Source organism: Conger conger, chromosome 17 (assembly GCF_963514075.1).
Source record: "Conger conger chromosome 17, fConCon1.1, whole genome shotgun sequence".
Classification (NCBI taxonomy): Eukaryota; Metazoa; Chordata; class Actinopteri; order Anguilliformes; family Congridae; genus Conger; species Conger conger.
In genome coordinates, this window is record NC_083776.1 from 13916488 (window position 1) to 13988576 (window position 72089).

Genomic DNA, 72089 nt, shown 5'->3' on the forward strand with positions numbered 1-72089 from the left:
TTGATTATTGTATTCCTATTTCTTTTGCAGTGTAAAAGTACTGCTGTTATCTGTAAGACATACTGTACATGGGAATGCCACATTTTCCACTTAAGTTGAAAATGCTGTCAAATTGAAAGTCAGTTACAAGGCACTCTGTTGCGCTGCCAATGAAACCAATTTCTGATATTTTTGTCTGCTCCTGTGACAATGTTGCTTTTGGCTCTTCAGGAGAAATCCTTGTGTAATTTGTTTTTATAAACCTTCATTTTGAGCTAACCAAAATATTTGAAACTGAATGATGTTTGTTTTTTGATGTTTATTGAATAAACTGCCTCCTTTCGCAGATCCAAAATCCTCAGTGAATAGGCTCTTTGCAAAAGCAGTTACCGTAAATCTGGAGAAACGTATAATTATATTTTCAGTTAAATAGGACCAGTTTAAGATCTAAATAATGAAACTTAACTAGTTGTTTTGAAAACAATGCTTAAGGGACTTTGAGAAGACATACTTTGGAGCGGTAACTATGGTGGCATCATTATGACTCTTTCACCAGCAGGGGGAGATCTGATCTAGGTGCACAAAATCAATTACATGGGGAGACGGAATGAAAAAATACACATCTATATACAGGCACACACATAAACATCCTATAATACAATGCATTTCTCGAGCACAGTTTTTGATCAACGTAGCTTTACTCACTAATGTTTGCCTACAGTAAAGCACAAGGTAAATAAAAAATATTGCCCCCCCCCCATCTAAATTGTGTTCTTTTAAGCTCCTAAAAATCAGATCAGAATCACAAGTTAACGAGAATTAGACCAATGATTAGACAGGCCTCCAGCACAGTGGAGAGTGTAGGAGAGGTTAGCGAGGTTAGAAGTGCCCAGGGTTAGGGAGGGTTGAGTCGGTCACGATCTGTGTCTCTACACACACTGGACTATCGCGCTTCTGCATTCTGCATGCTAAAGTGGCAAAAGAAAGCTCAGACTCATGTCTGTGCAAGCTTGGCTTTCGAGTTTCAGTGTGAAGACAAGCAGCTGGCGGTTTCGATTAAGAGTATGTGCTTGCCTACACTCTCCTACGGACTGCAAGACAAGCACAGCTGCATACGATTGGGAATTCCACTTGGAATAAAACGGGGGGAAGCATTTTTAGAAATCAAAACTTAATTTTAATTCAGTACTCATCTGGGAATGAGTCCCCACCCTTCCTGTCCTTAGGTCATTACACTGAGTTGTTAAAATCAGGGTTTAAGACCTGGCTCACTCCCTTAAAAGCACTCAAGAATTAAATTGATTATGTTTAATTCAATTGAACATTATGATGTTCCTTCAGTATTTTGGGGGAGATTTTTGCTGTTAAACATGTTCTTTGGAGCTTAAAATTTATGGTAATTATAATCTCGTAAGGTACATTGAGTTGTTTGCATATTATATACTGTAAGAGCATAGTGCATTTTAATTCACGAACAGCAATAGTTCTAGCTGTAATTGTATGTTTGTGTAGTGATTTAGTGCTCATTTCAAAGCAGCTTACTGTACAACTTCTGGTTCCCATTATGCATTCAGAAGAATGGCGGTGTGGGTGATGGCCTTTACAGGGAATGGTAATTGCATACTGGCATGGAATCTCCTCCAACAGACAGATCAGGAGAAGGGCTTGTCCAATCAGGGCCAAGAAGAGTGAGTAACATCCTGGAACAGGCTTCTGCTACTGCAGTGGTCCTGAGTCTCTACCCAGCTCTACCCTGCAACTTACCCAACCGCTCCATCGCGGCTCAATTTTCCTGTTACGGTTTGTAAAGTACGACTGCGGGTCGATTTGTGAGAGTCAGCCCACACAAGGAGGACAAGGATATTCTATGGAAGAGCATAAATTAACTGCTTTCATTTAAATCATTTGTTCATTGTTTCCTTGATCTTGAAAATGACTAAAATAATTGTGATTAGACAAATGGAGAGGAAATACATTATAATACATGATATTATATTATTATAATAATAATAATAATAATAATAATAATAATAATAATAATAATGTACAAAGCTCACTTAAAACTACCAATAAATAACAAACTGTAATCAAGAATGTAGTTGCATATAACAGTTTGCATGATTTTCTTGATATTTTGAATTGTTGTACATTTATTGATTCAAAATTACAGACACAGCTTTCTCTGTCTCTCCCCGCCTCTCTCTTCAAAAGGTCTTTGAACAAATTAACAGGATCACTAACAGAATGTCTCTATTTAGAGTGCAGTATATGAGGTGTTTTGCTTTGTTTTATTATTCTTGGCAGAGTACAAAAACATAGACTTGAATGAAATAAATGATTTTGGGTGGAAAGTGATTATTTATTAATCATGGCAGTTGGCTTTTTTCTTGAGCATTTACAGTAAGTGGTTTTGTTGCCTTCTCCACCCAAGAAACCACTTTGATTATTTCATGGAAATTGTTTTCAGGGAATTTTCAGGATGGAAGTTCTGGGCATTAAATAAGTACAACTGGGGACTGCAACATGACTTTACGCCTCTGCAAAACAGTCTTCAAAGAGATGAAAGGGGCTCTTTAACTTCATTATGATGGGCCCCTGTCTGGGACAGAATCTGTATATAATATCAATGTCTCTCTTTTTAATGCTGTGTTCTCCTTTTACAATTTCATTTGTGTAATTAAAATCAATTAACTCATCCTTTTCGTCAAAGAAAATGTATGGAATAGGCTTTGAACAGCACAATTGTACCTGTTTTGGCTTAAACAAAACAAAGCAATCAACCTTCTCCAAAAAGCTGTTTACATGAAAAGTAATTCTCAATATGAATCCTAAAATCAATTACCCTTTCATACTTATGTCACAACACTGAACATACTTGACTAACGCCTTTTAGCCTCGTGTTACAGCGAGCAAATCATACGGTAGCTATTCTCAGATCTATAACAGCATCAAAAAGGCCCACATTAAGCACCTCGTTAAGTATCGTACTTATGCTAACTGGTGCAAATGTAATTAAGGAACGTCTGACAGAACTGCAAAAACTGTTACTTACTGTCACTATTGGATTTCACGGTTTAATAAGATGTGACCTTTTGAGAAGGGGCAGAGAGGCGGAGAAAGGACCTTTTCTGTTTTCCACTCCCGTGTTAACACTGAGCATGTGATGAACAAACTCAAACTTGATTCCGTGCAGTTTTCCTGTCATTCCTCCCAAGGGACTACGTGGGATTAGAATTTTACACGCAGCGCAACCACAACTCGGTTGAAGGTAAATTCATAGTTTTTGAAATTAGCAGGGTTTGTCCAAACATTCCTCCTCTGAAAGTGTTGCTTGTAAGGTGTTTTTCTTTCTGTCCTCTTGCCTAGCATGACAGGGGACGAATATGGATCACATCTTGATAGCAGCAATATTTATACATAGGCTAAGGATGAATTCTGTTTGTTCCATTCTAAATTATAATTTCAACTCGCAGTACTCGATTTCCCTTTGAAATCTAACGAATGCTGTTGGTTGAAATACATTAAATTATTTGAATGCTACTGTATGCATTGGTATTTTTATTTTTATTTTGATAACTGAATGACTGAACGCGACTTTTAGTTTAGGATGTCCACAAAGTTCTCCGCTAACAAGTGAGTAATCTAAATATAGCCGTTTATTCGACTTTTGAAGCTAAATTATAGTTAGCTACAGTTATAGTGTGCAATGATAGCTTCTTATGTTTATGGGACAAGGTGGAGGCTACAAGTTGTCACGTTTTCTACCCGGTCAGAGATATGGAATGTTCAAACACCACACACCCTATTCAACAAACATTCCCACTTGGTGTTGATTCTTTTTCCTTTCACGGTCATCGATATAATGCAGGCCCTACCCATATTCAACAATGTTGCTGTCATGCGGGTGCGTTTAATAGGCTATAATACGTGCATTTTTATTCCATCTAAATTGCATAAATATCACATGATTTGTAGCCTACACTGTAAACTCGGATTTGATTCTCCCCGACTACGACTTGGGCAGTAGTTAGGTGCTCGTCTCCGACAAGTTGTCTCATCATGTTGCCTATGCTATTGTAGGCTAAACAAAATATAGATTTCGTTGAACTGAACTCAATAATTGGTGCAGTATTACATTTAAGTCCTGACACAAATTTAACATGACTACAGCTACTATGCTGTTGTCGATTGCACAACAGGCCAGGTGACAAGGAAAATGTAAATTATAGGCTATTATTTGTACATGATATTTGTTAATTGAACGGAAGAAGCCAAGTTATCATCTGGTTGTCAGGTTTTCCGCCAAGTAGCTTAGCTGCTATCCCGCAACGCGTGTCCCGTTAGACGCATTATCACATAAATATAGTTATAGGCTAAGAGATTTAGTCTGATACGTCCAATCTGAAACTAGATGGGACTGCTGCTGGAATAGTTTAACAACCTTTTCTGGCGTTACTAAGGACAAAAAAAAAACTGATTTCAAGGGTCCCTGGCTTTTTCCCCGACCCGTGCCAGATACAAGAGGTCCCAGACCTCAAAGTTATAGTACATGAAAGGGAACTAGGTGCGTGTGATCACGGCACATTTCTGACCGAGAGAGCTTCTTTGTTTATCGTAGCCTTTCACATTGTTACAGATAAATAATTATTAATGAATTATTCATAAATAGCCTAATAATTACTAGTAATTAATTATCTACACTATTTATGTGCAAGCGTCACAGGTCATTGTCTCAGCGTGTACCTGCAGTAGAAGTTTGGTTTTGTAGAATGATCACAGAATCATCTTTTTGGAGGTGCTCATGGTCAGTGGTAATGATTATTTATATAAGGAACTCTTTTTTAACCCTGTGAAACTCACAACATTGATGTAACTGTAACCAACATGTTGTACTCTAGACACTCTGTGCAACAGTTGAAAAGGTTTTAAATAGGCCTGTTGCTAAAATATATTACAGGGCCCAAGGAACTGGGAAATGTTGTTCAAAACTGATATAACTGATATTGTAGTTGGCAAAAATGGTTTCTCTAGAGCACAGGTGTCAAGCTCCAGTCCTGGAGGGCTGCAGTGTCTGCTGGTTTTCAGGTTGTTCTTAGAACCTGTGGTTCATTTAAGTCATTGATTGGCTAAAGAATCCACACACCTTGTTCTCGAGGCCGTAATTGACAGCGGATTGAAAGGAAACCACAAAAACCTGCAGACACATTACATTATTGGCATTTAGCAGATACTCTTATCCAGAGTGACATACAGTTGATCAGACTAAGCAGGAGACACTCCTCCCCTGGAGCAATGCAGGGTTAAGGCCCTTGCTCAAGGGCCCAATGGCTGTGTGGATCTTATTGTGGCTACACCGGGATTAGAACCACTGACCTTGCATGTCCCAGTCATTTACCTTAACCACTACACTACAGGCCACCCTGTGGCCCCCTGGGTATTCAGTTTGACACCCCAGCTCTAGAGTGCCTGAGAAAAGTAAACGTGAAGTGGCAAACATTGATTTTTTGTCACGTTTGGACCCCTTCGACCTCAGAGCAGTAGAGTCAGCATGATGCTGGGTGCCAAAGACGGCCAGAAGCTGGACCTGTCCAGGCTTTCAGACGAGGAGGCCAAGCACGTGTGGGAGGTCATCCAGAGGGACTTCGATCTGCGGAAGAAGGAGGAGGACAGACTAGGGTGAGCCTTTTTTAGAGACTCTGTTCAACAGAACCCGAGCTGAACCCGTTTCTTCTGAGCTGTCATTGAATATAATCTGGTTGGATATACTTTCACTCAAGCAAATTGCTGTTTTCCTCTCATAGATGGTGGTCACTGCTAGGAATGCCTCACTATTTTCCAGAAAGAAGGCCCGTGTTGTATACGGGAAGTGCACGGCATCAGCTGAAGTTGTAATTGATTGATCGCTGTGATTATGCTGGTTCTGTTAAATCATTGTGTCTCTGGATTTCCCATGACCTGCTGGTAGTTAATTGACACAACACTTTTTGTGATCTGTATTCATGTTACAGTTCCCGATAAGCTTGTGACTGACAGCTGAAGATTGTTCTTATGTCTCTATATGAAAGGTTGCTGTGGTCTATTCGACTTACCAAGTGAACTCACCAACTCAACATTCACTTGATTAATTTGCACATTCATTGACTGACTCACACTCACTCACTCACTCACACACTCATTCACTCACTCGCACTCAGTCAATGACTCACTCACTCCGTCTTTAACTCACTCACACTCAGGGAAAAACTGCTATTCCCTCACACACACACTTTGTCAGAGATTTAGCTTTAATTTAACCTTCATATTCTTTTACAGTTAATAAATAGACAGCAATGATCCAGCAGTAATCCAGCCGAAACATGGACGATTCAGATTTGCGAAACTTGCTTTTGTGTATTCATGTAAGGCAACATGTCACATTCCCGAGGCATTATACATTTTTTTAATCAAGTTATATTTTTTGTTCTTAAAATATACCGGTTTGTTCTTAAGCCTTTAGTATCTTTACAGGGATGTGCAATATACTGTAGTTTGTCCGTTTTCCCATTTGCAGTTATTTCTAAACTGTTGCTCCAGGGATGTCGTCCAAACATTTAAACAGTGCCTGCTCTTGTTTGAAAGGCACATGATTTGTTCAGAGTTGGATAAAGACCGCAAACATTATTGTGAAGCCTAAACCATGAAATGGCTTATAAGTTCTCTTTCTGGGGGTCTTTCCACTACTGAGTCATCACCTGGAGCCACGGTTGGTTTGAGTACAGCTCTCCAAGAAATTATTTCACACCGGGTGTGTGTGCGTGTGCACATGGTGTACGTGCGTGTGCACATGGTGTGCGTGTGTGTGCACATGTTTGCTTTACTGTGTTTATGTGTTCACCTTGCTGTTCTATAGCAATGTTGTGTGTGAAAAGTATCATACACAACTCTATTCAACACTAGAAAGCAGGAGGGGAGCAGCACTGTGGCGCTTTCCCAAATAGTACATTTAGTCCTGTCAATTTTACTGATGTAGCTGTATAGACAGTGGAGTCAGTTAATGATTTTTACAAGTGGAGTGAGATCTGTGAGCAAGCATTATAACAATGCCGGAGTAAAACCAGTCAATATAAAAAGGTAAGGTGTGTATGTGTGTTTGTGCCTCTGTGTGTGTGTGTGTGGATTTGTGTGTACTGTATGTACATGCATGTATGTGTGCGTAAGAGGGAGAGAGAATGAACAGGACCTCCCCACCATAGACAGGTTGAAAGCACCTTTCAAGAATACTGTGTTCCTGTTGAGTTTTGGAGATAAATTGAGATATGCAGAAGTTTTCCCGTGCCAAAGTTTAAGTTGTGAACAGGGAACAGGGGGTGGCTGTGGACATTTGCATTCTGTTATACTCAACGGTGTTCTGCACATACCGCCCCCCACCCCCTCCAAACCCCAAAACCCCCAAACCTCCACCAGCCTCTGGCGCCCTCTGACTCCTGTCAATGTTATCGCACAGCTTGGTTTGATTTACACTGCATCGCTGGGCCATTTACACCCTACAGGGGCAGACCCATTGACCCAACCAAAGCACTCCCAGAATTATGGGACACGCAACGTGTCCGGCTGTTACACGTAAGTGGTAGTCGACGGGAAACCTCGGCTTGTAAAGCAGGGGCAGGTCCGGCACAGTGCAGGAGGAGGATTGGGATAACTTGTGTGCACAGTAAGATAACACACTTTGCCTCGCCTCCAGCAGGAATGTGTGGCTACGGTTCCGCGCTAACAATTGAACAAATTACATCAGGAACTTTGATAATGGATCTGGGGGGTGGGGGTTAAAGCAAAAGCAGCAATCATATGCACAGCCCGTGCCTTCTACCCTTCCCTTCAAATTGTTTTTGAAAAACAGAAGTACAGAAAAATATGTCTGGTCTTCTCAACACCGTAGAAGAAATGACTGGTGTTGTATCAGCGAGTGCCAGAACGTGGAGGGCAACAGAAAGGATTTGTGCTAGCCACTGCATTCTTTCTTGGTTATGTTTTGTCTGAGTCACTGGATTCCATCCTCCGACTGCCACGGGACTCACCAAAACCAGAACAAGAACCAGAACCAGTGGCCAGTGTCCTGTTGTATCAGAGACTGTGGTCGTTGTCCTTAGCAAAAACTATAAACACACTACAGCTGCCCAGAGTATAAACCATGTGTCACTGCGGCCAGTGGCATGTTATTTAGCAGATGTTTTTAAGGGCCTTACAGTTGATTAGACTAAGAAGGAACAATCCCCCCAGGAGTAATGTGGGGTCAAGGGCCTTGCACAAAGGCACAACATCCGTGCGGATGTTATCATGCCTACACCTAGGATTGAACCCCAAACCTTGCGGGACCCAGTCATGCACCTTAACCACTACGCTACAGACAGCCCCTGCATCCATTGCGTATCCATTGCACATCACTGGTCACAGCGATGCTAGGTGACGGGACTGTAAACTGGCCTTAGCATTGCTGAGTCAGAGGTGAAGCCCTTAGCACAATTTAGCTCTACAGTCTGCCCTTCGAATACATTGGCAGGCTAATGGGTGGATTTCAGCCATCTTTGGCTTTGGGGATTTTTCTTTCTACAGAGTGCCCTTTTTTTTCTCTCCCATGTGAAGAATATTTTATTTCAGCCTTTGATTTAAAGCATTAGCCACTCCTGGCCGCCTTCTGAGTTTTACTGAGTGGTAGTTCTCTCTTTCAAGCCATTGCATGAAGCATATTGCACTCTTTTTGTTATTGTGTTCATTTGGGCCAAAAACGATTGGGTTCATATGTAGAAGGTTCTGATTCCATATCCCTTTGATCGGTGCATGTTGCGGGTCCCCCATTAAGTATTCACAGACTTTTAGTCTTTTCATTCTGTGGTCTTATTGATCCAGAGAGGCTTAGTGTTCATTCTTAAAGGAAGAAGCAGAGTTGTTGTTTGAAACCAGGCTTTCAAAGCAACCATTAAAACCCCCAAAAAACTTGATGCCTTTTCAAGGATACGGAGGGTTCTGAGTATACTTGATTTATCATATCAGCTTATACGCAGAAAGGCTATTTGTCTTGCATATAGTATTCCTTGTGTGCATGCACATGACACATGGCATTATTATGGGCTTGCCCTCCAGGCAGACTTGTGTAGCTATACTAGTCTCTTAGCTGTTAATAGGTCATGCTGTGTGTGTGTGTGTGTGTGTGTGAGAGAGTTTGCGTGTGTTTGTATGAGGGTTTGCTTGTGTGTGTTTGTGGTGGGGGTTATGTGTGTGTGTGTGAGTGTGTGCGGGTTTATGTGTGTGTGTGGGTGTGGGGGGGGGGTTTGTGTGTGTGTGTCTGCGTGTATGTGAGAGAGAGAGAGAGAGTTTGTGTGCGGGTTTGTGTGTGTGTGTGTGCTTGTATGTGAGAGAGATAGAGAGTGTGTGTGTGTGTCTGTGTCTGTATGTGTGTGTGTGTGGTGCTCCATTATAACGGATATATGAAAGCTGCCCATTGTCAGCCGTGGACGATGATCACTGCACAATCACAAGGTTGGTGTCCATCGTTGTGTTTCGGAAGCCATGAGAAGGCTTCCCATCCAACACAAAGAAGCCCCTGTCTTTGCCCCATCTGATTCCCACCAGGGTTGGCCATTTTCTCATAGCAAACATATTAGCCTTCCCTGCATGTGCCCAGGGCTTTCTGTCTCACACAATATGCATCAAGACAAACTCAAAACAGTGCCAGAGCCATGGAGTCAGATTTTACATATATTTCATTAAGAAGAGTAACCCACAGATTTTTAGTGCTATCTTTTCTTACTTTTTCCTGTGTGAGTTTAGGGAAGTTTAGCAGCCCTGCAGTCCCATGATGAACCTGAGTGCACAGAGGCAGGGAACATCATAATTCTCAACCAGTCATGGCCAATTATTATTATTATTGATTACAGACTAACTGCACATTTTTTCTAACAATTTCTCGGACTGAACATTATATTGTCCGGTCTGGACTACATACTGGAACTGTACAAATAATTGGAAAAACGGACATTGTGGTCAAAAATGGAGAATCTGGCAATCCTAACTGCAGGACTCCTGGCCACAGTCTGCTCTGGTCGGGATTAGGATCCAGACTATGGCGCACAAGTGTGGCCATCTAGTTATACTTAATCAAAGCTAAGATCCTTATTTTCTGCAGTTGGCTGTACACTGTCCAATTAACCAAGCGTTTGTTTGTACACTGTTTTATTTTAAAGAATGTGTCTGGTCCCTTTAATCCCATTGTTTGCAGGTGACTCGTTGAAGAGAAGGCAGTTCGGTTTTGTTCTTGCAGTAGGCTACCTCCCCACCCTCAGACATCCGTATAACTGTCACTTTAACTAGAAATCAACTACTCTCACTGCTGCCAAGCTTCCTTCTTTTTATCATTAAAAAATAGGAATCTGGGACTTCTTTCTTCAAAACATTGGCAACATTTTCTTCACTAAAAACACAATAAGAATTTATCTGAGAAAAAAACAGATGCTTTTCTGGGTAATTTGACATTTTTTGGAGGGAAAGTATAGACGAAAAGGCTGCAATTACATTTACTGTCCAAATGAATAACATTAGACTGACTTAATATTGCAAAAAACAACCAAGGTGGCACTTAATGTCAGTTATTGTACTAAAAGTTTACCAGGCTCAGATTCGGTTTTAATAGAAGGGGACATGTAGAACAGTCATTGTCCCTTACTTTGTAGCGTCTCAGAATTTTTTTTTTAACTGTGGTAGACGTGGTATTAGTTGTATGTCACTTGAGTTCTGCTTGTGCGTCAGAAAGGAGCAATTTGTTTGATGGTGAGAGGAGAGAATTCGGACCTCTACAGCCCACAGCTGTCATACGTGCTGAACAAAAGCTTTGTTTCGTTGTCGATGATTCTCTAGTTTATGACAAGCCCAATCAAGGCCTGGAATACATTGAATATTCTCAATACAATTACAATACAAAGCTTCCTCCTCACATTGGTCAATGTTGCACTCTGCCTGTCCACATTTACTGTATTTCCTGGTTTCCTTTTTGCTTGCCATTGTAGTCTGAGGGAGCTGTTGTTTGTCTGCTAGTCTTTCAAATTAGAAGGGCTGAAAGCATAGTATTTGGCATTCTATTAGGCTCTCAAACCTTGGCTTTCATGTTCAGTCTCTAGAGCACTGCTGACCATAGCCAAATGGGGAATCATGTACAGTATTTGTCAATTGTTCTGTCCTTAGACAGAGCCAACATGGCCACCATATGTTATTGACATTTCACTGTGTTCATATGTTTGCATAATTAGAAATGTGTTGCATTTCAGCTGAAAATAGAAATAAAAATGAAAATTGCAGAACATATTTTATTTCATGAATGGAGAACACAGCTTGCAATTATTTCTGTTTGTGCTTGCGCAGTGGTATCAAGCCGGTTCTTGAAATGACACTGAAAATGTAATGCAACCTGTGGTTTGCTTGAGATTGATTTCCAGATGTATTCAATTCCAGATGTATTTTTATATACATTTCTATATGTCACTTCTGTCAATATAGAGCAGAATATGGAATTCATTCTGTCAGAAAGATGAAGCAGAAAAATATATATTAGATTTTTCATTTTCTTTTTTTATAAGACAGATTGAAACCAGACTGAATCATGCCTGGCCAGAGATGTAACAGGCTACCCAGGTTTGTAAGGCTTGAAGACGGCACTTCATTTAATTGGTTTGGTTCTCTTGGACTTGCATTTCCATTAGAGTCAAGCATAGGATAAATTGTCCACTAATGGAAGACCTAGTAGACCTTTATGGGTAAAGGGAACCCCGCTCTCACACCGGTCCACACACTGCTAAGTGAATACACAGAAACAATGCCAGAAGCAGATACCAGCATAAGCAACAAGAGCATGTACGTTCTTAATTTTAAGAGATTTTAACATTCAACATTTGAGAGATTTTCGTAATATATTCATGGAGTCATGATACAAATTATACTGACTGTAAGCATGCTTACATCAATGGGAAGATAGTTATACCTTCTGGGAACAAGACTGAAACATCACGATACAGTATGTGCTTCGGAACAAAAACAATCCATGATTTGAAACACTTTTAGTCATAGTAGTCAAATGTTTTCAGTTATGTTTGAAAGTACATTTGTGCCTGTAGGGCTCCTCTTTTAAGCTAATAAATAATGTACAATAACGTAAACTACCATTAAGAGAAAACATTTTGATTCCTCCATCTATAATCTAAATGCCACGTAATGTAATCTGAACTGATCAAGTTATACTGTATTTGAAACTAGCTCTTTGAAACTTTTTTTTGAGGGATTGTGGGTGTGTTTTTGCAATGAGCAGCAAAACTGTGACAAGTAGTTTACCGTTATGGTCATGGCGAAATGAGTGGTGGTCTTATGTTAAATTCATCTAAATAGAGACACCAGTATAAGTACTTAGTGTTGTAAAAGTAGTCTGTTAAAATGAACTTGAAAGGAAATTCAGTTTTCTCTTGCTAATGCAAAGTAAATGTTACTTTTTTATGTCGTTTGCATGTTCATGTAGCAGTTAAGTTGTGTACTAATAATCATATAATAATTAGATGTGAAAAGAGCCATACCATTTTCCAGTCTTGCACCAAGGCATCCTGAAGATTCCCTTAAACAATAATTGTATTGCATTTTAATCCACTTAATTTTAAGGTGGTTGGTAAGATTTATCATTGATACCGTGCAATATTTGGCTTAAATTAAGGTTTCCTCAATGGTCATATCTGCAGAGCTCTTCCACTGGGACTGCGTGCAAGCACAGAAAATCTGTAATGAAGCATTTAGGAAAAGGCCTCAAGCACAGTCGCACAGGAAAGAGAAAGGCTGACGCCACCTATTCCGGATATTTTCACTATTCAAATAGTGAAAGGACCGGATATAAAATGCTCTGGGATTTTTGTTGTTTTAAGGAATCTGTTTTTTTATTCCCAGCATAATAGTATGCAGACGTTTTGTTGCATGACTCTGTAAAAATTTTTTAGTAGGTGTTATGCAATGTTCTTGGTGCATATACAGTACAGTGCAGCCTGTTAGTATTTGGACCATGGAACAATTTCTGTTCTTTTGCCTCTGTACTTAAACAAAGAATATTTGGCTAAATTGCTGACTGCCACCTTTAATTGGGGGTATCGACATCCACATGAGGTGATCCGTGTAGGAATTATGACCCTTATTATACAGAGTGCCCTGATTTTCTTGCATCAAAAGTAATTGGACAGTTAGCTTTTCAGCTGTTTCTCATTAGTCAGGTGTATTCAGCTACTTCCTTAGTGCATGTGTATGAACGCTTTCAGGCTTTTGATTTTTGATTTGATTTTGATTTTTGGAGTCAGTTATTGGCATTTGTCAATATGAGGTCCATAGTTTAAGCCAGTGAGTCATGCAAGTCAATGAAGCCGTTATGAGGCTGAGAAATTTCCACACTTTGTTCTGGCCATCATTTTGATAATCAATCTTGATCTCATCTCTCCACAAAACCCTTTTTCCAGAGCTCTTTTAGGTACTTCTTAGCAAACTATATCCTGGCCATCCTGTTTTTTCAGCGAGCTAGTGGTTTGCATCTCACAGTGTAGCTTTTATAGATCTGTTTGTGAAGAGTAGTCATGTACACATTAGTGCTTGCCTCCTAAATTGTGTTTCTGATCTGTCAGACAGGTTTGGAGGTTTTTCCTCATTATGGCAAGGCTTCTTTGGTCATCAACTGTAGAGGTCTGCCTTGGCCTACCAGCCCTTTTCTAATTACTGATCTCACCAGTGATCTCTTTCTTCTTAATGATGTTCCAAAGTACAGTTTATTTTGGTAAGCCTATTGTTTGGCCTGTTGGGAATATTCTCCCATTGTGGAATGAAGTTGGGACCAGCAAAGGAACACACTGACGTCCACTTTCCATTGAAAAGCTTTATTTAGACAAAGGGAGATTCACAACATCCCACACACGTGGGGGTTAACCCCTTAAGTATTGCCCCTTTTGACGACAGGCATAATCCTGGTCTTTGCTGAAAGCGGTAACCATTTAGAGTCAGAATTACTGAAAATATTACTGAAACAAAGTAACAGAAGCTGAAACACAGTGAAAGTAGAAGGTTTTTTCTCACTGAAAAGATTTTCTGTTTTTGACTGGATACAGATTATTGTAGCTGTGGCTTGCTCATTCAAAAATGAGCGTTCTGCATTGTTTTATCTAATCTATGTCCAGGCAGTTTTTCAAAAGAGACATTTGGAGACTCAAAAAGGACACATGAAAACTAAATGATACTGTGGGCCTTATGAGGTGTAAAATGCTGCATTTGCTTACTAAACTATACAACACTTTTTATCCTGAAAAAAAGTGATGCACTTCCCCCCACCTGTCACCCTCCCCTAACTCTCTGTCCTAAACTCCCTCTCCTTGCAGCTATCCACAGACAGCAACAGGTCGAGAAAAAAAGCTGTGTTGTTCTATGCAAGCTAACAATTTATACACCATTGGAAACATGAAGTCATTAGCTAAAATACTTTTTATTCATCGCTTTAATAACATTCCCGTAGTCGGTTCTTTGATGAGCTGAAGTTATACTGAATTTCCTTAAACGTGGATGGGGGTAACACATTTTCTCGGCAACTAAATTATAAATACTGATCAGAGACGGTTGTACCTGGGCTCATCGTGTTTGAGAGAACCTATACAAAGCAATAGATAATAGCATTTCTATGTACAAGTACTTTTGTAGAAGTCTACTGTGAAATGGATGACAATGATAATTCCTTGAGAGAAATTAGTAAACAATGGACAGTCTATCAACGTTTCTCAGAGTTAGCACATTTTTAGAATGAGAAGCTATTATGGATTCTGCTGGACACTTGTCATGAAAAGGACACTGACATTAGCTTATTTCTTGTAGTTTGTGGATTTCCAAAATGCAGAGGAGGTGAGTTCCCCCCACACTTGTTTTACCACCCACTTGTTACTAAATAAGGAACTGTTGTCGCTAAAGCTGTGGCATGTTAAGATAGGTTATACAGATAGAACCATGAGTTTTAATGCTTTCAAACAGTATATCCTGTTAATGAATGCAAAAATAACCCTCACTGGCCCAGCATTAAGGGGTTAAAGTAGCCTGATAAGAGGAATAATACATGCCATGTGTAAACATTCCCAGACAATTACTATTTTTTCTTTTTTTACTGCGGTGAATACACTTAACAAATCAGAAACAGCTGAGAAGCCAACTGTCCAGTTTGGTCCCCTAAAATGGGGGGGGGGGGGGGCTATATAAAAAGGGATGTAATTCGTATACCGATCACCTGATATGGATACATACTCTCATAAAGCTGAAAGTCTGGACCTTTACCTCATATTCATGGTTTCATTTCAAATGCAATGTGCTGGAGTACCAAAAGAAAAGAAATTGTACCACTGTCCAAATACTGAAATACAGACTGCACTCTATGGAATAATATGATGTTCAATTGCCTCAGGTCCCGCAAGAGATATGCGGATAGCAGGCAGCTATATCCAGATGTTATCCATCACTCTCTTCCCTGTAGTGAGCTGTTCTGATCCCAGTAAACTTCCTCCCAAACTCAGCATTTTGCTGCTCATTGTGACTAGCCAATGTACCTTATCTATGTCCTTCTGTTCCCTGGTGGATCTTTTTAATGAGATATTTCTGTATCATTATTAAGCAATTCTGTTTTCTTTTTAAGTACAGTTTCTTGATGTTCGGAAGCAGATGTTGTCACATGGCAGCATTAAAGGCCAATTAGCTTGCCGCAGAGGCTACACTGCAATTTCCTTTGATGCAATCGGAGGCTTAATTTGTTGCACAGGAAGGACTGTTTGCCAGGCTTGAGGGTCTTTTGTTTTGTCTGAATAAAACATGGGAAGACGGCCAAAGAGCTCTCGGTCAGTGCCAAAAAACTATGTACAATGCTGACTGGTGCAGGTTTCCCTGGCTCATCTAATTTTTCTGGGATCCCTTCTCAAATCCTTTGCCGTCTGAGGACTTAATGTCAAAAGAATGCAGTGATGTGGTTTCAAGAAAAAACGCAACTTTGATGGATTAATGGATAATCTTCCAGAACCTGCTGGTTTGGAAGGGGCAACATATACTCTATGGCCAGGCTGTCTGAAGGCATCACGTGGATTATTTGGTGTTTGGGCAAAAGAAGTGTGTCACTGCTGTTTCTTATTCACTTTTGTATGGGAGCGTGGGCTTGATGATTCAAAACAGATTTATGTCCTTGAAAACAAACAAAGTGTTTGGCTATCTATCTGAAATCTCTTTTGTCCCAAAGAGCCGTGAAAACATTTGTCAGTTTGAATGGACTGAAATGTTTAAAGAGGTTACCTAAAACTCAACTTCGGTCTAAACAGCAAAATGCAGCTTTGCAGTGCGGTGTGTTTAAAATGTAATATTTGTCACACAGAACTTTCTGTTTCTGTTAACTACTCCTTTCCTGCTTCCCTGGCTTAGGTTTCTTACAACAGGCCAACTATTTCATTTGGTTTCACTTAAGTAGTAACAGTTTTGGCACGATTGGACATTTATAAGTGATTGACAGCTGCAGAAAACATAACATTTCACCCACTAATTTCCTGTGATGCGCCCATTTCAAGTTTGGGGATGGGGGGGGGGGGGTGTGTGGGGTGAAAGGGGTGGATTTAGGGAGGTGGCAGATATAGCTTAATGGAGTAAACAGAATTTAATGACTACCCAGACTAAGCTGACTTAATGGACACCAAGTCCTCGGCTGGCCGTTGTGCAGGGGAGAGGGAACATTCCACCTTTTTTTTTTTTTCAAAGCAACGTGGCTCAATAATTGAATCACAAGCTCATTCCTCTGGGCTGCTGCTCTGTCTTTAACCTGTTAGTTCTTCCATGAGTAATGCTGAGGTTATCTTGGAAACTTAACCACGGAGACATCAGTCTGTTCTCTGTGCAAAGTTTGACCTAGTGGTGATACATTGTGAATTGCAGACAAAATGCTGTGAATTGAGACAGAATTATAAGATTATCCTGGAAGGGCCATTGTAAAATGTGCAGAACAGTGAGAGGAAAGCTGTTTAGTGGATTATGGAGCTGTTCCATTGTTCTGTGAGTAACAGCCTCATCGGTTCACCCGGAAACACACTGGCAAACGTAGGCTGAGTTTCTCAATACCTGCAAACTCTGCTATCTGCATTTGCGGCATGTTTTACAACACAGTAGAAAAGAAGTTATGAGCTCTGGCCTTCATAAGAATGAGACAACAGGGATTGACACAAACAGTTGCATGTGTAACAAGTTCGAGATTTACCTGATCCGAGGATTTGAACCCCAGCCTCTCACTTGTCCAAAGAATTAGCCAGACGAACGGGTTACCCGAACTCGCCCGTTCTTTTGAATTTGAGGGTTCCGTCATCAGGGAGCGTATTGCTTTCACAAGCCTTTGCTCTCACTTCACTTCCCTTCACTGTTCTACATATGGGCCAGATAAAAAAACATTAAACATTAAAATTAAATATTGTTATATGGTCATGAGATGTAATTTCAAGATTAAACCACACTGCCCAGCCAAATGATCATACATCCCATTTTGATGAATCACTTGTGATTAGGCTAGCAAACCATTAGCTTGACCTCACCTCCTACTTCATCATGGCTCTCATTCATAATGTCAACATGAATTTTTTGAAACCTCATAACACAGGCCAGGGGTCTGGCCCACTGTAACAAGTGCTACCTGCACATCCAAACATGGCTAGGAAGTTTCTGTACTTAGCCCTGAGTTGAAATCTGTGGAGACATAGCTTAAGCAGAGTTGGCTGGGGGACCGTGGAGCTTGCTCTTCGGAACTGTGTCCTGGGAATTTTCGAGCCACGGCAACAAGTGAGCAATCCGATTAAATCCCGCTAAATAATTCATTTCTATGCAATTCTATTTAAGGGGAATAATGATTACTTTTATGATTTTTATATTGCATCTGGTGTTTTCCACAAGAGCTAGCTGCCAGCCAGGTGATTGCACTTGCCCACCGGCTACCTTCTGTAATGATAGCCATTATGCCCACTGATGTCCTGTAGCAACGGGCAAAACAAAACTTTAATTTCTTTCTCTATTCTTTTGCTGTTCCATGTGACTGCTTAGAGGATGATATCATGCAATAGTATACAAGTCATTTTTCTTCTCATCAAAAAGAGGTACTGGGAGTAGAAACCCCTTAACCAGAGGCAGAACCAACATTGAACCATAAAACGTCCTTGCCCATTGATTCGTCCCATGAAACTGGAGTGAGGTTATCAACTGTGATACTTCACAGTTCACTCCGTCTCCTCTCTCTCTCTCTTTCTCTCTCTCTCTCTCTCTCTCTCTCTGTCTCTCTCTCTCTCTCTCTCTCTCTCTCTCTCAGGGAGCTGAAAACCAAGATTGAAAAGGAGGATGCCAAGCGTGAGCTGCTAGGCGTGGAGACCAACCTGACCGAATCCCACTGCATCCGCTGCCTGCACCCCTTCAAGTTCCTGGTGAACAGCAAGCGGCAGTGCCTGGACTGCCAGCTGTTCGCCTGCAAGGCCTGCTGCCGTTACAGCAAGAAGGAGCACGGCTGGGTGTGCGACTCCTGCTGCACGGCCAGGTGAGCTCCGCGCCGTTTCCGGCAACTTCTTTCACGGGTGACATTGACTCAGGCGACATTGGCTCAGGCGGTAAGAGCAGTCGTCTGGCAGTCGGGGGGGGGGGGGTTGCCGGCTCGATCCCGCCCTGGGTGTGTCGAAGTGTACCTGAGCAAGACACCTAACCCCCAAACTCTCCTGACCAGCTGGTTGGTGCCTTGCAGGGCAGCCAATCGCCGTTGGTGTGTGAGTGTGCGTATGAATGGGTGAATGTACAGCGCTTTGGATAAAGGCGCTATATAAATGCCTGCCATTTACCATTCTACCATATTGGTTGTGATTGACAAATGCATAGGTTATCGGATGATGTGAGAAAGTGAGAGGAAGAGGATGATATTGTTGTCGGGGAGGGCTGGTATGAAGCAAATTTAATTTTAAGGTCTGCACTGTGAGGTCACTAGGTGAATTCCAAAAAATTCCAAAAGTTTATCCCTCGAATCCTTCACCCTCTCTGGGCCTTTGTCATCATGGAGACCTTAGTTCCCCTGTCCTGACAGCTGGGTCATGTTGTGAAGTGAGCTGGGATCCCCAGCACAAGACCCCACTCTCCAGGGGAACCCCTTCCAGATGTCCAGCCCCCCTACCCAACCCCCACCCCCCTTCCCACAGGACACCACACTCTCCACTCTCCTATGTTCTGGATAGGGATAGCCTAGCAGACTACTGAGTGCAAGCGGTATAGAGTAGGCTCCCGGGAAGCCCTCTGTGCCGTCATCGCACAGCGCTGCATTGAATCTGCTTTGTCATGAGCCAGTCTGGTGAGAGGTATACTTCCTGTTTTCTCTCCATTCCCTGAATGGTTTGCCGATGCGCTGAGAATAAAAAACACAAGGCTTTTATTCAGAAGTGAATCGGCGACACAGCCCCGGTATTGTGTCTTTCTAGGAGTTGTACCGCGTCTCACTGTGTGGCCCGAGGTTAGGCCAGACTGAGAGGCGCAGTACGAGGGATGTCCGACTCTCCTGTTCCAACCCCACCCTCTGTATTACTGGGTATAATTGTATAATTCCTGGAGAGACATTCTGTTTCCAGGGGTCATACATATGGAAAGATGAATTTTATAGTGTTATTTATTTGACAGTTATAAACACAGTTATAATTATCACTCTTGGATATTGGACCTTTTTCCTTGGCTCTAGTGGTCGCAGGTTGCATGCACCGTAGGAAATGGTTCCATACAAAGATAGTATATATTAAAAAAGTGGATGAAAAAAACATTCGGTATGAAAATACACAAGTATTAAAATAGTATAATTTTTCGGAATATAAACTTTAAGACGCGTTCATATGATTATGAAGAATTGAAGTAAGTTCAGCTCTTCTTGAAATGCAGTCCTTTTAAGGGTGGTACAGACCAGTCCCACGGATTATCAATCTGACCATTTTTAGCAGAAATAGTTGACTGTGGCTGTACAGAGTAAACCCTCACTCTGCAGATTCCCAATACAGAGTCAGAGACAACATGAGTCCAGTGGAGAGGATTTAATGCAGATTTTCACAGGGGTGACTGATGACAGTACAATGAGCTCAGTTTCTCTGGCAACACACAATATAATGAATAATGAGTTATAATAATCAGGCAGTTCATTTTTTTCATATGTTTCTGTTTGTTCTGCAAATGTACCGTATGCATGTCAGCCTGAATGATGCTTAATTGGCACATCTATTATTTTATGTATGTATTTATTTATTTTAATTATAATACTGTTTCATCTCTGAACATTATTACTGTGTCTGAGCAGGATATTGAAAATCGGGACGTTGGACTGGTACCACGAGAACGTGCGTGCCCGTTTCAAGCGCTTCGGGAGTGCCAAGGTGATGCGGTCCCTGTACAAGAGGCTGAACGGGATGCACGGCTCGCAGCCAGACCTCAGAGGTATGCGGCGCACAGTACACGCAAACACAGCTTCCCCAAACCCCGGGTCACTCAGCGGTCAGTCGCCAAGGCCCTCAGCCGTACATTCCACTCCAGGGACGACGCCTCAACGTGAACCCCTGAGTTATAGCACGTATTCCTGTGCGGTTCACATTCGGAAAGCTCTAGACGCAGATATGGCCCAGCATGAATGGATGTTTACTTCACATGAAAATCTTAGAGTCTTAATCTTTAAGTAAACATCCATTCACCGTACAGTCAATGTCAACGTTGCACTCTCTACGGTAGCTTTTTGTTTGTTTTTTTTTGTTTTTTTGCACAGATTTTTTAATTAACAAATGAAAGGAAATTAATGGTCAAAAAAATTGTGCAGGTAGAGACATAGTATATTTCCTATGATAATATACTAATCATACTTAATATTACAACAAAGCTACAGTATCAGTAGCCACAGTATCCTGTGTTACCAAGCTGATTTACACCAATCGGAGTGATTTTCACCACTACAGCGGCTTTGTTATGGTGGGAAAAAGCCTTATGATTGGTTGATATTACATGAATCAGAGATCAGCCACATGTGGTCCCATTGCCTTCATTCATAGTGTAGTATGTGTTTTTTCAATGTTTCTTATACGATGCATGTCAAAGCTCTGGAAATACATGTTACTCATCTGTTCAGGCTGCTCAAGCACCTCACGGTTTGAATTTTTATTTTAACTGCAATGTTCCTCGGGTGGTGCTTTCCTGCAGCTGCAGGGGAAGATTTCGTACTTCCTTAACCGAAAGTGGGAGTTCATGTTTTCATGTTTTTTCTGGTTCATTCATGTGCGATCTGGGGGTCGTAGCCGGGCCTGCGGGCCTGTCCGTCCGTTCCTGAACTGTCAGCACGTGAGTGACGAATGGGTACATGGGAGCAGCCGTACGCGTGAAGCCATTCTGTGTGCTCACGGGTCCTGGTGGGGGATTGCAGGGACCCCCCCCATCCCTGAGGCTGTGATACAGAGTGCTGGTGGGGGATTGCAGGGGACCCCCCATCCCTGAGGCTGTGATACAGGGCTGGCAGGGGATTGAAGGGACCCCCTCCCATCCCTGAGGCTGTGATACAGAGTGCTGGTGGGGGATTGCAGGGGACCCCCCCCTCCCTGAGGCTGTGATACAGGGCTGGCGGGGGATTGAAGGGACCCCCTCCCATCCCTGAGGCTGTGATACAGAGTGCTGGTGGGGGATTGCAGGGGACCCCCCCCTCCCGGGGGCTGTGATACAGGGCTGGCGGGGCCTGCAGCTCCCCTTGTGATCACAGCAGTCACATGCTCAACGGAGCGCCTGGAATTGGTCCCCCCCCCCCCCCGAGTACACTACACCAAAAAGAGAGGAGAGAACAATGTGTTTTTTTGCCTGTGTGTGCATGTGCTTTTGTGCGTGTGCACGCATGTGTGTGTGTGGGCTTGCACTTGTGAAATAAGGAGAGAGAGAAAAAGAAAGTGAGAGAAAGAAAGAGAAACAGAGTTCTCTTGGTGTTCGGCTGTTAAAACATGAGACATGAGGCTGAGGCAAACCAGGGCGGTGGGGGGGGGGGGGGGGGCGGGTATTTCCCCTGGGGGGGAGTGGGTGAAGTGGGGCTTATTATAAAAGACACAGTCTTGCAGTGCGACCTGTAGTTTGCACCTGTAGAAGATGGTATTTTTGTCTTTTGTCTGAATTCTGTTGAACAGAACAAGGCCTTTTTTCCAGTCAAAATGCTTTGTAGCTCACATGGTCAGTGGAATAGTCCCAAAAAACCACAGAACTCCCGAAAGTTGCCACGGTTACCTCCGGTCAGGAGACAATATTCCAGGATTATCGTGGCGATACTCCGCTGTTGGAGGTGCATGCATGCATCCTCTGGGCTCAGTGACAACATTTTGTTTGAATTCTCGCGACTGTTAATCTTAGGGGTTTCTTAGTCAGTCTGGCAAGGTTCCCAGCATTTCCAGTTATCCCTCTTTCATTATCCCAGACAGATAAAGCACTAAAAGATACACCCTAAAAGAAAATTGGATCCATAAAAGACACTGTAAAAATGATGATTATTATTATTCATACAATGTACAGTACAATGGTTTGTGGACAACTGGAGCGATGGGTCGGCCTCCTGTGCCGGTAATGTATCAGCGTGTTATTGAGCAGCGTCTTTGATATAGGACTGCGACCGCTTGAGCTGCAGTTAATGGCGTTGTGCGTTCGTGTTCACTTTCCCAGGTGCCCGTGATGAAGACACGCACAGCATGCCCGAGGTCCGCGGTAAGTACCCGGCCCCAGACCACGCACCCAGGGGAGGGTCAGGGAGCAGCTGTAAATAAAGGGAGGTCTAAACATGCCTGAATTTACAGTCGAATAAAGTGTTTTCTGGGAGCAATTCTGTACCCTATACTTTCCCTGTTTGGTTTGTTTGGGGCAATTGCTTTGCCATAATTTGGTTTTCTTGTGCAAAGTATTTGGAAATGGTCCCAGGAGAAATTTATTCTTTTTTATTTTTTTGGTCAGACCACTTCAGGTCTCCTATGAGCTAAAGATCACAATCACGCTACTGAGAAAGGGGTAGAGAAACCTCACCCCCACCCCTCCAGACCTGTGAAAAGCATTTATTCTCTGAACCCTATGCACCTGCCCTGTCAATAACAAATTTAGCTCAGTTCATAAATCTTGAGCAGAGGCAGAGCTGTGATCGGTGAGACGATCTGAGCAGAACGCAGTGTCGCAGACGCACAGTCATGGCTAAGTCGTCCAGGATGAACCTTGAGAAAAAATGGTTGGGAAACACAAGCCTGGTCCCTTTCAATTTACTCAACAAGAGCATCCGATTGGCTGCCGTGCCTGGCCCGTCTTCCAGAGTGCGAGTTTTGTTGTTGTTCCTTTGTGTGAGGAAATCATTTGTTTGTGCTGAAGAAGAGCTGAAGAACGTAAACAACGGAAGGTGACAGAGAGGCTACAGAAAGTGCGTCTGGAGTGAAAGGTGTTTTTGCCGTGGGTGCGTGAATACTCTTTAATGCCGGCTTCCTTTTCTGCCGCAGGTGTTTACGATGGCCATCCCGAGGACTACATTGACGCTTCGGACGCACATAGATACAGGCTGGTAAAAAAAACACAAACGAAAAGAAACCCCCCCCCTCCTTTTCAGTAACCTCTTTCAGCCTAGTCAACATGTCAGCCTTGCGTCATCATTGTCTATGGAAGAGCGCACGTGAAAGATGTTATTCACCACAGGTCTATTCAGCTCAGAAACCTCAGAAACCTTTCATCAGGAATGCTGACAAACTAGGAGTGTATTTTATGCAGCTCTATCTGCCTTTACAATGGTCAGAGGGGTTAGGGTGCAAACTACAAAATACTCAAAATACCAGTCCTTAAATTTAGCATTCAGGGTCTGTGTCACGTCAGTGAGGTACATGACACCAGCAGCATCTTTTACGGTAAAGCAAACAAGTTTTAAAAGCAAAATAAGATTGGCGCCCAATCATGTGCCTGCCACGGAGGGCCGAGCGTATGCGTGCTCTCATTCCAACCTATCCTGACACCAGCTGATGTCACTAATGATATGATATGATATGATATGATATGATATGATATGATATGATATGATATGATATGATATGATATGATATGGCTTGTAGCGTAGTGGTTAAGGTACATGACTGGGACCCAAAAGGTCGGTGGTTCGATCCCCGGTGTAGCCACAATAAGATCTGCACAGCCGTTGGGCCCTTGAGCAAGGCCCTGAACCCTGCATTGCTCCAGGGGAGGACTGTCTCCTGCTTAGTCTAATCAACTGTACGGCGCTTTGGATAAGAGCGTCTGCCAAATGCCATTAATGTAATGTTAATGTAATATGCCTTTATTAATCCCCAGGAGGGGAAATTTGGTTACAAACAGCATTGACAGAACAGCAATTGAAACACAGAGAAGTAGAAAAACCAAAAATACCAATATCCAATATAAACACAGACTATATATAAATCAAATATACACGTACAAATCAAATATACAAATGTAAGTGTCTCTGTGAAGTGACTAGTGTCAAGTGTTAACATACCCTCAAGAAGATTTGAGAGCCTGTGGTCATCTCCTGTGCCACTATTTTTATTTGAATAAACTTTATCAATGAAATAAGAGTAAGAAATAAGAGGGCTCAAATATTCACAGATGCTGTGAATATTTCATTTAGTGGAATGCAGCCCAGGTGAGCCTTCCTGGTCACTCACAAGGACCCCTCTAACCCCCCAAACTGACAGGCGAGGATTAATCTGAGCCGGGCCACGTCAGGCTAATTCTTCGGAATTAACTTCATAACCAACTGAGAATTTGGGGCTGTGTTTCAGCTGCTACTGAAGAAACAGTATGTCCATTTTCTGCCAGGAAATGTTGCAAATCTTGGAAATTAGTGTTTACATAAGTATGTGTCACTGGGGTCTTTAGCCACTCGGGTGTGGCTTGCCATCTCAATGCCTTAGATCAAGGAAATGTTAACATCTTCATAAGGCTCACATTAGCATAAAGAGAAGGTTATGGTTAAGCCTTATTACACTAATGTTCCAATTACATTGGCTTTGATGGGCGTACAGTTAGTCTTTAAAACACTACCTTCTGTCATGAATACAATCGGCCTGTTGTACGGATAGATACACCGAGCCAGCAGAATAACAGAAAGTATGATGCATGCTCTGTAGGAGGAGAACAACCCAACACGCTGTCCTTGCTTCAAACTTCTCCTTCAGAAAGCGCCCCCTGGTGGCAGCATATAGGTCACTCACAGAAGTCACGAAACTGCATAAGTTTGGTTTTAGTGTAGTTTCATATTATTTTGATTATCATTCACGTCTTTGGCAGAGAATTTCCAGAAAATTGCAAGGCTTCCATGGAAAGATGCAGACAATGCAATTTCTTCTGCCCAAACTATCTCATGGGATACACGACACCACGTTGCATAACATTTTTTCAATAACTGCTTTATGCGTAATGATTGTCCAAGATTTTTTTTTTTTGTCAAAATCTTTTAAATGAACTGTGACTGTATGAGTGCCTTTGGCAATGCTAATCCTGTGTGACTGATACAGCTCATTGAGATGGCCCTCATCATTTCTCTGAAACCTAATATTCAAGAGCCGGGGTTAGTTCCACCACATTTGGATTGAAGGGAAAAACTTGGTAAAATTGTTACAATTTTAAGGAATATACAATATACAATGATAGCATTTGGTTCAATGAGGATATTACATTATTGATATAATTGAAATACAGTATACTCATATATTGAGCAAAACTGTTTAAAATCTCCTGGTCTTGATTCAGCATGGTCAACATACAAAGGTAATTCTCAGTTATTCAATGTGAACATAAATGTTCTATTTTATTCTGATTTCGACCATGAGCTGGCCATATTTGTATTTAATATACAGTAATATATGTTTATGTCTATGTATCCATCAACCACTTCTGCAATGCCATATATTCTAATATGCTGCATGTACAGGTTATTAGAATTCAGGAAGTGAATTGAAATTTAGTTAATGAGTTGAAAAACCCTTTAAAGAAAATCATGGGCAATTCTTTATCTGTGAATTGAATTTCAATTTGATTTTCATTCCCTGAATTGACTGAATTGAAATTGAATTGACCCCAGAATTTGATGTCATGGTTTGTGTATTATGTAAACCCTGCCTTGGCTCCTGTGGATTAGGGTTTCAGGACTGTCAGTGGGTCTGCAGAGTGGGCGTAGTACAAATGGGGCCCCAATCAGCCTTGTTCTGTGGTGACTGTGTCTCTGTCTCGATGCCGTTTAAGATGCGAAAGACCAAGCGTCTGCTTTCCGTTCACCCCCTCGATTTCGATATGGACAATGAGTACGCCACTGTCTCTCGCCGCCAGTCCCTTCAGGTACCGGCCGGGCAAGGCCCTAACCGCTCCCCTAACCCCTAACCCCTAATCCAGTGCTACTCGTTTCCACATCCTGCCGGCCGCAGTGCCTGCTGGCATTTGCTTTAACTGTGCACTACACCACCTGATTTTACTAATTAGCTTATTATCTGAATCAGGTGGAGTAGCGCATGGTAGGAGCAAATACCTGCAGTCATCGAGGCCCGCATGACCTGGAGTTGAGTAGCGTTGCCCTAACCCCTAACCCCTAGCCCCCTCCCTTACTATCCTGTAAGACAGAGGAACCAAAGAATGTTGGCTCAGCTCTCTCAGTACATCAGGGGAAATGTAACTGCATCGTAGGGCAAGGGGAGTCCAACTAATTCCTGGAGGGGTCTGTGTTTTATTCCCAGCAATTATTCTGGCTTGTACTTCCGAACAGCTGTACACACCAGTGTTGTTTGGGACCAGACCACAGGAAAACCTTCTCACGGACACACATGCAGTCCTCAGCTGTAGCTCACAAGTTTATTCCCGACTTTATACATATACTATTTCAGATCGAATGTGTGATTTAGCCGCTTCAGTGAATCGAAAACAGGAGTTGGCATGAAATCGATCTGCTGGCGTTGTGCGTCACAGTCATAGAGGCAGCATGGCGGCGCACCAGTAATTGAGTATGGCAAGCGTGGTTATGCGTAACTATTTGCCTAGCCTTGCCCTTGATTGTGTTCTGATTAAAAGAGATTGGCATCCCCTCTGCAAAGAAGAGGAGTGGAATAAATTGATTATAATTCTTCCATTTAAGACAAGACCTAATCAACGGGCAATGAGAATCAGAGGCTCAATGCTTGAAGGAGGCAGGCTGTGCTCACAGACCCAGCGAGAGGGGGGGGAAGCTGCCTGGCCAAAGGGGGGCGTTAATGCATTCTGAGTGCGTCAGGCTGTTAATGAAAGCCATAATATACATCTCTCATGAAAGCACTTCAGAGTACATTCCATCTGCGTTTTTTTATAATATGGATTTCAGGGGACCCCCCCACTCTGAAACCGTGTCCTGTCAGTCAACCCTGGGGATGAGGTGCGTGCAATCTTTTCAGTTCCTCTGTTTTTCCCAATTGGAGGCTAAACCTGATGTGATCTGAAGTAGTGGGCCCTAATGAATCAGTGCTAAACTGATTGTTTAGAGGATTGAATTCCAGAGTTGGGCAGTAGCGAAACTACTACTGTAGTTGACTATATTTTCCATTAGTGTGATGGTAGCATCACTATTTTCCCTATCAAATAGCGTTTCAATAGTGAAGCTGTTTTCTCACTCAAGTAGCGCTGTAGCAATAAAAAGATATGGTTTAATTTCCCCAAGCATTTCCCAGACTCAAACACAAAAGCAGCAATAATTTTATCCAGCAAAAATTAAGTGGGCAATCAAGAAAAATCATTGATTCAAAAATTTGGCATGAAGTAGCTTCAATGTTACTTTTGCCATGTGGCTTGTAGCATAGCCAAATACAGTTTTTCTAAGGCAGTGGTTCTAAAACTCTGAGCTGGAGTAAGCTGATTTTTGTTGCTCATTGCAGGTTTGGTGTGCTATCATTTGTGTTGTCTTTGAATTCTTCATTATCAACCAAATAGTTCTTTTGAGAGGACATGTGTCCACAGTGTCACTAATTAGGAGCCTATTGATTCACCTCAGTCTTTAATTTGATAATTTCTTTTTACCCCTTATGTAGTGACATGCATAGCTATTTCTGACATATTGTGGCTTACAGTAAGAGGGCAAATGATCCCTCAAAACATGAAAAGTGTAAGTAAGAAAATTGAACTGCTTGTTAAAACTCTGAGAGCACAATTGTGGCTGGAACAAAAACCAGCATACACAGGGGGTCCCCAAGGACCGAGTTTGAGAACCACTGCTCTAAAGGATACTTCTCATGTAGCTGAGTTATGTCTGTTTGAGTAACTGGTAGCTTAGCTCGCTACATTTTCCAAGTACTGTAGCTTGCCCAACCCTGCCGAAGTCTGTGGCTGTCAATTTGTTAGAGGGTATAAGGCTGGACACTCTCCCTGCGGTATTCAACACCTAATTTGGTATTGTTAATTGCTGCAAATATCTGCCCGGTGATACTAATGTGTGACACCATAATGCATTTTGGACCAAAACCATTAAGGAGAGTAGAAAAGAAAGAGGCATTTGAAGTCCTCCCATACGCATTCTTCAAAAAACTGGCTGCTGTTGTGGGTGTTACTATGGCAACAGATGCCGGCCCCCAGCCCATCGGCCCAGAGAGTGTGAGTCTTTTGTACCACTCTTCAAGATGCTATCAGGTTTCGCTTCCTCGAGAACGTCTAATGCATGCTGTCCCTCTTTCTTCTTGTGTTTATTTTAAATTCACCCTCATCCCCTTTGCTTTCAACCATATCACCTACACCCCCTCTTCCGCCCCACCTGCAATACATCACTGAAACATCGATCTTTTGATGATATGTAATGATATTATATGTCACTGTATACATATATGTGTGTGTATCTTTCTGTCCTTTCTTACTACATCTATTCCGTATATACATATATGTATAGATATACACATCTGTATACACATAAACACAAACATGCATACATGCACACATATACACGAACACACAGCCGTTGTATCTATTTTTGATACATAACACATGACCGGCTCTTCCAGACAGCTTCCATAGATGGTAGGTAACTTAGTTGCGCTAGTTTGTAATAAGTTTGCGCTAGTTTGTAATAAGTTGCATCAGTCCCCCCTGTGATCAGTGCATCACTGGCTACTATTGCTAAGTTCCCCCAAATTTGGTGTCCGTGTTATTCTCTAGAACTAAAACTCGTGTGATACATAAAATCCAGTTATGACCAGCTTGAAATGACCAACTACCAGCTGTTTCAAAACATAGCTTGAGCTGGTCAAACCACGGCGTGTATAGAGCTGGTCTGAGCTGGTCAACCAGCAACCAGCTGTTTCAAAACCTAGCTTGAGCAGTTTTTTTCAGCAGGGCATACAGTGCATTCATGATAACAGGCGACACCGTTATTCTCTGACATTCTCTCTCCCATCACCGTCTGGCTGGCTCTTTGACCTGCACTTCTCCTCTCAGCAGTAAAACGCATGCCGTGATTCCACAGCCCTTGAGGGCGCATTGCGAATGTGGCGGGAACAAGCGTTGGCCCGCATGGGCGCGTTAGGGCCGCGGTGCGTTGTGGGAAGGCTCGGCGCGTTGAGCGCTCCTGTGGTTCTCCGCAGTACCCGGGGAGCCTGGAGAGCATGACGCGGCGGCGGTCCATGATGGCGGAGGCCGACGTGGCGTCCGTGTTCCAGCAGATCCTGGAGGAGCAGGCCTCTCACGAGCACTTCAACAGGCCGGAGGTGCACCTGCACGTGCACCGCCGCAAGAGCATGGACAGAGCCTCGCGCTCCGGTGAGGGACACGTGACCTGCACGCCGCCACATCACGGGACGTGCGCGTATACACGGCTCCACGTGGGATGTACACGCTTAAATGCACACCACCACATTGTATGTACACGCTTAAAAACACACCCCCTCGCGAGATGTACACACTTAGATACATGCCTCCACATGGGATGTACACGCTTAAATACACTCCTCCACATGGGATGTACATGCTTAAATACAAGCCTTCACACGGGATGTACGTGCTTAAATGCACACCACCACATGGTATGTACACGTTTAAAAACATACCTCCTCACGAGATGTACACACTTAAATACACTCCTCCACATGGGATGCACATGTTTAAATACACTCCTCCACATGGGATGTCCATGCTTAAATACATGCCTCCACATGGTATGTACACACTTAAATACATTCCTCCTCATGGGATGTACACAACTCCATGCGAGATGTACACTTAAATACACGCCTTCACATGGGATGTATACACTTAAATACACACCTCCACATGGGATGTTCATGCTTATATAACCTCGTCCATGTGGTTATATTAATGAAAGCACTGACACAGACAAACGCACATATTCATACCTCACACACAGAGGTACAGTAACAGTGCACGCAAGTAAGTACAAACAAAATGCATGAAAAGAAACAAAACACACACAAATAAACACATACACAAACACATACATAATTGGGCATTTGCAAATGACCACAAATACGCATAAACACTGACTTGTGCAAACAAGCACACAGCACTCAAATACAGTTGCTAAGTGATTATTTACTGCACATCTGGCTGTAGCTGAAATGCACTTGCAAAGCTGAACAGGTCATCCTGACATATGTTAATTGACTGTCCATGTTATCTCTGCCTCAGTTTTGCAAACTGTCAGTTTCTCACATTAGTAGTTCCCTGGTCTGAGTAAGAACGCTTAGCAAGTATTTGTACTGGTACCTCTTTGGGCCTCTCCTTATCTCTAACGCTGGGAGCATAAGATGGAGGGGGAAAGAGGAATGTCGGAGCTGGTTTAGATGTGATGGCTTCACTTCCTGTTTCCCAAGTTTGTCCTTTTGACTGTGTTAAAACAGATTTTCTACAGCCAACTCCTACATTTCCTCTGTCCTCTCTACTTCGTTAGTGTAGGAGGGTTGTGCTTGGCCGCAACCCTCTGTGAATATTCATAAAGCCTGTAAAACAGAAGCACCTCAGCTTTGATGGTATGTAAGATGCCTTTCAGCACAACTGAAAATAACATTTAATTCATGCAGGTCAAGTTTTGAGTTGATTGTGTTTCTGTGTCTTATTTCTGGTGGGAGTTATGCGCGGGCACTTCAGGAGAGATGAATGATTAGAAAATAATTTAAATATATTCATCTCCATATTTCACTTTATCAGCACACTTTATGGCTTCTTTAGCCGTCTCTCTTATGGTTACAGCAGCAGTGCCAGACCTGGGCATGAAACACTTACCGTAAAGACAACCTACTAGTCACTAGCAGCCCACCAGCTCAATCCCTTATCCGTCACGCCTTAAGCCTTGTGTAGTCTTAACATTCTGTATACTCCCTTTGTCCTAAGGGTCAAAAATGACCCGCCTTCACTAAACCCCTAAAATACAGCAGCATCATTTTATTTTAATGAATTGAATTCTATTTTGCACGAAGAAACAACCTGTCACTCATGAAGTTGAAAAAATATAATTTAGGGGGTTTTCTCTGCTGTTAAACATAGTGGCGGGTCATTTTTGACCCTTAAGACAACACAAGGGTTAAGAAAGATGACTAAGATCCAGTTTCTGCTGCCATCCTCATCCTCTCCTGTCCCTCCCCTCAGACGAAGGGCAGTTCGGCGAGCACAGGATGATGCGCACGCGCTCCCTGTCCAAGATGGCCCCCCCCAACGGCCCCCAGCGGCACTACTTCCAGGACATGGACTCCTCCGAGGAAGAGGAGGGCCAGCGGGCCCCGATGTACCAGCTGCCCGCCCGGCGCCGGAGCCGTGCCTCCTCCCAGGAGAGCGTCCAGCAGCCCCCGCCCCAGGTACCGTACCCGCGGCGCCACGCGTGAGCAACTGTACAGGTACAATCAGTCGTTTCGGACTCCTAACGGTCACGAGAGGAATTACAGCAACAAACACGCTCAAACCACAACCCTGTCCATCCCTCCTCCTTCTCTGCGAACGCGCTGATGTTGAAACGCCATTGGCTGTGGAAATTAGAACCAATCTTCAACCAATGAGGTTTAATTATTGTACAGCTGCCCAATGTTTTGGTACAGATGAATACAACGTGTTGGTGCGTCAACTGTATATTTTGAAACCCGAATTTAAGGACAGGCAGAGGTAAGATGTCAGTGAGCCTTTTTAAGGACAGGCAGAGGTAAGATGTCAGTGAGCCTTTTTCAATGACAGGAAGGGATTTAGAATGGTCTCATAACAATCTTTCAACACAAAAATCTTACCTATTCTACCTTTAATCACCACCACAAGTGAGGATCTCACTTTAAAATAGCAAGACTACCCACTATTATAATTTAGTTTGTTTTTTTAATTTTATCCTCCTTCAATGTTTTGCTCATTCATAGTTAAAAATACAAAAAATACTAAAAGCTTAAAGAGAAGAGATATATCAGCATAGCTGAAAGGAGGATTTTGTTCATCAAGTCGAGTTTTGAGTTGATTGTGTTTTTGTGTCTCTGTGTCATGTTTTAGCTCTAGTGGGATGATGTACAGACACTTGAGGAGAGAGGAATGATTAGAAAATAATTGAAATATTTATCTCCACATTTCACTTTTTTTATTTATTAGTTATATTGTTCATTTATGTGGTTTGTTTTGTTGTTGGTCCTGTTAAAACTGATCTGCAAGATCTAATTAAAGCTCCCATTTCCTGGAGAATAGGTAGCAAAGGCAGTAAGGTTAAATTATGGGTTTCATTGTAAATGCTTTCTGAAAAGTAATACAATTTTGAGTACCTACTTCACAGATAACAATCTATTCAATATTGGACATCTGTATGTTTCTCACTTGAGTTCTGAGGCAAAGCAATGAGGTGAATTGTTCATTTCAGAGATGGTTTCTGTCCGTATAATCATACAATGACTTGTGGAAAATATGTTCTAGCTTTAGACTATGAGGATGGACTTACTACTACTATCAGAGCTACTTGCAGCTGATTTAGTGCTAGTATGTATGCTAGTATGTATGCTTAATATAATAAAATGTGTGTAGCCATAACATGATTTAATATGGCTGTTACCCACCTTGTAGTCCGTATCATATTCATGTATATGTACTTTACTGTGTATGTTCTGTTACGTTACATTCCATTACAATTTATTTAGCAGATGCTTTTATCCAAAGCGACATACAAAACCGATAAGGTACAATTCATATATGATTGGCTGTATGACCATGAAGATAAGTCCAGTCCACAAGGTAGATAGGTCTGTAACTACCATACCAAGACATTTACGACACATGTACACTTTATTTATGAATACAGTATGCATTGGGACATGAAACAGGAATGAAGCCGTAGACACTAGACACATACGACTCTCTTTCATTCCTGACGTGGATGCAGCACCGTCAAGCCTCTGGACTTCATCTGCCGTCCAGATCTAGGTCCTCCCCCCGTCCTCCTTCCCTCAACACACACCCACCCCCTTCCCAAAAAGCTGAGCTCTGAAGCAAAGCCTCCAGGGATTCAGATGTTGGCAGCGGTGGAGACAGCTGTTAGATCAATCTGAGACATACCAGGAGGGCATTTCTCTCTCCTGTCTGATTGGTGGAGGGCCTGGGGAGGGCGGTGTGGTTGGGCAAGATGCCTTCTGAGTAAGATGTTCCTGTCTGTCTGTGTCCGGGTACTGCAGTGTGCCGTGTGTCTGTCAGTCTGTCCATCAGACTGAGCTATTATTCCTGTGACTCCTGCCTTTGTGGTCCTTCAGTTCAGTCCCGTCTGTGTGGTGTAACAATCCCCGTGTTTTTAGCACAGCTGCTTAGCAACCGCAAAACCAGGAACGTCCAGCCAGGCCAAAGACTGTAACACGTAGAGGAGGGAGGCTGCGCTGGCAGAAGAAAGTGTTTTTCAGACAAACATGCAGCAGCTGAGCTGCTCGTGTTCGTCAGGGGGATTTGAAAACACTAATTTTGAAAAGAACCATTCACAGGAGTACCACATTTCTGCTTGCTGGAGTTCATGAGTCCATTGACCTTGACAAGAGCTTCAGGTTAGCAGTAGACGTAAAACAACCACATAACATCAAACATCCACCACCATTTTTCACTGTAGGTATGATGTCCTTTTCCACATAAGAAATCTTCAGCCAACATCAGACCCACTATTAGTGTGTGTGGCCAACACACTTACCTTTTTGAAAATAAAATTATTACTTGTTTAAAGAAACTTCTCTGAGCAATGTTAGTCGTTTAAAAGAATATACATTTATTTTCTTTTTTTACATAACATACAGCTCACTATCTGTCTTGTTCATTTTGCACAACCCTTTTTTGGCCATCCTTATCTGGAGAGCACAATCCATCCATTTATGTCAGCCAAGCCATTAAATGTCAGTGAAGAGGTATGCGTAGCATTGAGAGGAAATAAGCCCTTCTGTGCTAATGCATGTTACATTCATGTAGTCATCCCCCCATCTAGATTTCATGCTAAATACATTATCTGTCTTAGCCTCTCATATTGCTTTCAAGCATTTTACTGTATATTAAAACACCAATATAAATCAATCAACCAGGCTTGCAAAACTTTTTAGAGGTAATAAATCTGTAGTGGCCGGAAATGGGGGAAAAAAAGGTTTGATTAATATCAGCCATAAGCACAATTTTGCAGTGGCGATATTTCTCTTTCCATGGTCTATTAATAAGTAGTATGAAATTAATGTTCCTGAAAAGTGCTTTTCCACCTGAAAATTAAAAGTTTCTAAAGTTCTCTCATTCTCTTAAAAGGAATATCAGTTCTACAGTCAGAGAGTGAAGTGAAAGCCAGCTGTTAGCATGTTATGAAGGCGAGTTTAACCAACAGCCCACTACAGTAGTTATTCCATTTCATTGTGGGATGGAATTTGTTGATCTGCCATGTAATACCCATTGAGATGCTTAGCTAAATGTGCTGTGTAAGTGTGTGGATGAAATGAAAAAGGGAAGATCTGTTTTCCTGCATTCTGTGTTGTTCCAGCTCTTCCCTTCCTCTCCCCAAAATCATGATTCAGTGGAAAGAACTACATACTGGAAATGCTTACTAAATTGATTGATGGTGTTCAGATCTCTCTCTCTCTCTCTCTCTCTCTCTCTCTCTCTCTCTCTCTCTCTCTCTCTCTCTCTCTCTCTCTCTCTCTTCTACAATAATATCAGTATATTCTGTAAGTCTGTCTGTCTGTACAGCATGTAATAGGCCTCCATTATGAGGCAAATACTATTTTTCTTTCACATTTCCAGATACATATTTGATTTTGGTTAGTAGGTGCTAATGTACAAAGATTGGTACAGGGAAATAATAATGGTGAAGAGATTGAAACACTCACACACACACCATTCTCAGATATTCTTTCCTTCTTGGTTGTGGGCCTCACTGTTCTTCTCTTTCTCTCTTTTGTTCCTTCCGTCCCTCCCTCCCTGCCTCCCTATCGGCCCTGCTGTAGATCAATGACTTGAACAAGCGCATGTCTGCCATTGAAAGCCTGCTTAATCGTCTGGAAGAGAAAATGACCGTACCGCCAGAGCAGGTAAAAGCACAGAATGTGTCACACTGTATTGGCCCTTCTTACACAGTTGGAAGCCCACCATGGACCTTCGAAAATACATTGATGATGGTTAGCCATTATTCATTCCACGGTCAAAGTCACTTAGATCACATTTCTTCCCCATTCTGACATTTGGTCTGAAAAACCACTGAACCTCTTGATCATGTCTGTATGCTTTTATGCATTTAGTTGTTGCTACATGATTGGCTGGTTAAATATTTGCATTTACAAATGTTATTATTTTTGAATGTATGTACACCTATGTCCACACACACAGATCATAGTTCACAAACACTTTTTCTCCTTGGGGGTTAAATTTTCACCCGTAAGGGAAAGGTGATGTATGGCTCTCAGCTGGCGTTTATACAGTTTGACTTTACATCATTTATTTCCCTGGAAGCCATCCTCTTGCAGGGCGACCTAAATCACACCTTATATTTCACACATTTTTCCGTTTACGCAGCTGGGTTTGAACGTAAGGGTACAACATCGGTGCCCCAGCTGGGAGCCAGGCCTCCAACCCTCTGCTTAAAAAGCCTAGTGGTCCTTAAGCACTGGTCCCAGGGGACGGCCTTGCCCAAAGAGCGCCCAGACCTGACCCCTGACCCCTCCCGTTGTCCTCCGCAGCCCGCCTGTATGTCCGAGGCCGAGCAGGAGGAGAGGAAGCTGCGGAAGAAGCTGAACGAGCTGACGGGCAACATCAGCGACAAGGGCCTCTCCTCGGAGGACGAGGACACCAAGAAAGCCCCGGGGCCCAGGGGGACCCCAGGGAGGAGTGCTACCCGGGGGAATGCGCCCCCCGCCGGGCCCCCTCTCCAGCCGGCCACGCTCAGCTCCTCCAGCGACGAGCTTCCCTCTGAAGTGCGTAAGGTGGGTGCTGTCTCCCGCCCGAGCAGAGTCATAATAGCCCCCCACAATCCAAAGGGGACTTCCCAAAATCTCTATGGCAGTTTGTGCTTCAGATCTATAGTATATTTTTAACCAGGAATTCACCTGGCACTAAGTCAAGAGAAATATGAAGCACGATGTACTGTAAAATGTCCTTGTGGCCTTGTAAAAGAAGAAAAAAAAAAAAAAAGAAAGACCAGTGACAACTGGGCCCTGTAGTCTTGGATTAGTAGTTTTGAGCCTGGGAAAGTAGTGATACTATATGTAACCTGGTGTCACCTGTGCTGGGTGGTGGGAAATGCCTGGCTTTGTGTTGGCTGGGGTAGAATGTGTTAGCGGTCAGGTTGCCCTTGGCAACTATTTAATTATTTTCACTCAGCAAAGTTCCATATTTCCGCCACCTACCAGTGATCAGTTGCCAGTTAGCTCGCTACTGATTGGTGCTTGCTATGTTCTGGAGTATTGTGGCTTTAAATTGTAGTCTTTAAAATGAACGGTAGCTCACAGATCAGTACTGGAAGAGTGTGCATACTTTGCTACATCCCTAGGGGCTAGTAGGACAGACAGCATGACTTAAAAAATAAAATTACTACAGGGGAGGGAAATATTACATTACATTTTTGCAGATGATCTTATTCAGAACGGCTAAGAGAAGTGGAGAACATCAGTATTCCAGCATGTATTCTGAGGAATGCTAATGATAAAGTGATATTTTTTGTGAGGGAAAAAAGATATATATAAGCCTGAGATTTAAATGTGGGTCTGGCCAGACAAAATGGCCGTCTCTTGCGTGTCTAAAAAAGAAACGGTGCTCAGTCACTCTGCGTCTTCTGAGGTGCTCTTGGATAAAAGCAGATGCTTTTCTGAGGGGGGAGATAAGCAGTTGGCCATCCTTTGGTGACTGCTAAAAGCCTAATGAATCATGGTGCTTTCCATGCTCAAAAGAATCTGCGCAAGAGAATGAGTCCAAAGGCTCTAATGGTCAGTCTGCAACCAGACTTTTATCTTATTCACGCTCTCCAGAAAGCTTTACAAAGCACCTGTCATCTTACATCTTACAGTGGAACAGAAGGCCAGATGGAAGTTGTATTTATGTGATTCTTTCACTACCTGGATTTATGAACACCCTATTCATTTTTTTCTTAGTTTGGTTTTTAAAGGGGGCAAATCTACCAAGCGAAGAGCAAAGCTGAGTACTCACCCCATTAAAAAACCTGAATGCCTTTCTTATCATTGAAAAAAAAAATTCTCGATATGAATACATATAATATTGTATTATTATTTATTAAAATAATGAAGCATGTTCATAATATGCATCATATATTAACTTTATTAACTTTATTTTTCATCCTCAAATCTTTTTTTTTTATCAGCTTTAGGGCTATGCCAGGTTGTAAAATGGACTCAGTCTGATGGTTACGGTCCAAATCCCACCAGGGGGAAGGCAGCACAAATCTGTGTGATGTGTAGTAAATGTGATCAGTGTAAATAGTGTGGCTCACCCTGGGTGGCTGCATACTGCTAGGCTAATTACATGTCTAATGTGTGTAATGGTAAATGGTAAATGGCTGCCATTTATATAGCGCCTTTATCCAAAGCGCTGTACAATTGATGCTTCTCATTCACCCATTCATACACACACTCACACACCACTGGCTACCATGCAAGGCACCAATCAGCTTGTCAGGAGCATTTGGGCCTTAAGGCCCGGACACACCAAACCGACGGTCGGCCGTTGGACGTCGGTGGCGCCCTGTCGGCCGAGTCTTTCCGGTGTGTCCCGCACGCTGACACTCCGTCGGCGTGTTTTGGAGGGCTCCGACGCCGATTCAACATGTCGGCCCCCGGAGCCGTCGATGAGAGAGAGCTCTCTGATTGGCTGTCCAGCTAGCGAATCAGTGCACGAGAAGAGAAACGGAAGCGACGAAAGCAAGCCATTCCAAAGTTACTATCACTACCAGACATAATTTTCGATTAGTATTACTAAATAGCGAGAGAACAAGGAAATTGCTGCAAACTGTTTGTTGTGAGCGAGACAATGGCTGCTTCTAGGTCCAACGCAATGCAAACACATTCCCCGGTCTTCCGGTTTCCATTTTTTGAAAGACAAATACAGACTACCGCCACCTGCTGGTGTGGAGAGTTATTACCTCTCACGCAGGCGCAGAACGTACATGCAACTCGGCCGTCGGCGGACCGTTGTTGCGGTGTGTTCGGCACAGCCAACATTAACGACGCGTATCGACGCAAGGTGATCTTTGTCGGCGCTCCGCAGCCGACCATCGGGTTGGTGTGTCCGGGCCTTTAGGTCTTGCTTCGGGACACTTCGACACACCCAGGGTGAGATCGAACAAGCAACCCTCTGACCGCTCTGAGCCAATGTCGCCCTCATTTTGCACAGTGTGCATTGACCTGGCCTGCCCTCTCTCTGTGGAAGGTCTACCCGACAGCAGGCAAGCCCCTCACCCTGGACAAGAAGCAGAGGGCTCTGAGCGAGGCCACACAGAGCCACTACAGCGGCACCACGGACTCAGAGCTGTCCGAGCTGGAGGACAAGGTGGCTTGGGCTGCCGCCAAGGTCCACAACACAGAGAGCGAGGTAAAGGAGCCGTTATTTATCCAGCGCATGCCCACCAGTGATGTACAAGTTCACTGAAAATCAGCGGACCCTGAAGTTTACACTGCAGATGAATTCACTGCAGATGGGTGCCAGGTGGCCGAGAAAGAAATGTATTAAATAGACAATGTTATTTTAGATAAAATAAAAATATTGCGTCTTTCAAGCTCCGTTTGTTGTCTGACATGCATTAGCAAGTAGTAGAGAAATTACATGACATGGATCTAGTACCTTACCTACATTTCCCAGTACAGCTTACTAGTAATTAAGAAGTAGTGAGGTTGCATGGACAAAAACATAGACATATAGGTCCACGCAGCTGTCTCGAGTTTGCGTATTTACATATTGTCTGCACTCTCTGGCTATTTGGCATGAAAGTAAGGTCTGGAAATATCAATGCTTGGCGTGACAGTTTTCTGTGTGGATTCATTTCCCACAGCACAGCAGTAATGAACAGTTCCTAGACAAAATCACATCATGGATTAGTCATACAGTGCCATACCACTACCTCATTCTTTCAGTGTATCCATGAGCTGAAGTTAGTTGGCTGTTAAGTTATTTAGTAAGGCAAGTACCTTGCAAGGTGTTAGTATTTTAATGAACTAACTCCTTGGGGGAGTGTGATTTTTAGTGCATTTTAGGCAAAGGGATGGATTATTTCATGCTTTAGCCGATTTATTTACTGTATGAGTTCCTGGCTTTGGATTTATGAAATCATGACCAGTCTGGCCCTTCTCCACTGACCTCTCTGATTAACAAGGCATTTTTGCCCGCAGAACTGCTGCACACTGGATGTTTTTTCATTTTTCGCACCATTCTAGAAACTGTTGTGCGTGCAAAACCCAGGAGATCAGCCATTTCTGAGATACTCAAACCACCCAAACCAACAATCATTCCATGGTCAAAGTCACTTAGATCACATTTCTTCCCCATTCTGACATTTGGTCTGAAAAACAGCTGTACATCTTGACCATGCCAGCATGCTTGTATGTATTTAGTTGCTGCCTCATGACTGGCTGATTAAATATTTGCATTAATAAGCTGGTACACAGTTCTACCAAAAAAAGTGGTGTGAAAACTGATTTATTTGTATTTTATTTTCATTGTAAGAAATGTTTTCCTTTAAGGCAAGAAAGAAATGAGTTCTATTTTCCGGGCTTTAAGAGACTATGCTGATATCCTGTATATACCTGCTTCCTCTTCTTTGTTAGCCAAGATACCTACACTTCCTTTATTTACATTTACATTTACATTTAACCACTAAATGGGGTTAAATGCATTTATCATGCATCCTTATGCTTCATTGTAAATTCTGATTCACATACTTGTCGTTCATTGCAGAATTGTACTTGTGACTGGATCATTGACACAATGTAGGAAACTTCATATGTATCTTTTTATTTATAAAGCTATTGATAAACTTGATAAACTTCTGCCTTATCTTTGTAACATACCTTCTCCTTTATATCTAACAGCTGCCACACTAGGTCCTCTAGGTTGATCCTCTATCATGTGTCGAGATAGAAGGCTAATTTTAGCCAAGCAGCCTTTTCACCATGCACCACAGGCTCAGAATAATTTACACGAAAGCATTAAGATGGAGATACTGCCCAGAATTCAGGATTTAAGATATATCATCCAAGAAACTCTTTGTGAAGAAAATAAATGCTTTTAACCCTCCTGTTATCAATCTGGCCCCATTTAGTGGTTAACATGTCTTAGAAATCAATTAACCTTGTTTCATATTGATACTGTATGATTTTCTAATTTGGTGGCACTAAAGTGTAAACATGTAATAAACATACTGCTATGCTAAGGAATTGAGTTTACAGGAAGTAGCTGAAGTTGATGACCGACTCCAGCAGTCAGTCAGTGAAGGTAACCTCCATTAGCGTTCCCATAAAGCCATCCTTCGTTCTTTTTCTCATAGATGTCAGACATAGAGAACAGGATTGCTGCTCTCAGTGCTGCTGGGATGTCAGTAGAGAAGTCCAAGAAGAGGGTGAGTTTAAGGCTGCTGGAAACTCTTTCACCATCTTTCCTGATGCCTCTTTTATGTTCAGTTGGTTTGTGAAGGACTTGTCCCAAAGGCGCTCCAAATCACTATTGTTTATAAGCCTGCTGGCTCCAAAACCCACCTGCTACAACCCAACCTCCCACATCTGATGGGGAACTACAATGGACCATAAAATGCCACCAAACCAAAATAAAAATACAAAAAACCCATTTCACTTGATTTAAAACTCATAACACATAACTCTAAAAACTGACTCTTCTTAAAATAAAGCTTTCAGCAAGTCTTCTCAAAAGTGTCTTTCCTAGAACTGCAGAAGCTTCCACCTTCATTCTTTTTGGCCAGCTGAAACCCGCTGAACATAATTGCCAATCAGTCAATTAGCCAACAGGCTGCACCTGAAGGATCCAACCACATGCATGCAGGGACTTTCAGACTGTACGGATTTCAGAAACACCACCATATGATGATGATATATGATGAATGGTATCTACATGCCTCTCCTCTCTGCAACATATCTTTTTGTAGTTTGTGTGAATCCTCTCATTCCAGTCTCTTTATCTGTCTTTTCAGCCATCAGGAACTCACCAAAGAAAAAAGGCACCTGACGTCCCTTTGAGTAAGACCTGAAATTGTTATCCACTGCCTCCCAGAAATGCCACACCTTTCATTTGAACTTTCTTACTTGTTAACGGGGAGTCAGCAGTCACAGGGCAAGAAAGGAAAGATGTGGCTGGCTTGTGATACACTTGATGTTCCTCTGGATTATGTGGGGATGAGGCAGATTGAGAAAGGTCTAGTGTTGGTGTTAATCCACAGTGTTTCCAATTCCTTTGAATATTGGTGAATATTGAGAGTTTTCATCCTAGGAACCATGGGATGAAATATGAAGAAGGCTTGACAGAAGAACTGATGTTGACATGGAATAGACAAGATCAAGAAATATAAAACTAGATATGACACGTCTGGTATTGATAAAGCTATTGATAATGCGTAAATTCAGTTTGAGTTGAGTTGGTTTATAGACAGTATAAACCAAGAGGGTGACTACGTTGTCCCTCTTGAGAGGTGGGCAGGAGTGCACAGAGCCCCACCAGCAGAGGGGTCAGCGAGAAGAAGAGCCAGTCGGTAACGCTTTATTTGACATGGAAATGACAGTATCGTTGCCTGGACATAATAGCTGTCATGAAGTGTCATGTCCATTCATAACTATGACATACTGTACCATTGTTAGGAGACAATTTTCGGTTTGTGTTGACACAACTGACATAACAACCGGCATAGAACACCGTGACAGGGGGTGTCATACCACTGATTCACCCTAACATGACTGTATCAATTATTCGTCAAAAGTTATGTCAATATATGCCAGCCAGACAAATGGTGATAAAATAACTTGTCGTGGTGCCCCTTCATGACAGGTATCATGTCATGGTAACGACACAGTCATTTTGATGTCATGACGACCACTGTCAAATAAAGTATTACCGAAAAGCCTTGTGTGAGTATGCGCTAAATGCTCTCCCCCCCAGGACAAGCCGACCTGTTCTTGCGAAATTCCATCTACCGAGGTTCTCTGACCCAAAGGAACCCGGTGGCCAAAGACAAGCCTAAAGCAAGCAACGCGGTAGGGGCTCTGACATCACTAGGATACCTGGGCCATGATTGGCTGAGTGGTGTTGTCGGTGGCTGGTGACAGAAGTTTCCGTTACGCATTAGCTCAGTTCACACTTTGCGGTCGTCTTTTCTTCACCGCGTGTCCCTAACTCTTTCCCCATCCCCGGGGAAGTTCGGTTCTTGCTTGTCGTAAACCTGTCTTCCTCGCTGAAGATGATTTAGGAGTCGAGACAGGCTCTTTATACACCAATCCTGGCCTTCTCACTCTTCTCGGGCTGATGCAGTTACCGGATATGTTAAGAAATAATTTAAGTTTCCAGATATTTTGTTTTTGAATGCCTCTTAATTATTTCTTTCCCTCCACCAGAAACCGGTTTTGGCTCAAGCTTTATAAGGAAGCTGTCATTGATGTGAGTGGCCTTTGCTCTCCAGCAAGAATACAAATCCCACAATGCCTTGGAGCAGCCTGCAAGCACTCGACCTGCAGGTCACATGACCTGCTTTTCCCAATGAGAAGCTCTGGGTGTTCATTGCCATCTGATGTATTATAGCAGGGGTGCCCAATCATGTGCCATAGAAAGCTGAGAGTACACCAGCTGATTTCACTAATTAACACACCATCAACCAGAGAGGAGGGAACTAATTAGTGAAATCAGATGGTGTACTGATTGGTTGGAATGAAAACAGCCATACATCTCGGCCCTCCGTGACACATGATTGGACACCCCTGTATTATAGTCTGTGGTGTCAGCGATTCTATGTCTAGACCTAAAATTATGTATCTATTATTTTATGTGTCATTGCACATTCAGCCAGGTAAGCCAAATGAGGATATTCAAGGTATTGTAGTCCAATAGATGCTGCACGGTCCAATGATACCTAAAATACCTGATTTGCCATCCCGTTACCTTGGTCACCTACTGTATATCCCTCAATACCATATAAGTGAAGATGTGTATGTAACATTAATCCAGGAAAAATTTAATTCAGGTTTTACTGTCCTAATACATATTACATACATGTTAGATCATTATCTCCAGCTATATGTATATGGTATATGTTTGTACTGCTAAGCCTCTTATATATATTCAAACATTTTCCTGTAAAAACTATAAATAAATCAATCAGTCTTGCAAATATAACCCTTTTCCAAAAGAAAGATGATCTTTTCACCTTCGAACTGATCTGAACAATATGTCCATAAATACATGCTGTGTGTATGTGATAACTTGGCTTTAGTGGGCCATTCATACCATTGGCTAGGACAAGCTATACTTATAGGAATGGCATTTTTCATTAGAACTAAAAGCAGCACACAAAGAAGACGCCTTGGAACTGTGTTTGGGTAGCCCTGCCATATATTACGCCTCTCCCAAATGTCTGTCCCCACTTGTGTTGAAGTTGCAGCAATAATAATAAACATAAGCTTGCTAGCATTGTGTTCCGCTTCTTTGAAATGTTTGCAACGTCAGTGTTAGGTTTTCATATCCTAAAGTGGTTTTGTTTTTAATTGGATCATGAAGACATTTAATTAGATATAGTGCATGGTTAGGTTCAAATCGTTTACACGTCATTTGCTTGCTGCTTGCTGCTTACTCACAAAAACACTCGAACACACGACAGCATTCACTCCCAACAAATTGTTATTCTGCACAAAAGGACCCCATGGTATGCAGTCACCCTGTCCTTTGGCCATTAGGAAATTTGCCCACTTAAAAGTAAGTAAGGTTCACATTTGTTCATGAAAAGTTTTAGGTTTCTGATTTGTTTTCGTGATATAACTGCCATTCAAACTGTGGTGAGGAGTAGGTTTGTGTTGTGCATGAGCGAATTTCTCAGTGCATTTTCTATGGTAAATCTGGATTAAAGAACATGCTAAAATGAGACACGTTTTTGACTTGAATAATCTGGGTCATATTTTCTTGTATTATTCTCACTAGTTTGTGCAGACTAATCTGCTTCTAATTCAGGATGACATTGACACTGTAGTATAAATATTTATATTTCGATTATGCCTGAAGAGCTTGTGACTCATCAAAATCTTTGAAGTTTGATTTTTCCCTTGCACTTGGAAAAATTGGTTGTTCCAGATTTCCTAACCTTCAAATTAATTGCAATAAATAGCATGACGTTACAGTGACTAGCCATACTTTAATTTATAAGAGAGTAACTTAAATCTCCTCCCCACACACGACTCCGCTGACTTTGTATATTCCTGTCCCGGGCCTGCCTTTAATAACACGGCATGTAAAACAGCAGTGCTTTCCTGTGTTTGTTAATTACTGTTTATGTCCTAAGGTTGGATTGTATGAATAAAAAGATTAACACAAAAGCTGATTTTGGTTTTATGTGTTCAAAAATGTATTCCAGGTTTGAGGTGAAGTAGAAGTCATACATCTTGATGAGATCATAAGCTCATATTTCATCCATCTTGTGTGTTGCCCTTGCTTTGATCCCAGTGAGGGTGCTGGCTTGTGTGAGGTTGATATTGTAGCCCCTAAATCCTGAAAGCTGTACCTTATGCTTCCTGACAGACTCAAAGTGCTGGTTTTACCTGCCCGCAGAGGGGAAGAACTAGATTCAAATGTAGTTGCACAAGAACACATAAAGTAAATTAAATACAGCAGAACACCTTTGACCTCCTCAAAATGGCAAACATTTGTGTCCCAGCAAATGCTGAGTCAATCGAAGAAATTGAACGTAGATATTTTTTCTTAACCCTTGTGTTCTGGTAACATTTTGGTTCACCTGGTCAATTTGACCTGGGACATTATTGGGATCTTAATATTAAAGGTTTTCTGTTGTTGAAAACGATACGGCTCATATTGCAAACAAGCATGGCTAAAAGTGTATGTCTTTATTCAGTCTGGCACCAACAATTATTCCAAAGTCCAAAGTCATTTAGATCACATTTCTTCCCCATTCTGACATGTGATATGAAAAACAGCTGAACCTCTTGACCATGTCTGCATGCTTTTATGCATTTAGTTGCTGCCACGTGATTGGCTGATTAAATATTTGCATTCACAAGCTGGTGTACAGGTCTTCCTAATAAAGTGCTCAGTGAGTGTATATTCAGGATTAATAACATATGACAAGACAGACTGATACATTTATTTACTGGTGCCAAACCAGAAATGTAACTGGCCGTGTTAATAAAATGGAGTTACTTTCCATTTCAATACAAGAGAAATAGAAGAGGATTGTCCGTTGTGTGCTTAAAGAATCTGTGATGCCTCATCCTTAATGATGTTCAGTTCCTTCAGAAGAGCCAATGTGATCCAAGTGACTTTGACCATGGAATGATTGTTGGTGGCAGGTTTGAGTATCTCAGAAACAGCTAATCTCTTGGGATTTTCACGCACACTAGTCTCTAGAGTTCGCAGAGATAGGTGCAAAAAACTAAATAAATCCAGTGAGCAGCAGTTCTGCAGACAGAAATGCCTTGGTAACGAGAGATGTCAGAGGAGAATGGCAGTAATACAAATAACCACACTTTAAAACAGTGGTATGCAGAAGAGCATCTCCGAACACACAACGCATCATAACTCTAAGTGGATAGGCTACAGCAGTAGAAGTCTAAGAAATAAGTCTAATAAATAAAGTAAATCACTGAGTGCATATAAACACTGGTGTGAACACATACACGGATGTGCACACGCATACTCAGCAGGTGGTGGAAAAACACTCGACAGTGGAATGAAGCTCTTTTTACCTTGACAGCAAGTGCTCCTCCCTTTCACTACCTCCTTTCCTACTTCTTTTGTGCTCATCCCTTTCCTCTTTCTGTCCATCGCTTTAATAACCAGCATTGATTAGGATTCTAAACCTAGAAAGTCATTGGCTCTATCCTGGACACTATGCAGAAACATGTTTTAAGCACAGGGGAGAATTACTGGCCTCTCGAGCGAAATGCCTTTTTGCATCTGTCAGCGTTAACTCAATTTCCGCCTCCTCTTGGTGTCTTCAGAGGCGCGGCCGACTGCAGGAGAGGCAGGTGAGGAGACCCGCACCTGAGAATTAATTTAGGGGTGGAATTCCACGAGTGGCATCAAAAGGTGAGCAATTTCCCCTCGTCGAGCTGGTGGTACTGTTTGCGTTGAGCATGTGCGTGGTGTGACATCATCGCTGCCCCTCGCGGGGGTTGGAGGAGGTTTATAAAGCAGTTGCCGTCCGTCCGCAGGTGAAAAGGACTCCTCGTCGGGTGCGACAGATGCAAAAGGGATCCCGGCTTCGCTCACAGTAAGTCCTACTCTCAGTGCAGTCCAGAAGCACTGTGTTTGAATGATCTGTGGTTCTGTGGTGGAGGTGCCTTCTAGAGTACCTCCACCTGTATGGTATGTAGCATACAGTAGATGTGCAGGTTATAACTCAGAAGAGTCAGGTCTCAAACACGCTCTCACCCTGTTTGAATGGGGGCGGCTGCTCTGTGGATCAGTGGTGGAGGTGCCTTCTACATCACCCCATGCAAGTGTACAGATACCTATTTAAAGTCTGGAAGAGAAACCAGCTGTGCTGTACACAGACCACTACAGGGAAGGGAAATTGTTCTTTAGTAAGAACATAAGACCTGTGTTCTTATCCTGACTGAGTTACCTTCAGTGGTTTGACACAATTAGCAGTTAACGTACACTAGACATTTAATTTGTTTAAAGCTGAGTGATATGCTTTTTTCAAGATTTTTTTGCTGAACAATTTTCTTAATTGAGTATTCTTCACTCTGAATTTTTTTGTTTGTTTGGGATTTTAATTATGAAAGCGTGAAAATGTATTCATAGATCATCACTGGTGATTTTGATGTGCTCTTAGAAGAGGTGATTAATGGAGTGGTGTGTTTTTCAGGGAAATTTTTAGAGCTTTCTGTGATTTTTGTTGGAAGATAACTCAACCTTAGCATGACGTAACATAGTACAGTGTTACTTTAACACACTTTAACAATATTGCCGAAGCCTAGGTAAACAAAGTTCCGAAATGGGTACCGATATTTGGAATGTGCTATAGGATCAAGATTTCTGTCCTTGTCAGATGTATGACGCCAACAATATAGGCAACATTCATCGACAAGAACTTTAAAGAAATAAAAACGGACAAACAGCTTGCATTTCTTATTTATGCAATTTCAACATGCTCTATTTTTAAAAAGCGTTCTGATAAATGAATTGCAAACAACATGGTCTTTCTTTCCATGATGGAACAAATAAAGTCATTATATACACCAGCCTATCAATGTATTTTACTCGTAGGTGATTTGTTAGCCGCTGGATACTGGCCATTGACCTTTTGAAACTTCAAGCACTTGTAGCCATTGTTATAGTTGTGCACGTGTTATTTGCCCCCGGGTGTGTTATCATTGTTATCAGTCAAGGTGTGCCGTCCCGGTGTGCTGTCCCTATCTCAAAGTGTGTTGTCACTGTGTCTCACAGTGTGTCCATGTCCTCGAGTTACACTGTCACTGATATATGTCTTCTACCTTTTAACTTCCAGGTGGGTTGTGTTCCTCTGTGCCTACTGCTAGACAGTGCCAATCCCCATCCTCGTTCGCCCTTCGTCCTGCGTTCCAAGCATGGGAGGCTGGCTCTTTATCTGTTCCCTCTCACTGCTGCTGCCCCTGGTGATGTCCAAATCTCATGGCAGGTACCCACAGCGGTCCATGGAGGTCCGAAGTACGTTCAACTGTGTGAAAGAAGTTTGTTCTGAATGTTTCATAAAAAAATACCTGCTCCTTTTGCAATGGCCAGTTATCAGCAGGGTATTTTACTGGTTACTGGTATTCACACCGCCCACTTGCATACACCAAAAGTACTTGTACATAGAAATTCTATTATCTACGTTTTGTATAGGCTCTCTCGAACACAATGACCCCAAGTACAACCATCTCTGAACAGTGTTTGTAATTTAGTTGCAGAGGAAATTCATTACCCCCATCCGTGTAAAAGAAAATTCAGTATAACTTCAGCTTATCAAAGAACCGACTACAGGCATGTTATTTGAAGTGTTGACTAAAAACTATTTTAGCTAATGACATTACATTGTAACGGTGTATAATTTGTTAGCGTTGCATAAAGCCTGTTGCGCTTCAGCAAAAACAGTTCTTGAGATTTTATACCAAAAAACGTTGACGTATTACAATCAATCTAAATACATTCTCAAAATATTTTAATATTATTCAGTATGCTTATAAATAAGGAGCCGGCCTGCTTTTGAATAACAAATAGCATGTGAAATTATGGAATGTGTTTGACTTGTTGATGGGGGTTGGGTATTTGACAAAAAATGTTATCGATGGACCTCAATGAATATACTAGTATACAAGATGGTATTATTGTTAATTTTTTATTATCTTCCCGACCCATTGCTGTCTGAGGATAGCTGCAAGGAGAGGGAGTTTGGTACAGAGAGGTAGGGGAGGGTGACAGGAGGGTGGAATCACAAACACTTTTTCTAAACAAGGAATGCAGAACTCCATTCCTGAGGCCAGTTGCACCAGTTGTGAATAAGTAAGAACTAAGCATAGTTGTAATGTAAATCACTACTAAGTCACAACTTATGCACTACTAAAACATGGTTTGACCAGCTCAAGCAATGTTTTGAAACAGCTGGTAGCTGCCAACTGTATTGGTTCAACACCCTGCATGATTGGACAGAGCCAGCATACACCAGCCCTCCAGGGTAGGATATGTCCTCCCTTAAGTTGGTACATAAAGCTCACCTTGCTGTATACTCCAGACATTACCAGCATGATCCCTGAATTTTGCATCGCATTGACTTCAGTGTGTGCCCCCTTTCACACATCCAGCATTCTGGAGCATTAGTTTCAGAGGTCTGGCTTACCTCTCCCTTTGCCCACAGATCCAGACATTGACGCTTCCTGGTACACGGGCCGGGGCATCCGGCCAGTGGGGCGTTTCGGCCGGCACGAGGCCGGGGTAAACAGAGGGTCAGGGCACGCCGTCCACAGGATCTGCATCCCCATCGCAGCTAATGATGACTAACATGGCGGGCAGCGAAGAACCTTGCTTTTTCCCCTTTTTCCCCTGTCTACCCTGCTTTTCATATTTATGACCATAGCTTTGTCTTCTAATTTTTGCTGATTAAAGACTTGTAAATATGGCAACCAAGGACTTGATGTCAATTGAGGAATGAGCTCCACACTTTGCACCCCAGTCTCTGTGCTGTACCCATTCTGTTCTGCTTCTAACTCCTCCAGGGAACCTAAGCTTGGTGCCACAGATGTCAAAGAGAACAATTCAGAAATATTTAAATATTTAAAAGACGTTTAAATAGCCATCCCTGGTGTAAAGTCCAGCTATGACCAGCTTGAAATTATTAGCTCCCACCTGTTTCAAGACATAACTTGAGTCGGTCAAACAATGTTGAGTATGGAGCCGGTCTGAACTGGTCAACCAGCTACCAGCTGTTTCAAAACCTAGCTTGAGATGTTTTGTTTTTTTCAGCAGGGATGGAAGACATCAAAACCAAGGCCATCAATAGAAGTCAGTTTGGTCCCAATGACTGCTTTATGCTTGTGATGGTACCACAGATAATTTGCTTGTTGAGATTCTCTGGAATATCTGATAAACTGTTGAGCCATAATATAGACAGTTGTCCAAACACTGTGAATTCTGTGTAAATATGATGTAATCTCGTTATACACCCAGTGAGATCAGCAGTTTCTGAGATATTCAATCCACCCTGTCTGGCACCAACAATTCCACTGTAAAAGTTGCTTCTCTTTCCATTCTGACATTTGGTCTGAAAAACAGCTGAACCTCTTGACCACGTCTGCATGCTTGTATGCATTTAGTTGCTGCCACATGATTGGCTGATGAACTATTTGCATTAACAAGCTGGTGTACACGTCTGCCTAATAAAGTGATCACTGAGTGTTCTATGGGTTCGCTGTCTGTCATTGAAATGTGCCATTTTACTAATGTGAGTTTGGTAAGATGTATGGTGCAGTCCATCAGCTCCCCTTAGTTTGAGGGCTAACCCTATTGCTATGACACTTTCACAGCTGTTATCCTAATGCTGCCTGTTACCTTCTCTGCTTTCTACCTGTGCAAATAAAGCTAAATAAAATATGACAGCAAACAGTCTCACTCTGCTCTTAAAAAAAACTTGAGTAGCAAGTACAGCTTTGAAAATGAAAATGTATATATCATGTATTCTGAACATTGCCAAGGAAGACCACGGAAGTAAAATGGTTTAAAAACAGTGATAATTATTAAGGCCCAGTAAAATAAAGTGGACAACTTGTGCAAAGATGATGCTGCAGCATCAGTAAAATATTAAAAATAAAGTACAGGGAAAAAGTGGCTGACAAATCTTACAAAAAGAGATGACCTGTCAACAGGAAAAACTTCAGTTTCAGTGTTTTGACCACCTTGTCCCTATAAACATCAAAGATCTTTTTCAAGCCAAAGACCAAGGTACTTTTAGCATGGCATATTCTCAGTCAGGGTTACAATTTAATTGATTAGATCCTGCAACTTAGATCATATAAACATCATAAGTTATAACCTTAGATATGTGAGCAGTTAAAACAAGCTTCATTTAATAACTTTCACTGAAGAAATATGGCGTTTGGCTGTATGATCTGTTAACGGGTATACACCAAATGGCAACACAGTAACTGTATGTTTACTTAAACATAATATTAAGGAGTGATACCTCGAAATAGCTACAGAGGGCCACCACATCTATAATAGAAACAGGAAATAATACAAAGGCAAATTGATTCCTCCCCCCACAAATGCAAAGAGTTCAGATAGACTCCATTTTTTATCAGCACACAGCACGGTACTCAGAATTTCTCCCAAGTGCTCCTTGAGTTGGTCGCTTTTGTGTGCATTATCATAGGATGAAGACATACTCATTTGTGGTGTGGTGTGTTGAGGATTCACATAAAAATGCCTACCATGGTGGTCTAGTGTGTGTAATATTCATTTTATTTACATTACATCAAAGTCAATTCAGATTGACATTAAAGGACACGGTTAAAGTTTCCCCACGACTTCTGCCCAACAGTGCCTAGTTTCCAGAGCAATGGATAGGATGATTTTTGAGCTGCATTTCAGCTTTCACTCTTGCATATTTGCCAAGGCCACACTGCTGCCAACAAAGAATTGAAAACAGACAATTTATTGCGTACAGTTACATTATATGACCCCCAATGTATGCTCAGGTCCTAGAGCTTCAGTAGAAATGAATACAGTATGTTTATCTTTGAAAGTGGATCCTTGGAGTGCTTAAATTAACTGCAAGTATTTCTGTTTAAATAAATCATTTCAACAAACAGAATGTACACAACTGTGCATTGGATGGGGCAAGAACAATAACAAAGGAGGGGGTACAAAAAAATATGATGAATATGTTCAACAATATGCACAGGCAGACAAACTGCTAAAAAAGTGCAGCTTTCTCTCTGTAGCCTTGCCAGAAACTTCTCCAAAACAAAACCACTAGGGAAACAAGATAACCAAATTGCTTTAACATCGACGGTGGGCTCTGCCCTTCAGTTGATTTCTTAGATCAGAGCAAGTCAGTGGCTTAGACAAAATTACAATGCATTTTCCAGATAAAAACAAAACCAAAGATATACTCGTTCTTTAAATCAGATGGTTTTCTAAACTGAATACAGACTCAGAATTTTATTGAAAGCCTTCCATTGAACAGACATCAATATTTGCGTGGGGGCTTTACTGTGTTTTCAAATGTCTTAAGATACCTTCAGTTAGTTTACTCTAAGGTCAGCTGCCACTGCATATGTTATAATAAAGAATGCCAATTACATAGTGTAATCCCTTTCAAAAGCCTCAAAGGGCTTCACAGTGTAATTTTCCATGTAGTGCCCACCTGGAAGCCATTTTGTGCCAGAGCAGTCATCACCCATCAGTGGAGAGAGTTTCCAGTTAAACGAGGGGGGTGGCTGGTGAGAGGTGTTAAAATACTTCCTTTTAATTGTGTAGTAAATGTTAAGAGACAATTGAGAGGGAACATCTATTTTCTGTCAAAAAACAATCTACTACCTTTTGCATGGTTGCAGGCAGGGAAAAAACAAATTATCTCAATGAACAGACAAAAGTGACAAAAACAGAGTCCAAGTGTGCCCAGGGCCTGAATTTCACCAGCTGTGTGGGGTGGGCAGGAAAGCCCCCCGAGACCCCAGCTCTGTGACTGTCTCCTTGGGGCTCAGGGACGCAGCTAAGAGGCCGTCACTGTCACGTGTACGGGGGTAAGTACGCGAACACGTGTTCTCCATTACAGGATCATATAGCAGAGAACGGAAAAAAACAAACAGACACAGGGGATGAGTCATTCCTGCTGGATGGGAACCGTTAGGAAGAAGTCAAAGAACTCCGAATTTAAATACCATGCTGACAGCTTCTCTTTGCACTGCAAACAAGCCAACCATTAGAGCACTGTCTTTGTTCACTGTCAGTCAGTAATATACTGCTGGACAGGACACATATGGGCCAGACTAGCACTCCCGGAGAGTCATATCTATCAGCAGCCTAAGTTTCGTTGGTTCACAAGGTCATCTCTTTAATATTCACCAGAGCCACGGGTGAACATCTAAGGGGTATGTGCGCATATTTCTTGAGCATTGAACAATATCTTCCCATACTTTTTGCTTCTATCGTAACCGTATTGCATAAGCAAAATTTGCAAACCCAAATCGACAATTATTTTAAAAAATGGTAAAAGGATTCTAGCACTTGAGAATATATCATGCCAAGAGACAGGGTATGTAACTCGCACAATTATTTTCTATCATAGGAAAATCTTCAAAACAACAAAAACCTCCAACTGCTCTCTCCGTCCCTCTCTCTTTGTATCTCACCCACACACACATACACACACCAAAACTTTTCTCGCAAGCAAGAACCTATGTGACCAATGTAGTTAATGGCTGTCAGAATAATAGCACTAGAGCACTCAGCATTAGAGATGACCACTCATAGCACCACAATTCCAGATTTCTTGGGCCTCTCTTAACAGCAGATCCTGGCAGAATGCTGGTGGTTCGAGGCTAATGACATCACATCCTGCCTGTATGCTTACAGTAGACAGCCATAAATTGCTAATTTTCTGTATGCCTACACTCTCAGAAAAAAGGTATGAAAAAGTCACACGGGTGGTACCCTATAGGTACATAAAATTTTACCCTAGCCATGGGTTTAATAATTATTCTGTACCTTTTATTGTTTGTGTAGTACCTTTCAGCGTGCATTTTGTATACTGTATTTGTCCTTTAATTAACAAAATTGTACTGTACCTCCACTGTACCTCTATTTCTGACAGTGCATGTAAATTATACAGTACTAATGACATCATGTCCTGGTAGGATTGTGCACAGCCATACAGTAGTACTAATGACATGGGTGGCTGCTGTAGCAGTGGCCCCAAGCCAAAGGCAGGGCCAATAGGGTATCAAGGAGATACAGAAACTCAGGCTCAAGACACTCTAGGTAACATTTCCTTGCTGCAAACAAAGATTGCAGGGGCAAGTCCCAGGTAGCCCACCACTTTGAGCCTGAAAATGCATTTATTTGTTAAATACCCACCGTATAGTTCACATTGAAGAGAATGCATCTAAGCTGAGGCTATGACAGTCCTCCAGCTGTTTGCCTTTCAGTGTCTCTCCTTGAACATGTTGTGTCACCTCCAGGCCAAACTGGGCCTGGTTCCTCCATGACCTTCCTGTCCTTCAGCCCCATGGGGTCAGGAGCCCACTGAGCAGCAAGCACCGAGCAGGCTGGACCTCTCGCCCTGGAGCACTCCTACGCACTCTGCCTCCGGCCATTCGATCAGGCCCCTGACCTCCGAGCTGCTCTGCTTCACCCTATGGGCTATGGCGAGAGGGAGAGAGCCAGAGGACAGGCCATGTTTCACCATGCTGTTCATACGCACATCCGTTCAATGATAACCTGTTAGGCCATTCATTACATTACATTTCATTACAGTCATTTAGCAGACACTCTTATCCAGAGCAATGTACAATGAAGTCCAAATCAGAACCAGGGATACGTGCGCGGAAAACCCTTGAGGTAAGTACGGTTCCAAGTGCTAGAGTTATCACATAATTAAAAATCTTAAACCGTTCATATTCACAAACAGATAGAAACAGCATATTGTAAATCAATAAATAAGCAGGTAGATTATTATTCGTTTTAGTCAGTCTTGCAGTTCCTCGTTATCTGGCACCAGCAAATAACTGTCAACATCAGCCTGATAAAGTGAAGTGCGAAGGGATGGGGGAACTGGCTGCACTTCAATCACGTTTTGACACGGCCAAATATTTTGACTCCATAGCAAATAAATGTTCACAGCAGGTCTTCGGTCCAGCGCCCCAAAGACCAGCTGAGCAGCGGGCGCACTCAGGAGATGACATAAGGGTCCAATTTCCTGTTTCCTGTTTCTTGCTTGCAGACTTCTCTTTGGATCTGTATGAAATACGGGGCTGCACCAAAAGGCGTAGGGATCGGACAATGTGACCTGCGGCAGCCAGCTTTGCCCCAGCAAGCACTGCAACAAACTCAGCTTGCTTCAGTGTTCTGCTGTTTCATGTCCATCTACGTAACTCGAAAGAGGTAAAATTGCCTTGCATACATGTTCACAAAATCTGTGATAATGCCTTCAGTGAAGCGTACTGATGGAACTCATTTCTATATACAGTACAACAGCGTTCATTTCAGAAGTTTGCTGAGATAAAATACAGGTTCGATTTAGGCCAATTTAATGCACAATGTATTCAAATTTAATACAGGCTGTTTAAGCCTTTTTCATTTAGACACAAAAATCGTTGCACAGTTTTAATGTCCTGACACTAATAGCTTTTTTAAATTACTCTGCCAGCATTGCCATTTAAAGTGTTTTCCTGGTGTTATTACAGACCACCACTTCACAGTGCGTTCATATAAAACATCCATGTGGAGCTTCATTCTCCACCCCCAGATCAGTAGACATGACTTCTTCCCAAGAGAAGTAAATTATGGATGTTGCCCTTTATTCCAGCCATAGGCACTCTTTGTTATTTGTTGCCCTCGTGTGGTCACTCAGATAATCGTACAAAGGCTATTTAAGGACAAGTTTCTGTAAACATTTTAGGCAGGATGTGGACAATTAAAAGTAGGTAACAGCAATAAATGTACAGAGCGCCGAGTATATTCAGTTCAGTCTTGTATGTATGGTTCCAGTTTGGGAATTGCTGCAATTGTCAAAGTTAGGCTGAGATACAATGCTAAACAAACTAAACCTAAACAGACCAACAGCACTTACAAAGATTCCTTGTGGCGGAGTTTTTCTCTATGAACACAAAAAGATTTTGCCTCTGTCCTTCACAATAAACAACTCCTCACTTTAACTTCACTAAGAGAAGACAGTGATATCAGACTTGACCTGTGTTATGAGTGCAGAAATGACCTCACACACTGTCTGAAGCTGAGATTCACAAATACATATGGGGAGAATTACATCACAGATTCTTAAACACCCACTTAATTCACATTTTGCTTTTGACTTGTTTTAATTTTTAATTTCAGTTTTAATTTCATTTTATTTTAATGTTTGCAATTCTTGCAACACATTTCAAGTGAAACACCTGTATTTTCTTTCATATTTTCTTGTGACCGCTTGAATGGTTTCAGAAAATATACTCCTTTACCTACTCACAGGAATATACTGTAAGGCAATATTAATCTCTAATGCATCATATTGCTTCTCTCCACCAGTGAGTAACATAACATAACATTAGTGTGTGTTGCCCGTCTTGTAATCACAGGTCTGTAATAATACCTTTTGACCTTTTGTGTGCCTCTGTTTGGGTGTGTCAGGGAGCCATATCACAATACAATTCACATCACACATACCAATCAATCCACACGTGTCCACTAATTGTACACACTGTCACAAATGAGTGTCACCTGTTGACTATAGAATTTTTGAATGCGGCTATTAATGAAGAAAAATAACTTACCAATGGTCATAAGCAGCTCGCTGACTTGTTCTCCTGATTTGGCAGATGTTTCGATGAACAACAAACCTTTGCTCTCTGCAAGTCTGTAGCCCACCTAAAAAAAGAACAACCACTTTAAGACCTCTTTATGTTTCAGTACGTTAAATATACTAAAATATGTCACTGATTTACAAAATCATATTTAAATTATGGCCACATTGGTTTCGGCATATGTATCATTTGACAGCATTCTTCAGTACACATGAAATAACATATTCAAGTGACTGGATGCATAATATATTTTGTAGAAAAGCAGGATAGCTAGCCACTGGCTGCAGCATAAATCCTCTATGATTAGGGATTATAGCTGACCATTCCACGGCATATAGTCTGTTTTTATGGGCCACAGCTGACCACTATATTCATTATATGTGCCATCCGTGTGATCTTTCTGTGGCCTACTAGGCCTAGATAGTGTATGCAGAAGTCAATCAAAACATACAGTACTGCTAATCAATAGAGACAGCACTGTGGCTGTCCAGGGGAGGGTACCTGCAGCGGCACCTGCCGGGTGTCAGACAGGTCTGCCTTGTTCCCCACGAGCACAACCACCGTCTCCCCCGGGATGTACTGCTTCTCCAGCTCCTTCAGCCAAAGCTGAGCCCTCATAAAGGACTCCTGCAATCACAGCACAGGCTAGCTCTCATCCCCCAACTTATCGAAATGCAGCTCAGTACGAAATGCAAAATGGCTTCCAAAACAGATGCATCTGTGAACTACAGTGAACAGGAGCAGCCTATAGCCAAGTGATTAAGGTACAAGACTGGGACCCGAAAGTTCCGGTGTAGCGATCATAAGATCTGCACGGCTGTTGGGCCCTTGAGCAAGACCCTTAACCCCACATTGCTCCAGGGGGATTGTCTCCTGCTTAGTCTAATCAACTGTAAGTCACTTTGGATAAAAGTGTTTGGTAAATAACACATTTTAAAAAGAGGGAAGTGTATGCTGCTTCGCAGGTGGCACAGATAACAAAACAGAGCTAAAACGGCACAGAAAAGAGGCAGGAAACCTGTATTACATCTGAAATACAAAGACGCAAATTAATTTTGTATGTGAAATTCGCAACTATATATCAAGGCACTTCGTATAACAACTTATAATATCCACAGCTTATCCTCAGCACTGGTCCTGAGAAAAGGGGAATCATAAAAGAAGAAAAATGTACTCTCCCTGCTGGAAAATCCCAAGCTGGTCATAAACTGATCTAGCTGGGTATGAGCTGGCCAACCAGCTAGTACTGGTAGCTTGCCTGAGCTGTTACCAGGTCAACCAGCAACCAACTGTTTCAAAACACACAGGACTGGCTCCCTACATGTCAGCCCAAGCTGAACTGAATCCTCAGTAAATGTAAAGTAAGTTCTGTCCAACGGTGGCTCTACCCCTTTGTCAATAAACAACAGTTACAATGAGGAAATGAAACGTAGTGGTGGCTATACCCCAGAGCTTCCTTTATAATGTCTTTACAGGAACACAAGCAAATCAGGTCAGACATGTCAGATGTATACAAAGGATTATAGAGGTTTCTGGCTATGGCCTTCAACATTTAAGGCCACAAATTACCACTGGTATTCCCCTAAATGTTGTGTCTGTGCTGGGGCACAGTCAGATCAAAAGCAGACAGTGTTGTTCACATGAATAGACAAGCAGAAATGTGCCTAGAGGATGTGTTAGAGTTATAGGCACTTTAAGAGTTTGCAAATTGCAATAGGTATGAGGGAATGAAGAAACTGGCAGCAATGCCTGGAAAAAAAACACTCAATAGCCAATAGCAGCAAGAAATCATATACTACTCCACCAATTTATTCAAAAAATTGTGCAATCATTTTCAACCACCTGCAGTGTATTGATTATTACATTGATGGTCTACATTCCTGTATTACTGCTAAAGTAAACACGGAAAGCATGGAAGAGTCCCATAGTCTTAGATTGAATACAGCCCATGTACGGCCAACTGTGGCTGGTAGCATACGGGAATGCATGCTGTTAGTGATTATGTCACCCAGGGGCTGGCAGGGTTCTGCAGTTTGGGGTTAATGTTTCATCGCCTTCTAGTAACCTCCACTGGTGGATCTGGCCCCAAAGCTGCACATGAAATGTCTTCCTCCAACTCAGGTCTGTGCAAGCTTGGCCATGTGACAATAAGTTGGCCGGGGACAGCATGTGTTTTGGGTCCCAAAGTGACAATAGGGATTGCCGCATTAAGTTCATCGTATACTATACCAAATTAGGGTGGGTTTTTTTTTTTAAATCATTGACTCACAACCCAGTGAGCATTGCTGCCCTCTTTTTTTCATTATGGTATGTTATCAGAAATGTGTGATTTGCTCAGGTCAGGGGTTCGCCATTTTGTGCAATAGCTACGCTCATTTTGGGGTTCTTCTTCCATCTCCAATCAGGGATACCGGTTCTAGGCACAGGAAGTACCTTTTTGCTGATGTCATACACCACCAGGGCAGCGTGCGCCCCTCTGTAGTACAGTGGAGTGACGCTGTGGTACTTCTCCTCTCCCGCGGTGTCCCAGATCTCGAAGCGGAGCGTGGAGTCATGCAGGCACACCACTTGAGTGAGATACGCACCTGGAGACACAATCACAGAAAAAGAGTGTTTTATGTTCATGTGGTGCGGCGGCACGGATGGTGCAGTGGGTAGCACTGCCGCCTCACAGCAAGGAGGCCCTGGGTTTGAATCCCCGTCGGCCGGGGCCTCTCTGTGCGGAGTTTGCATGTTCTCCCCGTGTCTGCGTGGGTTTCCTCCGGGTACTCCGGTTTCCTCCCACAGTCCAAAGACATGCAGGTTAGGTTGATTGGAGAGTCTAAATTGCCCCTAGGTATGAGTGTATGAGTGTGTGAGTGAATGGTGTGTGCGCCCTGCGATGGACTGGCGACCCATCCAGGGTGTATTCCTGCCTTTTGCCCAATGTATGCTGGGATAAGCTCCAGCCCCCTGCGACCCTGTTCAGGATAAGCGGGTTAAGATAATGGATGGATGGATGGCTGTTCATATGGTAGCCCAGGCAGACACAATACTGTAATTAATGTAGTCATCTGAGGTTTAACAGTCAGGACATTAAACCAGAGTAAAAACAATCACTGTCCAGATCAGTTCGCCCACAGTCATGTGTTCCTTTAGAAAGAGCTTAGAATCTTAAATAACTCATTGACAAGGCAAGGGATGTAAATGAAGGTGAAATGGCTGAAAGTGCAGACAGCTAGTAATGAGCCAAACCTGCACTGCACATTCTCAATGTAAGAATTTACATGCATGATCAAGCCATCATGGAGAGGCCCTTGTTTGGGAAGCCCTGTATCAATGTCATTTGGTTTAGTGGTAAAATAAGTGCACTGGACCTGGTCACTACTTAAGAACAAGAACAAATTTAGACATACTCATGTACACCTGTCTGGTACTCGATAACTGTGTGGATACGTTCTCTCTGCTGTATTAGCAGTGATAACAAAAGCCCACTATAACATAACTGTTGTTGGCGGAGTGGAAATGTATGTCACAATCAAGCTCAGCCAAGTTATATAAATAACACAGCTATAAATATAACAGGCACACTTGCCCAGATACCCATACACAAACAATGAGAGCGGGACTCACAGCCGACTGTGGGGGTGCTGGCTTTGAACTCATCCTTGCAGAAACGGAGGGCCAGGCTGGACTTGCCCACCCCAGAGCCCCCCAAGAGAACCATCTTCACCCTGAGCAGCCGGGGCCCCACCTCCACCTCCAGAGGAGACTCGCCCAGGCTGCTTAACCTCCTCTCTGCCATCATTCAATGTTCTTCACTGCAGGGAAAGAGAAGCACCCCAAATCTGGAACAAAACGTGTCATGTCAGCGGCTTAGAACAGGGCAGCCCCCTACCCCCATCCCACAACACCCAGTTCCTCCCTCAACTCCAACCCCAAAACTAATGCCTCACCCCCAGCAGGTGACAGTTCCATCATGGGGCAATAGAATACCTGACAAAAACGAAGTGAATTACTAGCTCCGCCAGTGTACTGGTCTCCAGGAAGAAGAGTCGAGAGGCGCGATAGGGAGGTTCCTCATCTGGTTCGACTTGTTCAGCCAAGGTTGTGCGCGTGTGCTTATAGGTAACATGCACAAACAGACAACTGTACCTTTCTCTAAACTGAAAACAAACCGTCTTCATCCATCGCAGAACGTAGGCTTATTGGCTGACTTCTACTTCACATTTAAAAATCAACGAACAAAGGTCACACTAGGACACAGTTGTGAGCAGTTCAGATTTTGCAGTGAGTTTTGAGGACAGCTGCAGAACAAACAGACAGCAACAGGTCCAGTGACGCTCAAAAGAAAAGCAGACACAGCCACCAAGAAAGAGAAGTTTTGACTCTTACCTGAACAGCAAATTCTCCACAGTTTAAAAGCTACAGCGCAGGAAAGCTGCTCTCCGTCAGACTGAACTGAAAGAAGAATGAAACACTGAGCATGAGTCACTCGTGCAAATGAAACCAGACTTTCACTTTCACGTGCTTTCATTTTGGATCAAGGTGCAGTAATGCCCAATCCCTCCCCACAGTGTAAAACCCATTTTACCTCCCATTTAACAAGCCCTTTGCTTCATATTCCACCTTGCCCTGCACTCAAGGCCAATTTATATTTCTTTGGAACAGAAAGAGTAGCTCATAACACAATTGTTGAATCATTTCCTCAAATTTGGTAAGAAGTGAAGCTAATGGAGTTTAAGTATAAAATGTGCATTTATTATAACTTTAAAATGTGCTTTTATAAAGGCTGGGGTTAAAGGTTGTTACAACTTTTCTTCCATTTTATGGAAATTGTGTTTTTATGGGACCGTGCCTATTGTTGTCACAAGGGGGCGCAAATACTCTTTAGAGAGGATTGAACAATGTCCTGATGAAGCCAGAGATCTGTGAATTCAACGTGAACAAAATGCCTCTGGTTTTATTTGCTTCTTAACTGAACTGTGTTATTACTCTTGGTGTGCTTATTTGTAGGTGCTTGAATGCAGGATTACTTGACTGGGTTGTTTATTTTCTTAGTGCACTTCTTTGGTACATTATTGTGCCATTTTGGGTTTACTATACAGTTATTTTTGAGAATAGAAAGCTTGACCCTTTGATTCAATCACTAAAGCAAAAGCTGTGTTATTCTGTTTGGATTACTTCATACTTGACCTGACTTGAGGCTTCAATGCACATGTCTAATTATGGACTTTGTTGGTTATTGTATTATTGTGTTATGTTAGGCTTTACTACAGTTGGCACAGAGTATCGCACCAGCCTGCCAGGCCTTTTGGGAATCAGATTTAGCCGTAGTTCCATTACTACTTAGTTATTGTAATTGGGCATACTGGCCCAACCTCAGCTCCAGTGAGGCAGGTTGATGTCTTTATAAAGACATATTAAACATATTTCATATTAAAGAGAACACATTTACAGAAAGAGGCTTTTGTTCCAACAAAGCAGTTACACACCTGATTCAAAAAATGAAGATGCTCTCATGGTTGATTAGCAAAATCAGGTGCGTAGCACTCAGGTGCTTACAATGGTTCTGACCGCTACGTGGGAATTAGAGGACGACTGTAGATGTTTGAATGCAGAGCAATGCAATGCACTCTTTTTGCATAAAAAGGTTCTGTCTATAGTTTGCTTATAGTGTGTCTTTTGAGTTGTATCCCAACCTCTGGCCTGTGTTTACTTAATGTTCAATTCATTGGCGACGACCAGTCAAAGAGTTAACCGCCCTTGTATCATTTCCATAAATTCGTTATCGAATGTAACCGATGCAGTTGCATTCAATCTGTGAAGAATGAATAGTTACCCAAATCTAGAAACGATGGCAACGTCAGTAGAATGGTGGGTGCCTTACCATGGTGTGTCTGTACGCGTGTTAAATACGTTATATCCAGCATAATTAACATTAATAATATTCATAGTTAATATTTCATTTTCGTTTCAATATGCACTGACGGTCTTGGGGATGGATGGACTTTCCAGTGAAGATACATATCCAGGACATAATATCTCAAGAAGTACGTCTTTTAACACGCTTGTTTTCATCGTAGATGTATTTGCTTCATAAATCATCGTTTTATTTCAGGAAGGTCGATGTGTACACTTGGATCCATTAGTTATATTTAGTGCTCCTGATATTTCCTATTGATAAGCATAGCTACAGCTGTAAAAAAAATGCACACTTCTTTGCACTCCGTGCCCATCCATATTTGGTAGTTTATACGAACTTCCTGTATCTGCTTTTTATTGGCTATTAAATGCGCTGCTTCATCTAAAGTTTTGGTCAATGATTTCGTTCAAAAAGCGGATTTTCAAAGGGAGTAACTTTTAAAACTATTGGTTTCTGACAATAACAAAAAAACAAAAAAACAAAAAGAAAATCCCACATCAGGCAAATAAGGACATGACAGAGAGACTTTGGTTACTGAAGCCACCATGTGCGAACATGTGTGCTTTATTAACTCAATGACATTTAGCAACGCCATCCCCTTGAGAAATAGTTGGAAAGTCTTTGAGCGCAGAAATGTCTACACCTTTAAGAAGTACAAGATAAGATGTCTGTTTTTAGCACTGGCCGCTCATCATTAAAAATAGCTAGGCGTGTGAGAAGAACGCAGCAGCTACCTCATATGCTGTGCGGTCCTGGCTGAAAGCTGTACCCCGGAACGTGTATTCATTTAGGTCTGGTCTTCATCCGGGATTGGATTGCCTAATGTAATCTGGGCAGTTTGCTATCATTTCGGTTTCCTCTGACGGATCACTCAAATACCATAACCGGCTATAGCAACGGAGCTGACCACCAATAACTAAAGTCAGGTTTTGTCGTTTTGTTCTTTTTTGGAGGTGAAAATATATTTGGATTTTATAATGGCGGATTATCAAGAAGACAACTGCTTTGAAACTGTAGCCTAAAAGAAACGCGTCTATTCGTCGGCTATATTTTGATCATATCAAGAAAGCAACATGTGTGCTGCAAATAGGCTGTGTTTATGAGCAATAGACGAGGGTAGTATATTTTAAATTTGCCATACATTTCTTACTCGAATCGTCACAATCCAGGAAGAGACCAACGGATGTATCAAAATGACCCAACGCCAAGCCGAAAAGCTAACGGTTACTTCATATCTGATTTAACCAGCTAAAATATATACTCTCTGTGATTATTGTTTTCTTCTGACGTTATCCCCGAAGAGACAACAACTCTGAAATCGTTTTTGTTTTTTCTCAGTCTCGCTAACTTGGCTTTCTTTCATAGTATTTTGTATTTCATATTAACATTTCAAATTTGGGATCTTTTAACTTGAACTGCAGTGACAAAACAAGTATTCATCCAAAAATGGGAACTCAGGGTACAGGAAGGAAAAGAATTCCTAACAGGGAAAGATTGTCGGCAGAAGATGATGCCTTAAATCAAATAGCCAGAGAGGTAAGTCTTGAGAAGATAGCTCCTGCTTGTCTTGTCATATTGCGCAAAATGTTTGCTGCACTATGATCTGTAATCGGGGAAATGTGTTGTACCATTAATTCCACACTATTAGTGTTAAAGGCAACATAAATGCTTCAGTGGATCTAGATATCCGCTTCACGTGTGTCTGTTCATTTGAAGGTACCCTGCAGTAAAGATATTGCATGATGCATTGTAGTCGTTAGCCCCCCCCCCCAAAAAAAAAACAGCGTGGCAACGTCCTCTGTTCTATGAATGTAAGAATGGTTGAGCTTGTCAATGCTAGCTAACATGAAGCGCTATCTCAACCGGCGCACAATGATGCATTGTTTGCACTAGAGAGCCAGAGCATTCTCGTAGCTTGACCTACATGATTGTTTATGTATATTGAAATTATCTAAGGAAAATATGAATGGTGCATTTGTTTCGACAACCGAGCAGGCAGACTGTCAATTCTGCACATGCGAGCTCAACGTCACTACAGAAATCACATTGAATTGACGGGGGTCAATTCCCTGGTGATGCAGCATTATTTGTAGCTGTTACTGCTATAACCTCTGTCTTCAATTGCACGCCTATGCCGAGTGTCCTGTAATTTAAGCCGACGGGAGAAACCAGAATCCATGGGCTAGCGACGTCACACTGACGATAGAGCTTTTTTTTTTTTTTTTTTTTCTAAATATTATAATCATTATCGGCTATGATTCAGTGGCAAGATTCTTGACATAATTGTGTTTTCTTTTTAAAATATTCTACGTGCATTTATAACATTCTCACGCATAGAATGTTAGTATCTGGAAGCAATGTGCAGCCATGCGCTATTCAAGACATGAGCGTTCATTTCTATGGCGTTGATGTATACAGAACTCTGTGCCCAAGACAGAAATGTGAACCATCGAAGCATCGTCACATCCTCGAAGTCTGACAGGTGTCTCGTATCGTGTTCGGACAGGTTTATCCCAGTCAGCAACCTCACCAATCGTCCCATAATCTCCTGCGGTTTGTGTCGTTTTACCTTCCCCTCTCCGAGTAAACAATTGCAGTTTTTTGTAAGAGACGAATTATGTGTAGCCTAGACCTCGAGTTCCCCATGGTGTTGATTTTAATATCCTCTTCCCCACTTCCTGTGTTTTCAATAAAATATAGGCTACATTCAACTCGCAGTTTGACATAGCCTAGTCAGAATGTGAGAAACAATTTTGTTATGCCCATTGACACATGCTCAGTTTTCCAGAAAATACCAGTGGCATTCCGGTTAAACTCAGTGTGCAAATTCATCAACTGACATGTTTATTTAGGAGTGATAAAGCCTTAACAGCATTTGAGGTTTCCAACAGGCCTATACTATAGATGAGAGAGGATTGAGTTTGAGAGACTGAACAGCTTTCCTAGACCAAAATTAATATATCATTCAATAGAACAGTACTTGTTGAAAAATGAATTGTTCAAAACATTCACCTTCAGGTTTGGCCAGGTATAAATATGATCATACCCTGTGCTGTCTTGGTGTTACTGAAGGAATATTATTAAGGTCATCTTCTTGGGAGCATTTGGATATTACAGAGACAAAGGCAGTAAAAACACCCAAGCCAGCATATGCTACACACCTTTCTACCGCTTTGTAACAACTTGATACAGATTAATGACATTGGTTTTCCAAATCTTGCTGATAATGAGAATCTTGGATCAGTCATGAGGAACGTCACTGAAAAAAGTAAACAGTTGCCAGATGAGTACTTTCCTGTGGAAAAAAATAAAGCCCCCCAACATGGCTTTGCTTACAAGAGTGGAGATGCTGTTTAATCAATCAAATTGTACCTACAGTATGCATCTGATTGTAAGGGGTTTCTTTCCATCACATGTTTTAAACTGAGGATTAACTTATTCTAGTTTATAGAGGTGGTCAGACATGAAGAATAAAATACAAAAACAGAATCTGTGCTATCGCTGCTAGGTGCATGGATTTCATCCTGAACGGAATCAGTTAAGATGTAACCTGATATTTTCCATTATTTTTGTCTGTGGATTTGTCCTTCACTTGAATTTGTTAAGACACCTCTGCGATGCAAAACGTAGCCTTCATTTCCATAAAATTGTGCATTTATTGCAGATAGGACATCAATAAAAACACATTACCGAGCCATGAAAGGGTTATTTCTCTAACATAAAAGTGTCATCATCAAAGAAATACGGCCCACTTCTTTGCCTAAAAGCTTCTGCTACATAACACATTTTTTAGATTGTATCCCTTCAGAACCAGAGCAGTTCTGCAATTCTAGCTTTGGCAGGGGGCAGTTTGACAGCATGCCATTTTATTGGGAGGGGGGTATGATAAAACACGGCACTGCAATGTCCTGGGAAGGAGGCAGGCTCGAATGTTCGAGCAGGCTTGCTCAAGCGCGAGAGAGAGGATGGAGAGGATGAAGGGGAAGGGGGTGTGTTTTGGCAGCAGTTGGAGCGCGTCGTTGCATCAGAGGAAGCTCTGAGCAGGTCTCTTCTGCAAGGGGCGGATGTTGCAGCCGGGGTGATTGGCACTTTGGCCTCGTGTGCCGACATCCTCAAGCTGATTTTCTGTCGATTCACGTCTACTCCTGCGCTGGGCTGGAGCAGCCAATCCGTTGCTGCGGTTTGGCTGCTCTGCACGACTCCGCTGTTTTAGGGACCAGCTGTCCCTTTAACTGGAGTGGGGGGGGCGGGAGGGTGGGGGCAGGTGGTGTCTGACGCTGCTGAAAGGCTGACAGCCCGGTATGTCGACCCTGATGAGCTGGGGGAATCTGCGACGGGGGCCGGTAAAAATAGAAATGCCTTAAAGTTCAGCTGATGTTGCACCCTGCCTGTAAACCAACACAAGGCGAGACGTTTTCACGCTGTGCACATAAGAGGGAAAATATTGACTGTTGACTGAAGGGGCAGTGCTGTTTGGAGCGGATGGCTTCCCCACGCGTTTCCAAACTGCAGACTGCTCCCGGTCCTGAGAGAAGGAGGCGCGGGGGCAGCCGCTGCCCAGAGGCCGGCGTGGCGGTCGGTCTGCGGGAGACGCGTTTATGAAGCGGTTAAAAGTGTGCGGAGGTCATCGTGCCTCTCACCGCAGGTTACATGCAGGTATTTAAACAGGATACCTGCTGTGCATCTGACACCATTTGAACCATGATCTGCGGAGCACTCATCTGGAAAGCATTTCCTGTCTTAGGGTGGCGGGGGGGGGGCCCCACTCAGAGAAGGTTGACTCCCAACGCTCATCTGCTCAAAGTGATTTCTTTCTCCGCTTCCTCTGTATATGACAGCTTGCATTCATAACCTCACATGAATAAATATATGATGTATGTAACTGAAAAGGGCTGAATCACCAGCAGGCATTAGATGCAGGAAATGCATGTATCATCTGCGCTGGCTGTAACAGTCAGCCCCGCCTCATCTGTGCAGTTTCACCCCTCTGACAGGATATGAATAGCTTGAGGGTGGCTAGGGGTGGGGGTTGGGGATTTGGGGGGGGGGGGTGAACTTCACTTTTAAATCTCACTGTCGCTACAGAGGAGTGAGGACCTAGGTTTCCATCAAGGACTGCAGGTATCCACCCTTAATGGACCTTTCTAATGAATCCACCTTATGTTTCCAATTTTTTATTGCTAGGTAGCCTGCCTACATGATGAGTGTGTTTCCTCCATTCGTATGGGTGTGGAGGTGTGTTTATTTTGTGCTTGTGTAGAATGTGCCCATTCATGATCTAGTTTTTCCTGCTCTGTTTGCGCGATGGCGAGATGTGGGCTAATTCGGAATTGTGTCGGTTCCAAGCTGGGTTAGGCTTCTGAAAGGTTTGCTGTGTTCTGGGGCGGCTCTGGGTGTTTTAATGAAAGCCCCCCCTTCTGTCTATATGTGTTGGAAGATGGGGAGGGTGGGGGGTGGTGGTAATCTCCCTCGGGTTTGACAATCGAGGTCAATGCCATCCGCTGCTGACCTCTTTCTTATATAATGCGCTATGTCATCCTTACTGAAGATCACAGGCCGTACAGGGACCGGACATGGTTTCTTCACATTAGGGACCTGTCCCGCCGCCCTTAGACATGAGCTCCCGATGGCTTACGGGACCAGAGGAAGCCGCTCTTGGCTTCACTTACACGGAGCAAGCGCTCCCGGGAGGTTTGTCAAAAACTGGCCAAGATCTCCGTACCAGAACCCCCCCTACTGCAGTGATTTTCTGGGAGAGGTCCTTGGATTGGTCCCAGAAGTGCTGATGTTTAGCAAGGTAGATACTCTAAAGAGGCAGGGCAGAAATATCACCAGCCTGACCAAGTCACTTGACTACAGTGGAATGCAGTTTTGTTTTTTTTTGTTTTTTTAATCTTGCTAAATCTTTTACAAAGTAACCTTGCCCATTTAGGTAACGCAAGTGAAACAAGTCGCTATATGGAAGCATGTTGGCAAGATGTCCTTTAACTCATTCTGGGCTAAAGTGCCCTATTGAAAACTCAGAGAAAAAGCCTAGGAATCACAGTGCATTTCAACAGTCATGTGTCCCGAAAAACAGTCATGTTGAAATACAACATTGGCGTCGTATCCGTCTGTTAAGGGAGATGTAACGTGCAGGTCGCATCCGCCCATAAGGGGTTAAAGAAAATGTGGAACTTGGCGAGCTACTTTGAAATCTTGAGCCCGATTGGTCTTCTGAATTGCTGCAAGGATTCTGTTGCAGCCCTGGACGTGATCTTTACCGCGGACTTCAGTCGTGTTGAAAAGAGCCAGGACTAGTTTGGGGATATCGAGTGTTAGTGTTGCTCTAAGAAAGGGTCAGTGAAATGTACACTGCCCCACACTGAAGCAGAACTCCAAATCCTCCCCCGGCCAAGGCACACTTTAATATTCACAGATCAAATGTGGCCCTCGAACCTGTATAACGGATAACCGAATCCACGGTTCTTAATTGATGATTTACTGTACCGCTAAGAGGTCTGTATCGGCTCACACATTTCTGTGTGGGATGAATACTGTTATGGATTATTTTATGTACAGCTGTCCACTGAAGAGTAATATGAGAGACTAAAAGATGCAATTAAAAAAAAGTATTTAAAAAAAGGTTGCAATCTCAAGGGTTCGGAATTTAGGTGAAGGAAGTTGTCCTTTTCATCCTGGCTGCTCACTCGTACAGCAGTGGCTTTTCCTCAAGCGCTGGACTCCCACAGATCTGCAGAACTCTGACAGCGGGTCCGCTGCTTTCTTTCTGTTTGAGAAGGCAGTACACCTAACCCCTAAATGCCCCTTGACGAGCCTTGCAAGGTAGCCAATCGCCGTGAGTGTGTGTATGAGTGGGTGAATGAGAAGCATCAATTATACGGTGCTTTGAATAAAGGCGCTAAATAAATTCCAACCATTTAGCAAGATGGTGGACAGTGCTTCTAGGGAGTTAAACTCCGGGCCCCAGGCCTGTCGCCATTTTGTACTGTATGCTTCGCGTCTTAATTATTGGAGGCTTGTGACTTTTGCATGTGAGGTGTTATTGCTTCGGGTTTCTCCTCGACCCTACACCCCCCCTCCCCTCCAGCCCTGCAAGTCAGCCCTTTCGGCCTCGCCCTGCCTTGACCAGTCCCAGCTGCCTTGAGCCCAGTTTACCGCTCGCTTGTAAACATTTATCTGTTTTTGGTTGCCTTTGAAGGCGATGTTCAAAGATGGCTCTTTTTTTGGGGTTTTTGTTTTTAACTGCCTCTCATCTGTTCGCCACAGAAGAAAAGCTTTATTCATTCAAGGAGTCGGCTGAAAAGGAGATCTGAAAACCCAGCGAGCGGGCGCTATTCGCACGTCCCTACACAGATGTGAGATTTTAATATACTACAGGGCCCCCCTGACACAAGACAGCAGACGAGCTAATTCGCTGGGAGCTTAAAAGATTAGCATGGGTGCGGTGTAAGCGGGGAATTAGAGTGCTTTGGATAAACAGGAGTGCCATCTAAGACCAGGGGTAGAGGCTTAGACTTGCTAGCCCAGTCTGTGACATCTGCAGCAGTGAATGGAAGTGTCGCCCCCTGTGGCCAGTTGTGTTTGTTTTTGTTTGGATGTGGAAGGATGTTGTTTGCAAAGATGGATGTGTGTGCGTGTGTGCGTGTGTGTGTGTGTGTGTGTGTGTGTGCCCGCCAGGGCTTATGTCTGATACATAATCACCACTATGGCGAGTGTCATGGATGGGACTGTCTGTTCATCTCGGCTGCAACCCTGAAGGAGTACCGATTGGCCATCAGCGTGACTGAGAGGGCTGCTGCCTGCTGATTGGGTGACTGTGATGGATGGCATTTTACAGGCCTCAAGGCCTGTGAAGGGTACTAGGCCTTCTCAGGCCTCTGCAGAAGGCTGGTGGTTAACACCATTACCAAGGTGTAAAGCATCTTTCAGAACTGTAGTGTTTTACACTGTAATAAACACATCTACTTCACCTGGACTCACCTGGGTCCAGTACCCACAGTGTCTGGGTTTGGTGGCTGGCCCGTCGCTGGGGCCAGTCAGTGGACAGTTTGGCTCAGCCACGGCTCTGCTGCAGCAGCAGGGGTCCGTCACCCCCCCCCCCCCCCCCCCGAGCTCGCCCTGCCGTGTGCGGCAGTAATCCACCCCCTCCTCTCCTCACCCACCGGAGCCGCTTCATCTGCTGCACAAATAAACCAGCGCTGGCTGTTAATGTGATGGTCGGCACAGAGGAATGTTCTTCTCCCCATCTTCTGAGAATCTGGGCGCGATAAATCACCCTCTGGATTATATAACTGGCCGTGTAAAGAAAAACCGCTGAAATGTTTATTCATTAAATGAAGCAAACGTTAAAGAGTTTGAATGCACCGCGTATGGTCTACCGTGTTCCACCCCTTCTTCGTCCTCTGCTTTCATCCTCTTCCTCAGTATCCCACATACTGAGCTTTGAGTTCATTAGTGACCCTTTTTTCTCTCTCTCTTTGAGTTTTTTTTGTGAGCTGGGATTGGCTTTTTAAGCCCTTTTCCTCTGGATTGTTTTGAAATGGGGATGTATCCGGTGGGTGGGGTTTGGGGTCCTCAGAGGCTGTTTGCCCATGGACTAATAAGGAAGGAACAGATTTTTTTTGCCCAGCTCAGTAGGGCCTGGGGGAGGGGGGAGGGGTCTTTAAAAAGGGGGGGTGACGGCAGTGAGTGATGGCATTAGGGGAGGGGAGGGGGCGGGGACTAGCTGGGGCTGACAGCTGTTCCTTTTTTTTGGTGGCGGCTGTCTTCTACAGACGGGCGCAAACAAAAATAAATTCACAACTGGCCCTTCCAAACCCTCAGTGGAAGCGGGGCACAGGCCGTTCTTTGAAGGCTTGGTTCCACGCCAGCTCCCCCCAACCCTCCCTCTCCAAATCCCTGCCCATTTAGACCATTTCATCGTCACCAGGCTTAGATAAGGGTGCCTAATCACTACTGTATCCATCGATGTTCTCATTGGGCTGGGTGCCATGCTAATGTTATATTTGGTGTGGATTTTCTAGCTGGTGATGGTCTGCATTTGAAAAACTGCTCTCCTACAGAGGTATATAATGTGGAAAACAGCTACAACATAAGGAAAAACATGAGTGTTTTAATCAATAAAATAACTATTTCCTTCCTCTCAGCTTCAAGTGTAGCTGGACACTTTCCTCACTAATAGAACATAAAATTAACTCTCTGACTAAGGTTGCCTATTAAACCAAATACCCAGTTTACTTAAAATTAATTTGTATGCGTGCCCGTGTGTGTGTGTGTGTGTGTGTGTGTGTGTGTGTGTGTGTGTTTGCATGCAGAAAGTAGAAAGTTTCCCTAGGTCTTGCTAAGGCTAGTGTGGCAGTCCTGTATTTGAATAGTGTTTGGGTGTGCAAACATGTTTGTCCACCCGGCTTTGAAGATAACCGTGAAGAGACAAC

General features: G+C 42.7%; 3 protein-coding genes across 24 annotated transcripts in view; 2 read left to right on the plus strand and 1 right to left on the minus strand.

The window, feature by feature from the left end:
• Positions 1–3178: 3178 nt before the first annotated feature.
• mlphb (melanophilin b) lies at positions 3179–44978 on the plus strand. The gene is made up of 16 exons (XM_061226808.1): positions 3179–3247; positions 5513–5655; positions 18368–18589; positions 20369–20505; positions 22744–22785; positions 23556–23617; positions 26323–26415; positions 29664–29838; positions 31681–31886; positions 35502–35585; positions 36231–36473; positions 38929–39090; positions 41039–41110; positions 41696–41741; positions 42655–42749; positions 43107–44978. Exons 2-16 carry the CDS (start codon positions 5528–5530, stop codon positions 43131–43133), a joined length of 1794 nt encoding a protein of 597 aa, XP_061082792.1. The 5' UTR covers positions 3179–3247; positions 5513–5527; the 3' UTR covers positions 43134–44978.
• Positions 44979–51666: 6688 nt separating this feature from the next.
• On the minus strand, positions 51667–61219 carry LOC133116470 (ras-related protein Rab-17-like). Of its 2 annotated transcripts, none has more exons than XM_061226060.1 (6): positions 61122–61219; positions 60360–60574; positions 59181–59332; positions 57249–57374; positions 56718–56811; positions 51667–54591 (listed from the first exon to the last, which is right to left on the minus strand). In XM_061226060.1, exons 2-6 carry the CDS (start codon positions 60532–60534, stop codon positions 54464–54466), a joined length of 675 nt encoding a protein of 224 aa, XP_061082044.1. In that variant the 5' UTR covers positions 60535–60574; positions 61122–61219; the 3' UTR covers positions 51667–54463. The 2 variants fall into 2 exon arrangements, with proteins under 2 accessions (XP_061082044.1, XP_061082045.1); XM_061226061.1 differs by having other exon boundaries at positions 60360–60547; positions 61122–61183.
• Positions 61220–63386: 2167 nt separating this feature from the next.
• The window catches only part of lrrfip1a (leucine rich repeat (in FLII) interacting protein 1a), a 59277-nt gene continuing 50574 nt past the window's right edge, over positions 63387–72089 (plus strand). For 11 of the 21 annotated variants that reach the window (XM_061226036.1, XM_061226039.1, XM_061226038.1 and 8 more), the window contains exon 1: positions 63388–64188. In XM_061226036.1, coding sequence (XP_061082020.1) covers positions 64099–64188 — 90 coding nt within the window. In that variant the 5' untranslated portion in view covers positions 63388–64098. Of the gene's footprint in view, positions 64189–67709; positions 67774–72089 lie in introns of those variants that run through there. The other 10 variants (XM_061226045.1, XM_061226050.1, XM_061226040.1 and 7 more) reach the window with 4 other exon arrangements.

Bases quoted from the DNA above. Each gene is read 5' to 3' on its own strand.
- LOC133116470 (XM_061226060.1), bottom strand. From the start codon at position 60,534: ATGATGGCAGAGAGGAGGTTAAGCAGCCTGGGCGAGTCTCCTCTGGAG. The intron at 59,333-60,359 runs GTGAGTCCCGCT...TTGTGTCTCCAG, and splicing joins CAGCACCCCCACAGTCGGCT to GTGCGTATCTCACTCAAGTG. The intron at 56,812-57,248 runs GTACCCTCCCCT...TTCTTTTTTTAG, and splicing joins CCCGGCAGGTGCCGCTGCAG to GTGGGCTACAGACTTGCAGA.
- mlphb (XM_061226808.1), top strand. From the start codon at position 5,528: ATGATGCTGGGTGCCAAAGACGGCCAGAAGCTGGACCTGTCCAGGCTT. The intron at 26,416-29,663 runs GTACCGGCCGGG...GGTTCTCCGCAG, and splicing joins CTCGCCGCCAGTCCCTTCAG to TACCCGGGGAGCCTGGAGAG. The intron at 41,111-41,695 runs GTGAGTTTAAGG...CTGTCTTTTCAG, and splicing joins TAGAGAAGTCCAAGAAGAGG to CCATCAGGAACTCACCAAAG.